The 64,794-nt window shown below is 36.4% G+C and overlaps 3 protein-coding genes and 2 pseudogenes across 3 annotated transcripts; all 5 read left to right on the plus strand.

The window, feature by feature from the left end:
* The first annotated feature begins 1,778 nt into the window (after positions 1-1,778).
* Positions 1,779-4,318, plus strand: LOC137714109 (receptor-like protein 2). Its single transcript, XM_068453397.1, has one exon. It carries the CDS (start codon positions 1,906-1,908, stop codon positions 3,856-3,858), a length of 1,953 nt encoding a protein of 650 aa, XP_068309498.1. The 5' UTR covers positions 1,779-1,905; the 3' UTR covers positions 3,859-4,318.
* A 19,469-nt stretch (positions 4,319-23,787) lies between these two features.
* LOC137714549 (receptor-like protein 2) lies at positions 23,788-27,083 on the plus strand (annotated as a pseudogene).
* Positions 27,084-28,202: 1,119 nt separating this feature from the next.
* LOC137716300 (proton pump-interactor 1-like) lies at positions 28,203-29,523 on the plus strand (annotated as a pseudogene).
* A 3,260-nt stretch (positions 29,524-32,783) lies between these two features.
* LOC137714550 (receptor-like protein 2) lies at positions 32,784-35,060 on the plus strand. Its single transcript, XM_068453743.1, has one exon. It carries the CDS (start codon positions 32,784-32,786, stop codon positions 35,016-35,018), a length of 2,235 nt encoding a protein of 744 aa, XP_068309844.1. The 3' UTR covers positions 35,019-35,060.
* Positions 35,061-55,261: 20,201 nt separating this feature from the next.
* On the plus strand, positions 55,262-60,181 carry LOC137716603 (dynamin-related protein 5A). Its single transcript, XM_068456050.1, has 8 exons — positions 55,262-55,689; positions 56,440-56,631; positions 56,710-56,916; positions 57,088-57,516; positions 57,910-58,137; positions 58,221-58,423; positions 58,734-59,384; positions 59,791-60,181. Exons 1-8 carry the CDS (start codon positions 55,312-55,314, stop codon positions 59,975-59,977), a joined length of 2,475 nt encoding a protein of 824 aa, XP_068312151.1. The 5' UTR covers positions 55,262-55,311; the 3' UTR covers positions 59,978-60,181.
* The last annotated feature ends 4,613 nt before the right edge of the window (positions 60,182-64,794 follow it).

Genomic DNA, 64,794 nt, shown 5'->3' on the forward strand with positions numbered 1-64,794 from the left:
AAACGGCCAAGCTAACGGAAGGTATAACATTGACACAAATTCCTAAGATGAGGTATGAAAGTGTCGTGACACTAATAGTTGAGGTAGTTTTTTGTACTTTATCCTATCTTTTATGCTCGTTTGAAATTTTTTGAATAGAATAAATTGGTACTGATATTGAAATGGGGCCAACATAATAAGTTGGTATTGAAATTGCAATTTACACAAGTCAAATTTAAAACATCTCACTTATAAGTAGGAAATAATAACAGTGACAAAACATGCTCATTTCGAAGTGCTTCTAAAATGGCTGAAAGTGCTTTTGATAAAAATGCTTTCGGAACTAATTTTTACTAAAAATGCAAGTAGATCTTGGAATAGCACTTGAAATACTTTCTACAAGAAGCACCTGAACTATTTCCTATAAGAAGCACTTGAACTGCTTCCAACAAGAAGCACTTGAACTATAAGTGCTTCTTACATGAAGCACTTTAAGTACTTTTATAACCCAATAACATTTTTTCTAAAAGTGTTTTAAGCTATTTTAGAAGCATTTTCAAATGAGCTAATAACTTTTTTTTTTTGGTTGAGTAACAACTTTTTAATCTTTAGTTGTTTTCATGTGCAGCCCCTCTCGAAAATTCACTCTGGAAAATTCAAGGGTTTGAAAGTCCTTCTTTGACGCATTCAAGGGTTTGAAAATCTTTCTTTGTCGCATTCAAGAGCTTGGAAAATGCACACTAAATGGTTTGTTTTTCCCAGATTGGCAGTTTGCCTGCGGTTTCCTTCATGCCCTGCAAATTCTCTTCAAACGTACATTGGGATTTGGATAATTCGATTATTCGAAGCAAAAAAATTAAAATAATAATCACCACACAAAAAAAAAAAAAAAAAAAACAACCATACACGGCTGCATACCATCGGTTGCTCCTATATGTATAAGAGTCTTTAAGAAGGGTGCTCATACCATATCGAACTTTAATGATTTTAAGCATTTATTTTTCAATTTGCACCTCATAGATCATCTTTGCAAAATATGAGCCAAATTGAAAATATATAAGGCATCTAATTGAGTTTAAAGAAATTACGAACATCATGTTCTAAGAAATACTGAAATTTTATCATATAATTTAATAAGCAAATGGTTTCAAATTGAATTGAATATTTATACGAATGATTTACAAATCGACTTACGAAATATATGTTCTAATCGTTAAAATTTGATATGAAATGAGTCTCACAACTAATCCCATTAAAAAAAAAAATAGAAATCCTTTTGCATGAATATAGATATATATATATATATATATATATATATATATATATATATACATATCCAGATATATATAGATATCTAGACCTATCACTGTAAGCAATATCTAAGCTCGTTTGAAATTTTGTGAACATAATAAATTGATATTGAAATTGGTAAAAGGAAACAAAAAATAATAACTAGAAAACAAAACTTGAGTCTTTGCATAAAATAATATCTTGGCCTTACAAGTCATGACCGATTGAGTCCTTGCATTTCAGAATAATTTATCTTCAAACAGGGGTTTGAATAATTCAAAGCTAAATAGAAACAAAAAATAATCACTAGAAAACAAAATAATCGTCATGCATAGCTACCTTTAGTTGCTCCCATATATATAGATGTAGGCTTGCTACTGTAAGCAATATCTTAGGTAAAAAATGGCTCTTGTCTTCCTCCTCATATTGTTATTCTCTTCCATTTTATCAACAACAAATATTCATGCATGCAACCAAGCTGATCACACCTCTCTCCGAGCTTTCGCCCGAACTCTATCTTCTTCCCCTCTAAATTGGAGTAGTCTAGTTGATTGTTGTCATTGGAACGGCATCACTTGTAATCAGGAGGGTCGGGTCATACATTTGCTCTTACCCTCCAAAGGGCTCAAAGGAGGTATGTTTGTCTCATCACTTGAAAATCTCACACATCTCACCCACTTGAACCTTTCCCACAATTCACTTCATGGTACACTTGAAACTAAATTCTTCCCATCCTTGAATTGCCTCGAAATCTTTGACTTGAGCTATAACCTTTTTTCTGGAAAGTTTCCGTTTTCTATACCACCAAAAAGTATTCAGACAATAGATTTGTCATGCAATTACTTTCATGGTGCAATTCCATCTTCTTTCTTCCAACAAGCTTGGAATTTGACTAGTTTCAATGTCAGCAACAACACCTTCTCTGGGCCTATCCCATCATCTATTTGTCTTCGATCGTCTCCTTCCATAAGAATATTGGATTTTTCCTCCAATGAATTTAGTGGAAACATTTCTTGTGGGTTTGGTGGGTGTTCCAAACTGCAAATTTTTCGTGTCGGTCACAATAATTTGTCAGGATCACTTCCAGAAGATATCTACAACGCTACCAAACTTGAGGAACTTGCATTACCTGTCAATTCACTAAATGGAGTCATTAGTGAAAGAATTACCAACCTCACCCACCTTACAATCCTTGACCTCTTCTATAATCATTTGAGTGGTGTCATCCCTCTCAATTTTGGGAAGCTCTCCAAGTTGAAATTCATGAATCTTGGTTTCAACAGCTTACAAGGTAATTTGCCCCCATCTTTGATGAATTGCACAAACCTTGTAGAACTACATTTAGGATTCAACTACTTGGAAGGGGATGTCACCAAGCCTAATTTCTCCAAACTCAGCCACCTTAGCAAACTTGACCTAGGTGGGAATAACTTCACTGGTATCTTGCCAATAAGCCTTTACTCATGCAGGTCCCTAAAGGCAATTCGGTTGAGTGTAAATCCTTATCTAAAAGGACAAGTACATCCTGAGATTCTTTCATTGAAATCATTGTCATTCCTCTCGCTTGGTAGTGTACAATTGACCAATATCACAGGGGCAATAAAGATATTAATGCGTTGCAAAAGTCTTCATGCACTCTTCCTTGCTAGTTCGTTTAGCGGTGAGGCAATGCCAACTGATGATGACATGGTTGACTTTCATGGATTCCAGAATCTTCGTGTCTTGAGTTTGGGCGGATGTGGGATCGTTGGTCAGATACCTGGATGGTTATCAAACCTAAAGAATCTAGAGATGTTGTATCTGGGTTTTAATCAAATCTCAGGGTCAATTCCAAGTTGGTTAGGGACTCTTCCAAAACTCTTTTTTGTGAGTCTATCATCCAACCAAATTTCAGGTGAATTTCCAAAACAACTTTGTAGCTTACCAATGTTAATGATGGATGAATCTCGACTAGACGATTATGAATTTGAACTTCCTCTCATTAGCCTCCCAATTAAAAATCCACGTTTTTGGCCACGTAGGTTGTCTAACTTTCCTGGAACAATAGACCTTGGGCTCAATAATATTAGTGGTAGTATACCTACTGAGATTGGCCAATTGCTATTTCTTCGTGAGTTGTATCTTAACAGCAACAACTTCTTAGGAGACATTCCCGACCAAATATCTGACCTAAAATATTTAGAGGTTTTGAACCTCTCCACGAATCATTTGTCCGGAAAAATTCCCTGGTCAATGGCGAGCCTTAATTTCTTGAGAGAATTTAATGTCTCGTACAATAATATTGAAGGACAAATACCAAAGGGCACACAACTCCAGAGCTTCAACGCTTCTGCATTTGAGGGGAACCCTAAACTTTGTGGTGCTCCACTTCCAAATGAGTGCAAAGAAATTGAGGCGGATAATAAGAATGACAACCAAGATGCGAACAATGAAAGTGATGAGCTTCCTTGGTTTTATTTCTTTGCAACCCTAGGTTTCATTGTTGGATTTTGGGGAGTTTGCGGTACTTTAGTTCTTAAGAAGACATGGAGGCACACATATTTTCAGTTCCTTGATAATGTACAAGATTTGCTCTATGTGAAGACTTAGATGGCAGTGTACATGTACAAAACGAAAAGAAGGTTGAGAGACTAGATTCTACTTTTTATTATATATTTTTCATTTTTAATAAAAATATTTGATACACAAAATTAACACACTTGGCGACATGCTTTCTAATAAAGGTTAGTCTTACTGTTGTATTTGGACTGCACTTGTATTAGAGAGTGTGTCAACAAATGTGTTAGTTTTGTATATCCAAATAGTATGAGTCTTTAAGTTTTTATTTGTTTGCTTTCATCGTGATGTAAAGATTGTTCTAAAATTTGATAGTCCAATAAAACTATTCGGACACAAAAAAAGTAACATGCTTGTTGACACTTGAAATAATACATTTGAGCTCTACTAATTGTATGTGAGTCTCATTTAATATTGGAGAGTGTGTCAACAAAGTGATAATTTTATGTGTCAAAGTAGCATCAATAATAGTTAGACATTCTTAAAGTTTTGCCATGGCGTAAGTCGATATAAAGCTGATTGTCAGTACTTTTTAGGATTGTGATTTTCACACACCCTTAACTACTTTTCCTACACCCCTTCCTATTTTTTAATACTTAATTGGTATCTTACTATTTAATCTTCCATATATACCCTTCCTACTTTTTGATGGTAATTAATGAAAGATTAAATAGGGAGGGGTATATATGGAAGATTAAATAGTAGGATACCAATTAAGTATTAAAAAATATGGAGGGATGTGGGAAAAATAGTTAAGGGTGTGAAAATCACAACCCTACTTTTTATATCATATGTCCAGAAGAAACTTATTATACAGTGATGACAATTAACAATATTTTGAATTGCATTTTGATTTTTAAGAAATTATTATTTATTATTATCATTATTATTATTATGATTTCCAGAAAATTTTGTGGATCGGAAGTCTAGGATGGAGCCACATGGCAAACATTCTTAGAGAACTTTAACGAAAAACTCTCGGTACTGTTCACTTTAACGAAAAAATATATTTTTATACTAAAAAGTCAATTCTGGTACTATTTATTTTAACTTTTATTTTATCCTTATCGTTAAAACTCAAAGTTTTCAAATTTTTTTTATTAATTTTTCTTGATGAACATTGCAAGCGGAACCCACACCTTCTTTTCTGTTTCGCATGCAAGTGCTAAAAAAATTGGACCAGCCCGTGACTGACGTTACCCTAAAGTCAACCAAAGCCGGCTGGGCTTGGGGGTAGAATCGCCGAGGCTGATGCCAAGGGTCTAAACAACCAAGGCATGGAAAGGTGGATGGAGTTTTGGAGTGCATTTATTTTCAGAATAGCTATAGGTGATGCTGTTTCTGACTTTTAACAATCAAGATGAAAGCATATCTCTTTCTTTAGATGCAATTTAAATGAAAGAAAAACTAATGAAAAAAATTTGAAAATTTTTAGTTTTAACAATAAAGACAAAATAAAGAGTAAAGTGAATAGTATCAGGTTTGATTTTTTAATGTAAAAATGTGGTTTTTTGTTAAAGTGAATAATACTACGAACTTTTCGTTAAAACTTCCTTAAATGAACAAATTTTGTCAGTCCGTTGACGATGAAACTTTTGAGCAGGGTTGGGTGTATTTCAGTACCTTAGCTTTCTGTTTATTGCTTCTCGTTTGGACTTTGTTAAATGGTTGCTGATAACAAGTGTTCTCTTCGTTTCTTAACTTTCGACAACACTTTTGCATCAGTCCTTTTTCTTCTTAAAAATCGGCAACAGGGCTTGGGGGGTGCTGTCGTCTAATTGTTGTAACAAAAGCCCTCAAGATTAAAAATTATCCTTCTGACATTAAGGAATGCATGTAATGGTTGTATTGTGTGTGTGATACTATCACCCTTTAATTACATCGTTATGATTTTCAGAGAGTAAGAGTGAAAGAGCTCCCGAGAGAGATTTTTTGGGAATTAGTGTAATAGGGTGTACAAGAGTTTTGGGTTTGGGTTATGATAACTTAAGTGTATCTTATACTTGTTTGTGGGTTCGGGTTCGGGTAATATATACAGGATTTTGCTTAATCTTGTTAAATTTTCAATGTTTTTACATCTCGTTTATTTTATCATGCTTAAATATGGTTTGTATTCCGTTGTAATTGTGCAGAACTGAGATTCAAATTCCAATGTCATAACAATGCAAACCAGCAAAACCACAGTTGAGCATATTAAAATAAATAAAAAATAAAGATGCCGACAAATTTAAGAGATTTTAAAAAATCCGTGTTGTGGCGTGGAAGTCTTCGAAGAGAAGACATGATTTGACTGCTGCAAGCAATGTTGGAAGCAGGTCTTGACTTTGTGGGCTTGCATGCAATTGTGCATGCATTAAGTGGCAAATGGAGAAAAGTGTTGCACGCTATAAGCTGGCTAGGTACAACATAAGAGTTTAAATATTGCGTGTGAGCTAAAGACCAATTTGGTCTTAGTTGTTGACATCACTTTAATGGGTTACTGATGGATACCTATAATTAGATGCACTATTTGTGCATTTATTAAGCATTCGAAGTTGAACACGGGTTGAAAGAAAATTAGAGAGTAGGAGTGAAAGATCTCTTGGGAGAGAGTGAATACTGTGAGAGGATGTACAAGGTTTCGAGTTTGGGTTATGTTAATTCAAGTGTATCTTGTAATTGTTATTATTGTCATGAAGAACAATATTTCTCCTAGGACATAGGCAGAATTTTGTCGAAAACTTCTCGATGTTTTTATTTCTTGTTTATTTTATTCTACAAACCTTATGGTGAGGTTGCAATTTAAATCTCAGTTCTACATAACTATACTAGAATATAAACCACAATTGAGCAAAATAAAATAAACAAGAAATAAAGACATCGAAAAATTTACGAGGATCAACAAAATCGTGTGCTTACATTCTAGGAAAGATATTGCTTTTTACTATAAAAATATTAAGTACAAGATATACTTGAGTTAACATAACACAAACAGAAACCCTTGTACAGACTCTCACATTATTTTCCAAAAACTCTACTCTCTCCCAAAAGATCTTTCTCTCTTACTCTCTGATTTTATCTGACCCCGTGTTCATCTTCGAATGTTTACCAAATGCACAGACATTGCATCTAGGTATAGACATACACCGGCAATTCATTAAATTGACGCCAACAACTAAGACCAAATCAGTCTTTTTGTTCACACGCAATACTTAAACCCTTTGTTGTACGTAGCCTATAGCGTGCAGCTTTTTTCTCATTGCCATTTATTGCGTCCACAATTGCGTGCAAACCCACAAAGTCAAGACCTACCAACTTTGCTTGAATCATGTCTTCTCTTTGAAGACTTCCACGCCACAACACCAATACTAGTTGAACTTCGATTGTTGTATAACACAATATACATAGACAACAAATACATGAGCTAATCCGGATTTTGATGAACTTTGTAAATTTCTCGTTGTTTTTAATTTTTTTGTGTATTTTATCCTGCTCAGCTGTGGTTCGTATTTTGGTGATGTTGTAAATTTCTTGCTGTTTTTATTTTTTTTGTCTATTTTATTATGCTCAACTGTAGTATGTATTCTGATGAGGTTGTGTCCGAATCTCGATTCCGAACAAATTGGAGACTCGAGAATCAAGTATATACTCTTTGTCTTCAATATCATTAGGCTTGGCAAACGAGTCGTGTCTGTCGTGTTAATGTCATTTTCCTGTAACATCTATTATCTTAATAGGTCGTGTCATGTCACACCTGTTATCTTAACAGGTCACTTTACCCAAGTGACCCGACCTGTTATGACCCGTTAAGAAAAATATATATATTTTTCTTAAATTTGCACATACCACACATTGCTACATAAATATTACTTCAAAACATTAAAAAACATTTGTCGTTTAAGTACTACATTTACACTCGAAAATAAGAGCCTAATAAACAAACATTCATACACTACTAGTCTATTACAAAATATTAAATGTGCAAGGATATGCAAAATGAAAGAGTTTTTATTTTCAAGGTTGTGAAACCTTTCTCAAAAGTTTAAACCTTGCCAATGAAACTCAAAGCTTGCATGTTATTCCTTTTACAAAATCCTCAACTTTCATTAAGTATAGCATAAGATTTTGTGGTATCCATTAGTGTAAATATTTTAAATTTAAGATCAAGTTCATTCATTATATTCATATAGGGTCAAGGAGTGTAGCTGTAAAAAATCATCAAAATCGGAGTTCAAATAACGGTTAAATCGTGATTTTTCGTTGATAATCGTCGAAAAGTTTTGTCCTGTTACTTGATCTCTGAATGTTCGTATTTTGCAATTTTTGACATATGCGATCTCAAAGTATATACAAACATGTTTAACGGTTGGATCGTTGAAACTAGTTTCGTAGAATGCGTATCCCATCAAAACAATAGATTCACTAACACTTAATAATTTATTCATACTTTCATTAAGTATAACATAAGATTTTGTGGTATCCCCTAGTGTAAATATTTTAAATTGAAGATCGAGTTCATTCAATGTATTCATATAGGGTCAAGGAGTGTAGCTATAAAAAATCATCAAAATCGGAGTTAAAATAGCCGTTAAATCGTGATTTTTCCTTGATAACTGTCGAAAAGTTTTTTCCCGCTACTTGATCTCGGAATGTTTGTTTTTTGTGATTTTTGGCGTATGCGATTTTAAAGTATATACGAACATGTTTGACGGTTGGATCGTTGAAACTAGTTTTTGTAGAATGTGTATCCCATCAAAACAATAGATTCACTAACACTTAAGAGTTTATCCATACTTTCATTAAGTATAACATAAGATTTTGTAGTATCCACTATTGTAAATATTTTAAATTGAAGATCGAGTTCATTCATTGTATTCATAAGTGTCAAGGAGTGTAGCTATAAAAAATCATCAAAATCGGAGTTAAAATAACAGTTAAATCGTGAATTTTGGTTGATAACCGTCGAAAAGTTTTTTCCCGTTACTTGATCTCTGAATGCTTGTTTTTTGCAATTTTTGGCGTATGCGATTTTGAAGTATATATAAACATGTTTGACGGTTAGATCGTTGAAACTAGTTTTCGTAGAATGTATATTCCATCAAAACAATAGATTCACTAACACTTAAAAGTTTATTCATACTTTCATTAAGTATAACATAAGATTTTGTGGTATCCACTAGTGTAAATATTTTAAATTGAAGATCGAGTTCATTCATTGTATTCATATAGGGTCAAGGAGTGTAGCTGTAAAAAATCATCAAAATCAGAGTTAAGATAACCGTTAAATCGTGATTTTTCATTGATAACTGTCGAAAAGTTTTGTCCCGTTACTTGATCTTTGAATTTTTGTTTTTTGTGATTTTTTGTTGATGCGATCTCGAAGCATATACAAACAAGTTTAACTGTTGGATCGTTGAAATTAGTTTCGTAGAATTCGTATCCCATCAATTTCAATGGTGTATATATATATATATATATATATATATATATATATATTTATTAAGTAGATTTTAAATTTATTTATTTTGTACGTATAACATTTAAGAAATTGAATGATATGTATATTTCTTACATGAAGCACTTCAAGTACTTTTATAACCCAATAACATTTTTTCTAAAAGTGTTTTAAGCTATTTTAGAAGCATTTTCAAATGAGCTAATAGCTTTTTTTTTTTTTTTTTTTTTTGGTTGAGTAACAACTTTTTAATCTTTAGTTGTTTTCATGTGCAGCCCCCTCTCGAAAATTCACTCTGGAAAATTCAAGGGTTTGAAAGTCCTTCTTTGACGCATTCAAGGGTTTGAAAATCTTTCTTTGACGCATTCAAGAGCTTGGAAAATGCACACTAAATGGTTTCAGTTTGCATGCGGTTTCCTTCATGCCCTGCAAATTCTCTTCAAACGTACATTGGGATTTGGATAATTCGATTATTCGAAGCAAAAAAATTAAAATAATAATCACCACAAAAAAAAAAAAAAAAAAAAAAAAACAACCGTACACGGCTGCATACCATCGGTTGCACCTATATGTATAAGGGTATTTAAGAAGGGAGCTCATACCATATCGAACTTTAATGATTTTAAACATTTATTTTTCAACTTGCACCTCATAGATCATCTTTGCAAAATATGAGCCAAATTGAAAATATATAAGGCATTTAATTGAGTTTAAAGAAATTGCGAACATCATGTTCTAAGAAATACTGAAATTTTATCATATAATTTAATAAGCAAATAGTTTCAAATTGAATTGAATATTTATACGAATGATTTACAAATCGACTTACGAAATAAATGTTCTAATCGTTAAAATTTGATATGAAATGAGTCTCACAACTAATCCCATTAAAAAAAAATAGAAATCCTTTTGCATGAATATAGATATATATACATATCCAGATATATATATAGATATCTAGAGCTATCACTGTAAGCAATCTCTAATAAGCTCGTTTGAAATTTTGTGAACATAATAAATTGATATTGAAATTGGTAAAAGGAAACAAAAAATAATAACTAGAAAACAAAACTTGAGTCTTTGCATAAAATAATATCTTGACCTTACAAGTCATGACCGATTGAGTCCTTGCATTTCAGAATAATTTATCTTCAAACAGGGGTTTGAATAATTCTAAGCTAAATGGAAACAAAAAATAATCACTAGAAAACAAAATAATCGTCATGCATAGCTACCTTTAGTTGCTCCCATATAGGCTAGCAATTTCTGACACGATCCGATAACCCGACACGACACGACACGAAATTAACAGATGTTCGGGTTGACACGATAACGAATTGGGTCGTTATCGGGTAACCCGATAAGCACCTGTTAAGATAACGGGTTGATTCGGGTATACACGTGGGTAACACGATACACGATAAGCAGAATATTATTTTTATAATTTAATAACCCTAAAAAAATATTGTAATAATTATATACATTAATTTAACAATTTTATACCCCTAAAAATTATAATAAATATATATATATATATTAAATTAACTATAAAGTCTATAATAATTATAATAATTATATATACTATAATAATTATACCCCCAAAATATTAACTATCTATAATAATTATATATATATATATATGTTGTAAAATCGACAGTGTGTGTACAGTGGAATAAATAAAACAAGACACAAATTTTACGAGGTTCCTCTACAGTCAATGTGACTGGAGTACGTCCTCGGGCAGTAGTGGTGCTTTCATTATAATTGGAATAATAAGAGTACAAAGATAACTCTATTTATTCTCTCCTCTCCTCTTCCTCTCTTTCTCTTCCCTCTTTTCTTTTCTGTTACATGAAAACATATGGAGTGCTCTATTTATAGAGCAACTTCATACTGATGCATTAACTGCATGTTGAAATTTGTAACGCGTCTTCTGACAGCACAATTCATTTTCCACTTTCATTTTCTACAAATGGAACTGTGGGCATTCATTGCCCATGAGACTTTTCAACACTCCCCCTTGGATGCCCACATATCAACATGAGTTGCCTCGTTAAAATCTTGATCTATTTTTGGATGCTCCCCTTTGATGAGTTTCTCCCCCTGATTTCAAATTATTTAGGCTGATCATTGATCCTGCTGCTTTAGTCTTTTAGCGGTGATAGTTGCCGAATGAGGTGTTTCACTTGTTGTTAACTTTCCACATGCTTGTTCTTGAACTGGGTTAGAGGGTCTTCTGCTAGACTTCCTCCAAATGTCTGAATTTACCTATTTTATTTGGAACTGAATTTGATTCAAGGGTGGTGGACACTTGATCTTGAATCGGACTTGTGATTTCTTCAAAGACCGTCTAGGCTTGATCTTGAATGAAATTGGACCATGAAGAGCTTCATGTGATAAGTGATCTTAAACTTTGTCGGGGATGAACTGACATGTGTTTGTTGTGGTTGTCTCCACATGCTTCAATGTATCATTTTCACTTGCCTTACTTGCTCCCCTTGCAGAAGTGGTATTTTCCTTATGCAGGTTTGGCATCTTCTCGTGTAGTATTTGTCCTCTGATACAGGAGTGGGATGCAAACCTGGTATTTGAATGGACCATCACTTCTTGGTGGCAGCGAAAGTTTAAGTGGAGGTTCCGACATATTGCTTTCTTTGTCCTTGTCTTGGCAGGTAAGAACAAGGACAAAGGAAAGGACAGGGAGATTGCATGATATGAGATACTCTTGCTCTCGTCCCTGATGATATGAGATACTCTTACTCTGGTATGACTTGTTTGTAGAGGTATTCTCGGAGAGGAAGACAACTGAGTATTTCGAGATACTTTGTGAAAGATGCATTCTCGGAGATGAGGAAGAGTTAGATATTTTTCAGTTCTGCCTTGCCATGGAGGACAGAGGTTGACATATATATGGATTTCCCAATAGCAGGTAGTAGTGCTGTGCCTTTACTCTTGTCAGCAACAGTGGTGTAATTAGAACAGTAAGATTCACGCGTTTTCAACTTTATCAGAGATCTTTGACAAAGTTGCACGTGATATCCAAGAGCTGAGAATGTGTCTGAGAAATGTTGACAGACGTCATGCAGGGAAATCCGGCTTTTGAATTCGAAAATCGGTGTCTCTTCGATTTTTGAATAAGTGGTCATGTTGCCCCTTCTTTTATAGAGATATCAATTTTGTTCAGAAACACTCAGAAAATTGTTGCCTGCAGAAATTTCCCTTTCTTGCACTTCTGAGATTTTATCTGACTTCCTTCATCATTTCTGAAAATGGCTTGCCCATCTAACATTTGCTTAGATTTGAGTCTCAGGATTGATACAGACGAGCAGCGTCAGGATAACATATGGCGCCCGTCCTTCTCATCTTCTAATGGTTCTCTTACGGTTGGGGACTCTGTGATGAAGGATAACATAACTGCTACAGTGGTAGCCAGGAATCTTCTCACTCCAAAGGACAACAGAATCCTTTCAAACCGGTCTGATGAGGCGGCCGTTCAAGACTCATTGGCTCTCAGTGTTCAATGTGCGGGCTCTGTATCCAATATGGGCCAGCGCTTACTTGCTCGAACTCACCAAGTTGAATCATTAATGGCTGAGGTGGCAAGTCTTAAACAAGAGATTAGAGGGCTTAAGCATGAGAATAAAGTGTTACACATGCTTGCAAATAATTACTCTACGAGCATGAAAAGAAAGCTCGACCAGCTACTGGAATCCGAAGGCCGGACTCAAAATGACAATCGGGGGTTCGAGTCTTTATTCCAAAGACATCCATTGTCTTAGCTGTCTGGAGTTTCACCAAGTATTGAGACTCCAAATAATCAACTTCTGGTGTCTTCCCCTTCTGGGGTACTTCCGAGTACTGAGGCTTCACATGAGTAACCTTTGTGAAGGTTCCTTTCTGTTTGTTTGTTTTAACTCATGTGTATGTAATTTCTCGGAGATATTAATATATAAGCTTTATTTCATTCAGTGTATTATGTTAAATACAATAAAGCATATATTTCACTAAGATGTGGTACTTCTGGACCAAATATCAATTTATCTTTACCCCTCGCGAAGATAAATGATTATTCTCAGTGTCTAAATCATTTGAGTATTCAACTCATAATCTTCAATCCATATGATTCTTTAATGTCATAAATATCATGGATAAGATTCGTGTTGGAATATTGTTCGATTCTGCAGTTCGAGACAATATTTCTCTCAACACTTTATAATCTTTCTTGACTCTTCAGGAGTCCCAATTTAATATCATCAACTCTTGCAAGAGATTTTAGTATGTTGCAACAATACCATAATGGAAGTACTCACTAAGGCAATTTATACCATTCATTGGTATTGAGTACATAATTTATGCTTTACCCTTCCGGGGCTTTCTTCAAGCAATTTGAATCCTTCAGGGATTTTCTACATTTCATGACACATTTTCCTCTAGAATTTATACAGAGCAATTTGCTTCCATGTATATTTGAGGGATATATTTATGGAGATATTATGTGGGCGACTCATAACCCTTCATATATAATTCTCCATTCATATGAACTCGTTTCCAACCCTGTGTCATATCATGTGAGTGTATTTCACGGTATTACAAATGCCCATATGTAACCTTCTAGGTTCAACATCTTTTGGCTATTTGTATTGTATCCAAGTATATAGGTCTATTTTTCCACGTTCTTACAAAATTATAATGGATTTGCCTTTATCCATTTTTAGCCCATAATTTTGTTGATGGAAAAAAAAACGGGACTCAATATCACCACAGCTCATTGATGAATTTAGTAGCTACTTGTAAAAACCAAAATTACCATTGGTTATCGTCCATCTCTGATCCCATATTCTCATGTGCATGTGCATGCATAAAAGCTTTTCATTTCTTTTGGATATCCATTACCTCTTCAAGGGCATTACACTATCTCTTCCAGGATAGTTATAATTTAGAGAATGCGGATCATAACCTCCTTTTGAGCGTTATAGAGCTTGGATTGTAATCTCCACTTCGGGAGTTGAGTCATTGGAACCTATACGTCTATCATGCTTCATGCATGAGACATCAATATTCCCATGTCCGCGGATTGACCTTTTCGGGACAAGTATCCTTGCAACAACTGTCATGCTTCTGGCATGCGACAGTTATGCAATAGTTCAGTAGTGCCGTATTCTTCTTCTTTCGAAGGACTGAACCTTTTAAGTCTAAGGATCTGCCACGCTTCAGGCGTGTAACAGATAAATCATTTGCTGCCATATTATTTTGTCCAACAGGGACATTAATTCTTGTAGGCACATTTGCAGCAAGTATATGTAATTTTATCACTTTCGTTTCATCATTAAATGCATCTAGCATTTGATTTGCATATCGTTGCATCATTCAATTATTCTCACTTCGTTTGTATATTGATTGCTTCATGAATCAAAATAAGACAAATTCTCTTCGTTCTTCTGGAACGGTTTTTTCTCATCATTCTTCTGGAATGATATTTCCTCATCGTTTTTCTGAAACGAAGTTATTGTCTCCCCCTAACGGCGGGAAAATTGTCTTATCAAAATGACAGTCCGCAAACCACGCGGTAAATATATCCTCAGTCAGGGGTTTTAAATATTGAATGATAGATGATGTTCAACATCAATGTCTAATCTGCAATGATGCTTTATTTCAGTATGTTGTGGCAGTGCAATAGGCACATAGATAACACAACCAAAAAACTCGTAAATGTATAATGTTTGGCTGGTTCCCAAAGGCGAGTTGTACTGAGAAGTATTGATGGTTGTCAACAGGTCTCAACCAAATCAATAATGCATCATGTAAAATGACATGTCCTTATGTAGAAAATTAGCAATTTCATTTTCATGAGCAGAGCGCGGGTAATCAATTTCATCCGCTTAATAAATGCTTCTGCTAAACCATTTTTTTGAGTATGGACATAAGGAACTTCTGGTCCTTATTTAATAGTCTGTAGACTAAGATTGTTATGGCTTTTATTGCAATTAAGTTGAGGCACTTTGGCTCTTCAAACTTAAGGTACTTATCAAGGAACTTTATGTCCTGATCTTGAGGATCAAGGGACTTCATACCCGATCTTTTTGTTTGATGGAACTTCAGGTCCAATCATTTTTATTTGATGAGGATCAAGAAACTGCAGGTTCTGATCTGATCAAGGAACTTCGGGTCCAGTATGTACTCATCGTAACAAAAAGAAGTACAATAAATAAATTAAAGCAATAGGCGATAATTCCAGCCATAATGAATAAATTGCATTTAAGTAAATAAAGCTTGTGACAATGGCTTTAATTCAGCACCATTCACATAAATAAAAACTTAAAGCAGTAGGCGGTAAAACCGTCCATTATAAATAAATTGCTTTAAAGTAAATAGAACTTGTGAAAGAGTTTTAAACTAACACCAATTCACATAAATAACAAAAAGTATCATACCTCCTTTTATTTATTATTTTTCTTTCTTTTGTCAGCACTTATTCAAACCTGCAACATGGTGCTATTCACCAACAGAAACCATTTATGTCATTTTGACTAAATGGTGTCATGCACCATTCTGCACCATTCAAATCCTTTATATATATATATATATATATATATATATATATATATATATATATATATTTTGTTAGGTTGCAGTCAACATCTCCTTTTTTTTTTTTTTCTTCTCTGTCTCTGCCAATCTCGAAACGCAGGACCTGCTGGGTAGTTATGGAGGTTGCTCAAAATTCAATTCAATCCAAAAAACGCTACCAGAGGCTGGCGTGGTTCTTGCATGACCCAGGGAACATGTCATCGTTAAGCAAGAACCTCCTTACAGAGACATAGATGACAGTGGGGTTGACGAAGGCACAAGAGAGGGAGGCCTGTGTGGATTCATTCTTGCCATCACCATCTCAAACAACCAAGTATTCATGGGAGTTCTCAAGATCCGTCGAAAACAACGTGATCTGGGTTTCCAAGTCTGATGAGATTCTTCTGGATCTCTGGAAACCAGTTGTCAGGTACGAGTTTTCTCATCTCGTGACGACTTCAGGTCGTAAATTTCAATTTTCACCGGAATTCGGTGGGGCGCTTCTGGCGCAGTGGGAGAGACGAAAAATGGACATACCTTTTATTCTGTGAGATTTTAGATGACAGAGGTGAGAGGTGGATAGTGCTTCACCGGATTTATAGCGTTGTGCTTTCCACTGACATGAGAGCTTTTCGTGCTGATAACGTGTTGTAAAATCGACAGTGTGTGTACAGTGGAATAAATAAAACAAGACACAAATTTTACGAGGTTCCTCTACAGTCAATGTGACTGGAGTACGTCCTCGGGCAGTAGTGGTGCTTTCATTATAATTGGAATAATAAGAGTACAAAGATAACTCTATTTATTCTCTCCTCTCCTCTTCCTCTCTTTCTCTTCCCTCTTTTCTTTTCTGTTACATGAAAACATATGGAGTGCTCTATTTATAGAGCAACTTCATACTGATGCATTAACTGCATGTTGAAATTTGTAACGCGTCTTCTGACAGCACAATTCATTTTCCACTTTCATTTTCTACAAATGGAACTGTGGGCATTCATTGCCCATGAGACTTTTCAACAATATATTAAATTTTATAAAAACTATAATAATTATTAATTAATATGCATGATGCATTGATGCATATGCATTGCATCCATTGATTAATTTGATTTGATTTCATTCCATTCCTGCAGCCATTTTTGAAGAAAAATGGAGGGAAAATGAAAATGATAAGAAAAGTTGAAAATGAAATAAAAAAGTGAGGGAATTAGGGAAAGATGCTAGAGGAAAAAATGAAAATGATAAGAAAAAGTTGAAAAGGAAACAAAAAATAGAGGGAAAAATGAAAATTAATAGAAGTGGTGAGAGATTTTTTTTTTTTTTTTTTTTTTTTTTTTAAGTTATTAACTTTTTATCACACATATGACATATCTCACTATTTTTATAATGACACATGTGATGTACTATTCCGTGTACCAGTCAATTATACGTATAAAATAAATAGATTTAAATCTACTTAATAAATATATATATATATACACACACACACACTACACACACCATTGGAACTTGATTGATGGGATACGAATTCTCCGAAACTAATTTCAACGATCCCAACCGTCAAACTTATTTGTATATGCTTTGAGATCACATCAACAAAAAATCGCAAAAAACAAACATTCAGAGATCAAGTAATGAGACAAAACTTTTCGACGGTTATAAATGAAAAATCACGATTTAACGGTTATTTGAACTTCGATTTTGATGATTTTTTATAGCTACACTCCTTGACCCTATATGTGTCACGCCCCAATCCAGACATACGTCCCGAATTGACACGTGACGTCACCAAAAATCCGTATCTATCATATCCCACCTCCGGGATATGGGCAAACACAACTCAAAATCGAATCACATAGTTATTTTCGTATGCTTTATGGCTGCATCTAACCTCCCTGTTAGACTGCCTACGTACCCTAAACAGGGATCAAGCCATTCGTAGTTCGTCATGCACAATAATTGACATATAACACACTCCAATTACGTCGAAAGGTATAACGTTTCTCAATCAATCAATAGAACTCGACAAGCATGAAATTACTTGACTCAGGGTTACATAACAACCCATCTGAAAATCATGATTTCCCCTCCATCAATATATAGGCAATTATGTCACAATATGATACTGCAATTCACAACATATATCATTTTCAAGAACCAACGATGTACAATACCATTCTCTAGCCACATTTATCAACGAGTCAAGTCATAACCATAACCATGGTATCCAACATATCAATCCCACATGACGATTTACTTTTTCCACTTCAACCATCACATAATTCATCACGTTTTCCACATAAAATCACATTTCATAGTGTGTAATATAGTTAAGAATTAACAAAGTACACATTAATCTCTAGAAGTATTAATCAACTAAAATACTCATGATGACCCTACTCATATCCAACGTCATTCCATAATCACCTCAATCAATAATGTCAACCATCACATCATCAATAACACATACAACAAGTCGAAACGCAAGGCTAGAGCAACATAATTCAGTTGAAGACTACATCTTTGGAAAAGGGGATTTTGGACCACCCAATGGACCAAGGCTCCAAAGGGGATTCCGGACCATTACTCAACGGAATCCAACAGAACTCAGTTCCAATCCACCCAACCGAATTGAACGGAAGTCCAAGAAACATAACAACGGCTCGAAGGAACAAGACATGATTCAAGTTACTCAATTCCCAAAGACTCAACGAAACGAAACAATAACGAGCAACAAATCCACATCACAATGGGTTATCGGCCAATTACTAGACCTCACATCTCTCAAGCAATTCAATATGCATTTCAAACACATATCACAACCATTTCCAATACACAAGTCAAATCACATTTCACTTCATCATACTAATCACTACTTCCAACATTATATTTCAATACATAGCTTGTAACATATCAAGGAATCACGAAGTACAATATTAACATTTAATTACGTTAATCAATCAGTGAGATAACATATCATTTCACGAATTTAATTAAAGAACTCTACGTAATTCCCAATTTGGGTTAAGAATAATAACATGGTAATTCTAATTTATTTTCACAATATCTATTGTGGGTAATTCCCATCTACTCGAATTTAGGATTCTAAATCACCTTACGAAATGAACAAGAGCAAGGATTCCGGACCACTCAACGGAACCAAAATATCAAGCGGTTTCTCATAATCTACCCAGACCTGTCATATGTAAAGTCAATGCCAATATTATGGAATTGGTGCACTGGCAATTCAGGCACTCAGATAAGTTGATAGGCTCGGGTGAGGGACAATAAAATAAGCATGTGATACAATAATAAAACCAGCCGTCAATCATAATTTATAAACCTTGAATATAAATCATTCATAAGAAATCAATACCAAACTTTTAAAAACACCGAGGGAGTCACCCACATCCAAAAGTTCATTCCAAACAACCATAGCATCTCACATCCATATTCACATACACACAATGAAAGTAGAAGTAGGGCGACATAGTTCATCCAAAGCCTACACCTTTGCAACCATCTCAAACTAAACTCAATGAACGAAGGTGGATACAATCCCGGACCATCACTCAACGGGATCACGGAGTAAGAGGGATTCCAGACCATCACTCAACGGAATCGCGGAGTGGAGTAGGAAAGATTCCGAACCATCACTTAACGGAATCCAAACCAGGATACGATTCCGGATCATCACTCAACGGAATCGCGGAGTACATTGCATAACCACCAATCGATGAAACAACACATGAATCAAGTTACTCAAGTTATAAAGGCTCAACGAAACAAGAAATGAAATAATGAAACGAGCATTGACACATGTTTCAAAGCAACAAACCCCATGACAATGGGTTAACGGTCCACCACTAGCCCTCACCTCATCCAATCAAGCCAATCATACAAAAAAACCATGTTTCCAATATGCACGTCAAATCCCACTTCATATAACTATATCATTGGCTAAATATGAAAATTAAAAATTTATAGGAAAATGATTATAAAGCCATTTCATATTCACACATATTAAAGTCACTCACATTTCATCATAACATACCATCTATGTAATTCAAACACCTTTCGAATATGCACGTCAATTCACATACCATGATCATCATCAGTACACAAGCCAAATCACGTTTGATAAACATAGGTCTATGGCTAAATATATATAAATATATATATAATCACATTTCAATAGAATCACATTATAAGACCAAGTAAAATTCACAGATGATATCAATATAAGAAATCAAGATAATAACCATACCACATATGTTCAAGTCACTCTCTAACCAATGTAGGCCCATTAGACTTCACTTAAGTCTCCCCTAGTACTAATTTTATTATTTAGAACATTCTGAAACATGTTGACCGCAATTCAACTCTCGGTCAACGATGGGGTCCACAACAATCCGCAAATCAGATTTATGATCCATAACTTCCCAAAGTCCACATTATGCTTCGAGGATAACATACTAAAGTTGCATTATGATCCAATGGTCGAATTGTCGTCAATCACACAAACAAGTGGCGGTCCAAATTGATCACCACACCCAACAATTGAATCTTTGGCAACCAAGCTAGACATAGGTTCACATGGTCATTAGAAGGTATTTGAAACCTAGACAACACTCGTGAATGATCCCACACACCTCCACACGCGGTGGAAGTCAAGGTGGAGGGTTTAGAAATCCCGAATTTCAACATTAACTAGAGGAGCTCAAATTTACGTGGTAGCTAGAGCTCAAATTTACGTGGTAGCTAGAGCTCAACAAGAGAAACACTTTTCACAACTAGGCCGACGATAAATTTTAACAGGAAACCGTCCAATTTCATCGGAGAAAACCGGATTTCTAGGTGTTCTAAACACCCAACTCTAAAACGAATACGAAAGCACAAACTAAGCATACCCACTTGAAGATTATGAAGAGTAGATGAAGTTTCATACCTCACTCGAAGGAAATCATTGCTGGAATCGCCGGAAAAATGATAAAACCGCCGGAAAAGTCGTGGACTTTGAGACCTCGAACTGCAAATATGGAAAAGAAAAGGGAAAATCTAACATCACAGAGATGTAGGGCTCGCCAAGAGCTTTCCATGGACACCAAGATCATCCAAAACGGAGCTCGGATGAAAAAGATACAAGCGGGTCAAGTTTGGTGGGTTTATGGGTCAATTTCTCCCTAAAAACGGGTTAGGCAGCTCTTCCCCCCCCCCCCCCCCCCCCCCCCCCCAAATTTTTCCAAAAAACTCTCCCTTCTATATGGAGGTTTCCCTCCCATTTAATTTATAGCAATTTGGTAATATTACCAAAATGCCACCAACTTTAAACGATTCTAACTTCTCCGTTCGGACTCAGAAATAAGATCTGTTTACGCCCACGCGCTCATGGAATCGAACTCTACCTAACCAATTCAAGAGTTGACTGAAAAGGTCGAGAAAATTAGAAATGACTAAAGTAACCCTCACTTCGTTTTTCTCAAATTTGGAGAAATAAAGAACTAGTTCGAATCAAACCTTCGAAATACGTTAAGAATAAAATAAAATAATAATTTTAGGGACGGGATATCACAATATGAATATAATGAATGAATTCGATCTTCAATTTAAAATATTTACACAAATGAATACCACAAAATCTTATGTTATACTTGATGAAAGTATAAATAAACTCTAAGAAGTGTTAGTTAATCTATTATTTTTATGGGATACGAATTCTCTTAAACTAATTTCAACGATCCCAACCGTCAAACTTGTTTGTATATGCTTTGAGATCACATCAGAAAAAAATCACAAAAAACAAACATTCAGAGATCAAGTAACAGGACAAAGCTTTTCGACAGTTATAAACGAAAAATCACGATTTAACGGTTATTTTAACTCCGATTTTGATGATTTTTTACAGCTACACTCCTTGACCCTATATAAATACAATGAATGAATTCGATCTTCAATTTAAAATATTTACACAAGTGTATACCACTAAATTTTAAGTCATACTTAATGAAAGTATAAATAAACTCTAAGTGTTAGTCAATCTATCGTTTTGATGGGATACGAATTCTCCAAAACTGATTTCAACGATCCAAACCATTAAACTTGTTTGTATATGCTTGGAGATCACATCAGCAAAAAATCACAAAAAACAAACATTCAGAGATCAAGTAACGGAACAAAGTTTTTCGACGGTTATAAACGAAAAATCACGATTTAACAGTTATTTTAACTCCGATTTTGATGATTTTTTACAGCTACACTCCTTGACCCTATATAAATACAATTAATGAATTCGATCTTCAATTTAAAATATTTACACAAGTGTATACCACAAAATCTTATGTTATACTTAATGAAAGTATAAATAAACTCTTAAGTGTTAGTCAATCTATCGTTTTGATGAGATACGAATTCTCCAAAACTAATTTCAATGATCCAAACCGTCAAACTTGTTGTATATGCTTGGAGATCACATCAACAAAAAATCACAAAAAACAAACATTCAGAGATCAAGTAACGGGACAAAGCTTTTCGACAGTTATAAACGAAAAATCACAATTTAACGGTTATTTTAACTCCGATTTTGATGAGTTTTTACAGCTACACTCATTGACCCTATATGAATACAATGAATGAATTTGATCTTCAATTTAAAATATTTACACAAGTGGATACCACAAAATCTTATGTTATACTTAATGAAAGTATAAATAAACTCTAAGTGTTAGTCAATCTATCGTTTTGATGGGATACGAATTCTCCAAAACTAATTTCAACGATCCAAACCATCAACTTATTTGTATATGCTTCGAGATCACATCAGCAAAAAATTGCAAAAAACAAACATTTAGGGATCAAGTAACGAGACAAAATTTTTCGACAGTTATAAACGAAAAATCACGATTTAACGGTTATTTTAACTCCGATTTTGATGATTTTTTACAGCTACACTCCTTGACCCTATATGAATACAAAGAATGAATTTGATCTTCAATTTAAAATATTTACACTAGTGGATGTGGATATCACAAAATCTAATGTTCTAAACTTAATAAAAGTATGAATCAACTATAATATTAATAATTATATACATTAATTTAACAATTTTCTTTCTTGGTGGCAAATGGAGCGTTTTCATTATCCGATACTTTCTCAGTTAGCACGAGACGTGTTAACAATTCCCATTTCAACTGTTGCATCAGAATCTGCATTTAGTATTGGGGGTAGAGTACTAGATCAGTATCGTAGTTCATTGTTACCAGAAACAGTTCAAGCTTTGTTGTGCACACGAGATTGGCTATTTGGAAAAGGAGGTAATATATTTTTATACGGTATAGTATTATTATTTTGGTAAACTTCTCATAATTTGAATGATTTTTAATGTTTGGTTTTTCTATACTTAGTTTATGCGGAAGAAAGTTCTGATGTGGAAAACCTTACTGAAAACATCTTCAACATAACTCTTGAAGGCAATAGATCAAGTCAAAGTTCCAATACAATTTCATGATGATCGATGTAAATTGAAGATTTTGTAAATGGAGGTGTAAACTTTTGAGAACAAAAACTCTTTATCCTTGCACATTTAATACGTGTAATAGATTAGTAGTGTATTTATTATTTTTTTATTAGGCTCTTATTTTCGAGTGTAGATATAATACTTAAACGATAAATGTTTTATGTTTTGAAGTAATATTTATGTGGCAATGTGTGGTATGTGCAAATTTAAAAAAATATATATTTTTTTCTTAACAGGTCACAACAGGTCATAACGGGTCAGGTCACTTTACCTGTTGGGTAAAGTGACCCGACCTGTTAAGGACCCGTCAAGATAACGGGTGTGACACGACACGATCTGTTAAGATAATAGGTGTTACACGAACACGACAGACACAACCTGTTTGTCAGGCCTACTCCCATATATATGGATGTAGGCTTGCTACTGTAAGCAATATCTTAGGTAAAAAATGGCTCTTGTCTTCCTCCTCATATTGTTATTCTCTTCCATTTTATCAACAACAAATATTCATGCATGCAACCAAGCTGATCACACCTCTCTCCGGGCTTTCACCCGAACTCTATCTTCGCCCCCTGTAAATTGGAGTAGTCTAGTTGATTGTTGTCATTGGAACGGCATCACTTGTAATCAGGAGGGTCGGGTCATACATTTGCTATTACCCTCTAAAGGGCTCAAAGGAGGTATGTTTGTCTCATCACTTGAAAATCTCACACATCTCACCCACTTGAACCTTTCCCACAATTCACTTCATGGTACACTTGAAACTAAATTCTTCCCATCCTTGAATTGCCTCGAAATCTTTGACTTGAGCTATAACCTTTTTTCTGGAAAGATTCTGTTTTCTATACCACAAAAAAGTATTCAGACAATAGATTTGTCAAGCAATTACTTTCATGGTGCAATTCCATCTTCTTTATTCCAACAAGCTTGGAATTTGACTAGTTTCAATGTCAACAACAACACCTTCTTTGGGCCTATCCCATCATCTATTTGTCTTCGATCGTCTCCTTCCATAAGAATATTGGATTTTTCCTCCAATGAATTTAGTGGCAACATTTTTCGTGGGTTCGGTGGGTGTTCAAAACTGCAATCCTTCGTGCTGGTCAGAATTATTTGTTGGGATCACTTCCAGAAGATATCTATAACGCTACCAAACTTGAGGAACTTGCATTACCTCTCAATTCACTAAGTGGAGCCATTAGTGAAAGAATTGCTAACCTCACCCACCTCACAATCCTTGACCTCTATTTAAATCATATGAATGGCGCGCTCCCTTTCAATTTTGGGAAGCTCTTGAAGTTGAAATTCATGAATCTTGATTTCAACAACTTACAAGGTAATTTGCCCCAATCTTTAATGAATTGCTCAAACCTCGTAGAACTACGTATGGGATTCAACTACTTGGAAGGAGATCTCACCAAGCCTAATTTCTCCAAACTCAACCACCTTAGTAAACTTGACCTATGCGGGAATAACTTTACTGGTATCTTGCCGATAAGCCTTTACTCATGCACGTCTCTAAAAGCAATTCGTTTGGCTAAAAATCCTTTTCTAGAAGGGCAAATACAACCTCAAATTCTTTCATTGAAATCGTTGTCCTTCCTCTCACTTTCTTATGTACGGTTGACGAATGTCACATGGGCAATAAAGATATTAATGGGTTGCAAAAGTCTTCAGACACTCTTCCTTTCTGGTTCATTTGACCGCGAGGCAATGCCAACTGATGATGACATGGTTAATTTTCATGGATTCCAGAATCTTCATCTCTTAAGTTTGAAAGACTGTCGGCTCACTGGTGTGATACCTGGATGGTTATCAAACCTAAAGAATCTAGGGATTTTGCTTTTGAATATTAATCAACTCACAGGGTCAATTCCAAGTTGGTTAGGGACTCTTCCAAAACTCTCTGTTGTGGATTTGTCATTCAACCATATTTCAGGGGAAATACCAAAACAACTTTGTAGATTACCAATGTTAATGATGAATGCAACTTGAGCAGACAATTATGAATTCGAACTTCCCCTCATCCTCCTCCCAATAAAATTTCCAAGTTATATGCCTCATACATTGCCTAACTTTCCAAGATGGATAAATCTAGGGACTAATAACATTAGTGGTAGTATACCTATTGAGATTGGCCAATTGCAGCTTCAGGGTTTGCTTCTTAACAACAACATCTTCTCAGGCAACATTCCTGACCAAATATCTAACATAAAATCTTTAGAGTTTTTGAGCCTCTCCACGAATCATTTGTCTGGAAAAATCCCCTGGTCAATGACGAGCCTTAATTTCTTGAGAAAAATTGATGTCTCGTACAATAATCTCGAAGGACAAATACCGACAGGCACACAGCTCCAGAGCTTTGGCGCTTCTGTATTTGAGGGGAACCCTAAACTTTGTGGTGCTCCACTTCCAAATGAGTGCAGGGAAATTGATGTGGATAGTAAGAACAACGTCGAAAAAAATGCAGACGATGAACGTGAGGAGGTTCCTTGGTTCTATATATTTGCTTCCCTAGGTTTCATTGTTGGATTTTGGGGAGTTTGCGGTTCTTTAGCTCTTAAGAAGACATGGAGGTATGCATATTTTCGGTTCCTTGATAATATACAAGATACGCTCTATGTGAAGATGGCAATGTGCATGGCGAGGATCAAAAGAAGACCTAGGGAGTAGATTCTACTTTTTATTATATATTTTTCATTTTCAATAAAACTATTTGGATACACAAAATTAACTCAATTGGTCATACACTCTCTAATAGAGGTTAGGTTTAACACTGTTTGTGGACCGCACCTGTATTAAGGAGTGTGTCAACAAATGTGCCAATTTTGGGTATCCAAATAGTATGACTCTTTTAGTTTTTATTTGTTTATTTTCATCATGATGTAATGATTAGTATATTAATAGTACAATAAAACTATTCGAATGCACAAAATTAACATACGTGTTGACACATTTTCAAATACATGCGAGCTTTACTGTTGTATGTGATCTCGCCTAATATTAAAGAGTGTGTCAACAATAGTAATATATTCATCTAGTTTTTTCATGGTGTAAGCCGAATATCAAAGCTGATTGATAATATACTTTTTACATCACCTGTCGGAAGAAATTTATTATAGAATGACGACAATGTGAAGCAGATTTTATATGAACTTTGGGATATACAAAATGTTAAGGAGGAATATCATGCGTACGTGAATCACCGTGAACAAATAATTGAAATTTAAACTTTGATGGTTCAAATAATTGGAAGATGAAGTTACTTGTTTAAAATATGGCTTTCTTAGCTCAAAACTTGCCTCTCTGTAAGCGCACACACTCTTGGTAGCAAATGGTCCCATAAACTGAAAACTAGCCCCTTCGCAAAACAAAAAAAAAGGTAAGCTGGAAAATCACACCAGACTGATCAGGCGGTAAGTCTTGAATTGTTTTGGCAACATTTTCAGTTTATCTCTCTCTCTCTCTCTCTCCCCCCACTCTTTTTATGCTTCTGTATCAGTTATCAAATTTGGGGTACTCAAAATCTCAAAGTGTTCACTGTGATTTTAATTCCATCAATTTAGCAAGCTAGGGATCCTTGTGTTTTCACTGTACATATGTGGGCGTAGTTGTACTAGATGAATTATTGGGTCGAATTTACCCTGCAAAAATTTATTTTCAGAATAGCTGTAGGTGCTGTTGTATCTAACTTTTAACATCAGGATGAAATCATCTCTTTCTTGAGATGCAATTTAAATGAACAAACATTGTCAGTCCCTTGCATGATGACGTGGGTTTGAACCCCGTCAGTGACTAATCTTACAACATCTATCGATTGACAAAAGAACAAAAACAAACATTGTTGGTCCATTAAGCTGAAATATAAAAATTTGCAAAATCTTGTTAATGTAGCTTATGGATGGTGACTTAAAGGAAGTAAAAAAGAAGCAAGATGGTGTTAGGTTCAAAATTAAGCACCTTGATGATGCAGTGAAGGTGATTGACAAGGCAATTTCATCATTGCAGGAAGAGCTGAACATTGCAACTGAGAAGAGGGATAAGGCATTCGATAATATTTGTCAACTTAGGTTACAGATTGATCAGGCGGTAAGTCTTGAATTGTTTTGGTAACATTTTCAGTTACTCTCTCTTTCTCTCTCTCTCTCTCTCTCTCTCTCTCTCTCTCTCTCTCTCTATGCTTCTGTATCAATTATCTAATTTGGGGTACTCAAAATATAAAAGTGTTGACTGTGATTTTAATTCCATCAATTTAGCAAGCCAGGGATCCTTGTGTTTTCACTGTAAATATGTGGGCATATTTGTACTAGATGAATTATTGGGTTGAATATGCTCTGCAAAAATTTATTTCAGAATGGCTGTAGGTGCTGTTGTATCTGACTTTTAACAATCAGGATGAAGCCGTATCTCTTTCTTGAGATGCAATTTAAATAAACAAACATTGTCAGTCTGTTATGCTGAAAGATGAAAATTTTAGCAGGGAAACCAGTATATTTTGGTGAAGGGTTGAGTATATATAAGTAGTTGTAACTAGAATTACCTTAGCTTTCTGTTTATTTTTTCATTTGGACATTGTTTATTGTTTCTTATAATAAGTGTTCTCTTTGTTCATTAACTTTCGGCAACACTTTTCCATCGGTCCTTTTCTTTCCTTTTCCTTTTTAAAAATCTAGTGATCTTAAAAAGATGAAGGGGCACATTTTGAAGAATTATATTGGAAACAAGGTGTGTGAAATTTAGTTCAGTTCTAATTTTTTGCTTTATTAGAGTTGAGTAATTTCGGTTGGTATGTAGCCTCTTATTTGGACCATTTTGCAATATGAAACTGTAAATCGTGCAAATAGGTGTGTGTGTGTGTGATATTAAGGGGTGCATGTAATGGTTGTATTGTATGTGTGATATTATCACCTTTTTATTACATTGTTCTGATTTTCAGAATGCTGGCTTTTACCATAGCCGTGGGGTCATGACCAAAGCGAGAAATCTTGCTGCTAAGAACAATGTTAAAGCACTTGAAACACTTTCACCTGAAGATGTTTGTTATATGACTTTGCATTGTTTATAACAAGTTAACTCCTCCATATAAAGTATAAAAACTGCATTCTAAATATTGGTATTTTTTCTTTAGGTCGAGAAATTTATGTCCCTCTGGAACAGTAACAAGGATTTTAGGGATGATTATGAGAAAATTTTTTTGCCATCTCTCGACAGCCGGAACATGAGTAGGGATGGACGTATAAGAAACCCAGATGAGAAGCCGTTGGTGGTTGTGGAAGCACCTTTAGTAGAGACAGCACCAAAAGCTAATGCAAAACAAGTTAAGGAAGATACCAGATCTGCTCCATCAGATACTTCGCCTGTGCGGAAGGTTCAGAAAGAAGCCAAAATAAAGCAACTGCTCCAAAATCTACTTCAGAGGATGTTGACGTGGCAGACGAGGAAATATTTGTTTCTGAAAAGGAAACCCTAAAAGAAAATAAAATTGATCCTGCCAAGTTGAAGGAGATGAAAAGAGTAGAGGAGATTGAAAAAAAAATAAGCTGGCCTTGGAGAGGAAGAAGAAGAAGGCAGAGAAAGATGCAGCAAAAGCAGCTATTAGAGCTCAGAAGGAAGCCGAGAAGAAGCTGAAGGAAATTATCTATTTATTTTTTATTTTTTTTTGTAGTAGTTTGCTCTATTTAATATTGTTGGAATTAGAAACTGACGGGAGTTACCAATTTGACTTGCTTCAGGAGCGTGAAAAGAAGGCAAAGAAGAAATCATCTGCACCCGAGAGCAATCCTGAGGAACCGATAGAACCTGTTGCCGAGGTTGCAGAACCCGAAAAGGTAATTGAAAAGATTGAAGCTCCTGTCCCCGGCAAAGGCGAAGGTGCAAAAGGGGAACAGTCTGAGGAACAGAGGTCGAGCAAGAGGTTCAGACGCACTACCAAAAGCCATCATGAAGAGGAAGAAGTCGAGTACTAACTATTGGCTATGGGCCGCTCCTGCTGCTTTGTTAGTTGTGTTGTTTCTCGCACTTGGTTACTACTATCTTCTTTGAGGAAGGTAAGCCGGAACATCCCGAGGTAGAGAAGAGTCGAGAAGTACAATTTTCTGCTTGATAAGCGTTCGATAATGCCTAGGTCTATCTGTTTAGTTAAACTAAGTTATTTCTGATCTTTACATCCTTTTTGGGGGCAGACGCAAAATGAAGGAAAAATTTTGTCCTTTTTGAAACATTTAAGAACATTTGAATACATAGGCATACTAATAACACTTTAAAGTAGGCATGCATTCAAAAACAATTCATAAAACCCATGACTTTCAAAGCCTAGTATATGGTGAACCATAAGACTCTTTAACAATATTAAAGAGAATAAGAATTTAGAGATTCTTTACCCTTGAAGCTCATCCTTGATTACACAAGGGATTCACCCAAGTGGAGGGTCTTCAAGTCACCTCCTTGCTCCTTGGATCTTCCTTGTGATTTCCTCCCTTTTAGTGCTCCTTTTCTTCTTTGAGGATTTGAGGATATGTTCTCCAAAAACACCAAAGGTTTGGTGTCTCTAAGTCTCCACACCAAAGATGTAGTGTGAAGATGAAATGGATGACTTAGGGAAGAAGAAGATTGCTAGATGTTCCTCCCCTAAGTGGCCGGCCTCTATGTAGAAAATGAGAGAAAATGTTTCTCCCAAATTCAATTAGAAAACCCTAGGTAGAAACAAAGCTATAAAGATGACTTTATACTTCATCTTTTAGGTTAGTGGCAAACTTGCAATTAAGCAAAAATTCCCACTACCCTTGATATGGCCGGCCTCCATTTGTTATTGGGCTTAATTGCCCATTTTGTTTTAGTTGTCATACATCTTAAACATAATGGGCCTTGTGGACCAAAACGTTTTTGTGCCCCGAAGCCCAAAACTAACTTAAACGCCCAATACGAACGTTTCGTATAATTAATTAACTATTTAATTAATCTTGACCATTCTTCAATTAAACCATTTAATTGCTTATCCATTTCATATAATTTCTTCACTTATATCCTTACTCGGTGTACGATCCATTAGGTTCCAATTAGCGAGGTAGTGGGCGATATTACTCTTAACGATCGATTGTGAATTGAAACCACATTTCAATTCTCCCTTAAAATTAGTGTTTGCTAATCTTTAGGGCTTCGACAAACCATGGGTGACGCCTAGCAGCATGTCATGGTTACCCAAGCTAAGTAGAAGTGGTTGGAGAACCTATCCAGTTACAACTACAATGCAATACGGTCCTTCTCTAATACAATACTCTTAATCACATTGTTTAAGTGATAGTTTGTTTCATGTCTACTATCCAATGTGATATTTCTCTATATGATTCAATTGAATAAGATTTGGAACAACCTTCCTTAGTCATATTCATATGCTTTGGCCAAAGACTCTCGAATCATATCTTAGAGTATTCTCCTTCCACCATGGAAGGTTAGAGATCCCTTGTTGTGCATTCATATGCCTACATGACTAGATAGCTTGACCCCAACAATGTCGTGGACACTCCAATGGAATGTCGTTGACATAATCAAAAATCAAGGACCTAACCATTAGACATCAATGATGCCTCAGGTCAAAGGACTACTTTGCATATTGCAACTATTGAGTTCTCACATGACATGTATGTTCGAACTCTCGTTTGATCGTTGTTCAGTGTACTCGATTACTCTTTCGAGCACCTATGTGTTTGCCTTAGTGTCCAACACCAAATGACTTGAGACTAGTTCATACTCACACTTGAGTCGACATAACACATACTAACCTTAGCGGATTGTCAATGCCCAATTGGCAATCCTATGCCTAGGAACGTTTTAGGAATGAACATAAGAGAAAGGTCTCGTTAATTTAACTAACTTAAATCACTTGTCTCTTAGATCAAATACATTCCTTGGATTCCCTTATTGCTTAAACACAAGATACTATAAATAGTGATTAACAATAAGCTTTGCCCTCTATTAAACATATAAAAGTTTAACACAATAAGTATTCCAAAAAGCTATTACATCAAATGAGTGGCTTTGTGGGCATACTTCCAAGAAGCTATTACATCAAATGTGTCGTGTTACAACAACTGAAGTTCAACTTGTATTGGTGTTGTGGTGCGGAAGTCTTCAAAGAGAAGACATGATTTGATAACCACACGCAAAGTTGGAAGCAGGTATTGACTTTGTGGTTTTGCATACAATTGTCATGCGTTGAATTGCAAGCAAACACAGAAAGTCAAGACCTGCTTCAACTTCACTCGTGGCAGTCAAATCCAGAAAGTTAAGACATGCTTCCAACTTTATACACGTGAGTACTCCTTGACGCATTCAAGGGTTTGCAAAATGTAAATTAATGTCCCGCCATGGTTGTTTGCCAAGTTTTTCAATTTGGGAGTTTGCAATCTGATAACATCTTTTATGCTTGTTTGGTGTCTAAGATTGGATTAGATTCAAGCTTAAATGAAGGTCTTTGAATGATTTTTCAGTTTTAAGGAATTAGAAGGGGTCAGATTAGGCTTGAAAGAAACTTATTTCATTTTAGTTCCCAACCATTCCTTGTGAATTGAAAGTGATGAGTTTTCTTAATGAGTAACTCCTCTTCTAATTTCACTCTGAACCGGTTACTGTAATTTGCATGCATTCAGTTAGGGTCATATCTTTTGTTTTCTTGCATACCATGTATGCCACTAAATACTATTAAAATGGGACCAACATAATAATTTAGATTAAAATCGTAATTTACATGAGTGAAACCTAAAACGTGTTACCTGTAAATAAGAAGGAATATCAATGACTTTAGTTGCGTTTGCTGCCCTCTTTCGATTCCATGACCAACTAAGGTCTTCACTTTTGTTTCTTTCATGCAGTGCAAATTCTCTTCAAACGTCCAGATAATTCAAAGCTAGAAGAAAAATTGTTTCTTTCATGCCGCGTGCAAATTCTATTCAAACGTCCAGATAATTCAAAGCTAAAAGAAAAGTTATAATAACAACAACAACAACAATAATAATAATAATAATAATAATAATAATAATAATAATAATAATAATAATAATAATAACAATCTAAACTACATATTAATAAAATATTCTTTGTCAACTAAAAGAGCGCGAAAATAATGTTTAGTCTTCTATTAAAATAAAAAAGTTAAGAGCAGTCACGTAATTGCCCAACTCAAAATTTTGTTGATTTTTGTTTAAGTCTCCCCACTGCCACGTTCTCTCCTTCCTCTCTCCTACATTTAAAAAAATAAATAAATAAATTCATGCACACTTTGTGTGTGTGTGAGCATATACTAATAATAATAACAACAACAATAACAACATAACCACACACACAAAAAATATAAATAAATAAAAATAAAAATTCAAAGCTGCATACCATTACTTGCTCCTACATATATGGATGCAAACTTGTTACGGTAAGCAATATCTAAATTACAAAATGGCTCATGGCTTCTTCCTCCTCTTCTTATTCTCTGGCATTATTTCTACAACAAATATTCAAGCATGCAACCAAACTGAGCACACTTTTCTCCTGGCTTTCGCCCGCACTTTATCTTCTCCTCCCGTAAATTGGAGTAATTCTGTTGATTCTTGTCTTTGGAACGGCATCACTTGTAATGGGGAGGGTTGTGTTATTCACTTGCTCTTACCTTCCAACGGGCTCAAAGGAGGTATGTCTGTCTCATCACTTGGAAATCTCACATATCTCATCCGCTTGAACCTTTCCCACAATTCACTTTATGGCACACTTGAAACTAAATTCTTCTCGTCCTTGAAACATCTTGAGATAATTGATTTGAGCTATAACCTTCTTTCCGGAGAGATACCATTTTCTCTACCACCCAAAAATATTCAGACAATAGATTTGTCAAGCAATCACTTCCATGGTAAAATTACATCTTCTTTCTTTCAACAAGCTTGGAATTTGACTAGTTTCAATGTCAGCAAAAACACCTTCTCTGGGTATATCCCATCATCCATTTGTCTCCGATCATCTCCTTCCATAAGAATATTGGATTTTTCCTCCAACGAATTTAGTGGCAACATTTCTCGTGGGCTCGGGAGGTGTTCCAAGCTGCAGATTCTTCGTGCTGGTCACAATAATTTGTCAGGATCACTTCCAGAAGATATCTATAATGCTACCAAACTTGAGGAACTTGCATTACCTCTCAATTCACTAAATGGACTCATTAGTGAAAAAATCGCCAACCTTGTCAACCTCACAATTTTTGACCTCTACTTAAATCATCTGAGAGGTGTCATCCCTCTCAATTTTGGAAAGCTCTCCAAGTTGAAATTCATGAATCTTGATTTCAACAGCTTACAAGGTCATTTGCCCCCGTCTTTGAACAATTGCACAAAACTCGTAGAACTAAATTTGGGATTCAACTACTTGGAAGGAAAGCTTACCGTGATTAATTTTTCCAAACTTAGCCACCTTAGTAAACTGGATCTATCTTGGAATAACTTCACTGGTACCTTGCCGATAAGCCTTTACTCATGCAGGTATCTAAAAGCAATTCGGTTGAGTGGTAATCCAAACCTAGAAGGACAAATACAACCTAAGATTCTTTCATTGAAATCCTTGTCTTTTCTCTCACTTAGTTTTGTACGATTGACCAATCTCACAGGGGCAATGAAGATATTTATGTGTTCCAAAAGTCTTCAGACACTCATCATGGGTGGTTCATTCAACCGCGAGGCAATGCCAACTAATGATGACATGGGTAATTTTCATGGATTTCAGAATCTTCATGTTTTGAGTTTGGTTGGTTGTGGGCTTATTGGTCAGATACCTAGGTGGTTATCAAACCTAAAAAATCTAGAGGTGCTGGCTCTGGGTAAGAATCAAATCACAGGGCCAATTCCAAGTTGGTTGGGGACTCTTCCAAAACTCTTTTATGTGGATCTATCATTCAACCAAATTTCAGGTGAATTTCCTAAACAACTTTGTAGATTACCAATGTTAATGGGGAATGCATCTCGAGTGGACGATTATGAATTTGAACTTCCAATCTTCGGCGGCCTAAATAAAAAACTATTTTTGTATTTTTTGCCGCGTAGACTATCTAACTTTCCTGGATTAATATATATAAGGGCCAATAACATTAGTGGAAGTATACCTGCTGAGATCGGCCAATTGCAACTTCTTCGTCAGTTGTATCTTGACGACAATAACTTTTCTGGCGAAGTTCCAGACCAAATATCTAGCCTAAAATATTTAGAGCATTTGGACCTTTCTGGAAATCATTTGTCTGGAAAAATCCCCTGGTCAATGACAAGTCTTAATTTCTTGAGAGTATTTAATGTCTCATACAATGATCTTCAAGGACAAATACCGACAGGTACACAGCTCCAAAGCTTTGACTCTTCTGCATTTGAAGGGAACCCTAGACTTTGTGGTGCTCCACTTCCGAATAAGTGTAGAGAAATTGATGTGAATAGTAAGAACAATGTCGACCAAGATGTGGACAATGAACATGATGAGCTTCCCTGGTTTTATATCTTTGCAGTCCTAGGTTTTATTGTCGGATTTTGGGGAGTTTGTGGTTCTTTAGCTCTTAAGAAGACATGGAGGTACACATATTTTTGTTTCCTTGATAATGTACAAGATACACTCTATTTGAAGATGACAGTGTGTATGGCGAGGATGAAAAGAAGACTTAGGGACTAGATTTTACTTGTTATTATATATTTTTCATTTTCAATAAAACTGTCTCGAATAAAGATGGGCTTTACTATTGTCAAGGGACCGCATCTGTATTGGAGAGTGTGTGAACAAATGTGTTAAATTTTTGTATATCTAAATTGTATGACTCTTTCAGATTTTATTTGTTTTTTTTTTTTCCCCCCATCTCGATGTAAGGATTGTTCTACTATATAATAGTACAATAAAACTATAAGACAAATGGGAAAATAGGGAGAGAAATAGAGACTTGATTCGAAGAGAAATGGTGAAGCCCTAAATCGAGCTGCTTGGTGCAGAGAAGAGTGAGGTGAGGAAGAAGACGGGGAGAGGATTCAAGCAGAGAAACAGTGGGCCTAGAGTCTAAAACGGTGTGAGAAGAAAGGACAAAGTTGAAATAACAAAAAAGAAGCAGGGGTGAAAATGGAATAACACTGTTAATGAAAAGTATTTTTTGTGTTGATGTTTAGTATACGTATAATTTATAGCATTTTATTGAGCTAACATGCCCTACGAACAAATAATTCAAATGTTGTCCTGATCCGCACAGCTTACACAACCCAACTTCAATAACTCCTTGGGTTTCTCATATTTTCGCTGTAAAATTCATGTTCTATTCACAAATTATATTTTCTAGAAAAATCGTACGGAACACATTAAACTTAATAATTTAACACAAATTTACGATTAAATAATACGTAGAAGAGGTATAAAATATTTACAAAATGTCAACCTAACAATCATATACGTTGAATTATTGTCACTCGCACATTCTTCGTAGCTTATCTAGGTTGTTGTTTTGCTTAGTGCACCATTCCCACATTGTTTGGGCAATTGTGCAGGTGACAGGACTAAGTACATACGAGGAGTTAGTGTGGTACCTGTACAAAGGTCAGAGAGCTTGGAGCCAATAGGTTACCCTTCCACCATTCCTTGTATTATTTTTGGAGAGTCTATTTTGGGAGCCTAAGGGCATGTTATTGACACACCCTGACCTGGGAAGGTCAAAGCATGCTGGCCATCACCGTGAGGTGACGTAACAATAAGGGTAAGTGATGTGAAAAAGTGAATAAATTTAAACTAATTGAACTAATTATACCAAGCAGTGAAAGAGTGCGCAAGTCATAGGAATAACCCACTACAATTATTCAGGGCTTAAAAGACAGTACGACTACCAAATAGTAGTCAAAGCAACTAAAGTACATATATTACACAACAGTGATAAGTTCGTATGCCTAAACTAAATGTCATAATTGCCGAGATTCCTCAAGTGCCACAAAGAGTACAACTATCTAGGTCTTTGAGGGGCGAAAAATAAAGTTGAGTGGGTCAGCAAAACAATGGTTATAAGAACACCTTTAGTTTTGAATATACTAACCCCTCATCGTAAAACAAGTATAGTTTTCTTAAAACATACTACATAGGTATGTAAACAACAATAACAACAATATAACCAGGAAATATGCCAAGTCATAAGATATCAAATGCCACAGTAATATAATCATGTGATAATCAAGTACAACTTAGTGCTCATCTATCTAAGCTGACACATGAGTTCGAACAGATAATCTCTGACACAAACAAGACTGGGTGTAATCAATACGCTCTAGTACTACGATCACGTGAAGGCTAGTGCAGAAGCACGGTCACATACAAGTCGGATTGCCTAACGCAATCTACCTGACAAGACTGGCAATTATAAGCGTAAAAATGAAGTAAATATGCATTTAAGGAAACTATAACTATGTATAGGAATTAAAAAAAATAAAAAATAAAAAATAAAAAAATAAAAAAACAAACTGCCACTCACAAGTATGTCGCTGGATAATAGCCCCTGAGCCTAGCCTGGCCCCGTAAGTCCTCAGGATACGTTTCCCTTATATGTGAAATAACTATATTAGAATTAATTAAAGCACATATACGGAAACCTAAATAAAACTCTTATAGTTTGCTCAAACCTAGGGTTTAATACATGAAATCGATCTACTCGATGTCATGAACGTCCCCAAATTTTTAGAAATAATTTTGGACCTTGCACGTGCCCCCATGTGCCGACCAAAGCAAGGCTAGACATGCCCCTACACGCGGCTTAACCCTAATAGAAGCCTAACGGCCATTAGGAATATTCCGTTAAGTCCTTAACAGATGTTAACTGTGTTACCTGACACCGTTAGAATATTCCGTCAACTTTGATAGAATATTCTCCTTCTTCTCCGACGAGCCCCGTCGTCTGCCGCTGTCCTTCGCCACCTACGCTGCCATCTGCAACTCAAATCTCGCTGGTTTCTGGAAAATTTTCAAACTTGCATAACTTTTTCATTGTTCAACCATTTTTGACCTACTTTATATGGGTTTGAAGCTTATGAAGAGTAGAATCGCATTATACCTATTTGGAGTCCAAAAAGTGAATGGAGGTTGTCAGAAATCACCTCGAAAGTTTCGGACGAAAACGAACTCTTCGAAACTCGATCGTTTCATTTCCAAACTTCTTCCAAATTGTTGAAGGAGTCTCGAGGAGTTATGTAGGAGTTTCTCTAAGCTTCAAAACTTCCTAACTCGCTCGAAAATACGTCGAACTCAAATCGTCCGAGTTCAGACCTTCCGAGTTAACGAGTCAAATCTCGTCTAAACTGAGTTCTAAGGGTATGGTTGTGCACGTGGAAGTGAGATAAGCATGAAAATGAGATTCTTGGGTTCGATCTGTGACCTTTGAAGCTTATAAAGGGTTGTTGCAGAGGGATGGTATACGGGAATGAGAGAGAAGGAAGAGAAACAGAGAGTTCATTTTTTTTTATTTTTGATTGGGTACCGTGTAGAGGGAAATGATGGGATTGGTGAGAGGTTTGAGGGAGTTGATTGGTGAGTGACACAAAGGGAAGGGCACGGGTAGGATAAATAGGAAACTAGGGATAAGTTTTCTGATTTTCTACAGTAAGAGGAAATCGAAATCTATTCGTAACAGTGTTTTCACACTGATAAAAATTCACGTACACTCGTAACAATGTGTACAAAATAATTACGGAAGTGAGAATATAAAGTAAGAGAAATAAAAATGTCCACGCCACTTGCCTCTAAGGGCATAATAAACAATTCACAAGTCAGGGTAGAAATTACATAGGAAAATTAAGGATAGGTCGTCACAATCTACCCCCTTAAGAAAATTTTGTCCTTAAAATTTCAATACTGACTGCAATCAAAACCATAGAACAGACATGGGTACATATCTCGGATGCACTTTTCTGTCTCCCAAGTAGCTTCCTCGACTGTGTGGTTTCTCCACAAAACTTTCACCATCTGTACAATCTTATTCCTAAGAACCTTATCCTTCAAATCGAGGATAGTTACTGGGACCTCATCGTAGGTCAAATCTGGATTGATCTCCAGTGGTTGAGGAGGGATTACATGTAACAGATCAGAGACGTATCTCCATAGCATCGACACATGAAACACGTTATGCACTCTCGCTAACTCTGGCCGCAAAGCGAGTCGATAAGCAACTTCACTAACTCGTTCAAGAATTTGGTACGGTCCAATGTACCTAGGGTTGATCTTCCCTTTCTTTTCGAATCGCACAACACCTTTCCACGACGATAATTTCAAGAATACCCAATCACTAACCTTATAAGCTCTGTTAGTGGAATGTCTGTCGACGATACTCTTCTGTCGATCCTGGGCCACTTTCAGGTTAATCTTTATCACCTGAATGTTTTGTGTAATCTCATCCACGATCTCAGGGCCCACCAAAACTCGTTCACCAACCTTAAACCAACATAGTGGAGCACGACATGGTTTCCAATACAACGCTTCAAATGGTGCCATACCAATACTAGAATGGAAACTATTATTATAGGTGAACTTTATCAACGGTAAGCGTTTGTGCCAAGCGTCTCCAAATTGGAGGACCGATGATCTCAACATATCTTCCAAAGTCTGGATAGTTCTCTCTGACTGCTCATCGGTTTGAGGATGATAGGCGGTGCTGTAGAGTAATCTCGATCCCAAAGCTTCTTGAAAAGCTACCTATAACTTCGAAGTAAATCGGGGATCCCGGTCATAAATGATATTAACTGGAACTTCATGGTACTTAACAACTTCAGAGATAAACTGTTCGGCCAACTGACTCAGTGAATAATTCTCACGAACATGTATGAAGTGTGCTGACTTGGTAAGTCGATATACTATTACCCAGATACCATTATAACCATTTCGTGTACGAGGTAATTTGTACATGAAATCCATCATAATATCTTCCCATTTCCACTGAAGTATTGGGAGTGATTGTAGCAATCCAAATGGCTTTTTCCTTTTCGCCTTAACCTGCTGGCAAACTGTATAACGACTAACATACTCTGCAATTTCTCTTTTCATACCTCGCCAATAATAGACATGGTATGATACATCTTAGTACTCCCGGGATGCATCGCATAAGTAAAAATATGTGCTTCATCCAATATGTCTCTCTTTAGTTCCTCAACATTTGGCACAAACATTCGATCACCTTGCATCAACATGCCATTAGGATCTCTAATCCTGAGGTCTTTCTTTTCCCATTTGACACTGCCTGTATCAATTCCTGAGATTCTGTATCGTTCCTTTGGGCTTCGAGGACACAATCTAATAGAACTGGCATGACCTGAAAACTAGCAATTAGGGCTCCACGTCGCTCCACTTCCAAAGCTACTTTAGTGGATCTTAGATCAGTCAAAAAAGGAATGCGACTTGCATAAAGAACATTAAGTCGGGCATGAGACTTCCTATAAGAGCATCAGCTACAGAATTAGCACGACCTAGGTGATACTCAATGGTGCAGTCATAATCACTGAGCAGCTCTACCCACCTCCGTTGCCGTAGATTAAGATCTAGTTGAGTGAAGATATATTTAAAGCTCTTATGATCAGTGAAGATCTTACACTTTTCCCCATAAAGATAATGCCTCCAAATTTCAAAGCAAAGATAATAGCCGTCAACTCGAGATCATGAGTAGGATAGTTCATCTCATGGGGCTTTAACTGCCGTGATGCATAAGCAATCACCTTTTCATGCTGCATTAACACACACCCAAGACCATTTAGAGATGCATCACTGTAGATCTTGAAGTTCCCACCGTCATTGGGAAGTGCTAAGACAGGTGCGTGAGTGAAAAGGTACTTCAACTGTTGGAAACTCTGCTCACACTCTTCACTCCACACAAACGAAACTTCTTTTCTAGTCAACTTTGTCAAGGGTAGTGTTATAGTTGAAAAGTCATTCACGAAGCGTCGATAATAACCAGCAAGACCAAAAGAAAGCTTCGTACTTCAGTAACCGTCTGAGGTTGTTCCTAATTCTCCACGGCCGCTACTTTCTGAGGATGCACAGACACACCTTGAGCTGATATCACGTGCCCTAAAAATGACACATGATCCAACCAAAACTGACATTTGCTAAACTTGGCGTACATCTGATTTGCCCTTAATGTCTTTAGAACCAAACGTAGATGCCTAGCATGATCAGTCTCGTTCTTAGAATACACCAAAATATCATCTATGAAAACAATGACAAACCTGTCGAGGTATGGATGAAATAGTTGATTCATCAGGTTCATAAAAACTACCGTTGCATTAGTCAACCCAAATGGCATCACAAGAAACTCATAATGACCATATCGAGTTCTGAAAGCGGTCTTCGGAACGTCATCGCTTTTGATCTTCAACTGGTAGTAATTAGACCTTAGATCAATCTTCGAGAAAACACAAGCACCTGTAAGCTGGTCAAAGAGGTCATCAATACGAGGTAATGGATAACGTTTTTAATCGTCACCCAGTTTAACTGCCTGTAGTCGATACATAACCTCAAAGTTCCATCTTTCTTCCTTACAAACAGAACTGGAGCTCCCCAAGGGGATGTACTTGGCTGAATGAAACCTTTATCAACAAGCTCTTGCAACTGAGTTTTAAGTTCCCTTAACTCTGCAGGAGCCATACGGTAAGGTGTAAGAGAAATAGGATTAGTACTTGGAAGTAGATCGATGGTGAACTCCACTTCATGATCTGGGGGTAAGCCAGGTAACTCCTCAGGAAAAACATTGGGAAAGTGTCTAACTACTTGTGCATCTCCTCATGCTAATGTATTAATGCAACTTGTAGGCGACTTAAGGCATCAAAGGTTGGTGTCGTGTTACTTCCAAAGACTTGAAAAACTTCTCCCCTCGCTCGATCTTGCCAATTCTGGTTTTGACTTAGTAAAATCATTGTCCAAACGAGCAACACCGAAGTGGTATCTTGCTCGGCAAAGTAAAATAGCTTACATTCATCGATCATATCTTAGATACTCATTCCAGCATTTTTGTTGTTCCTGCCATTTTCCTTAATTTCTTTGGAGTTGGACTCCAAAAGTATACCTAATAAATCATCTTTTGGGGCTTCACCTGTCTTAATCGCTTCTTCTCTTTTGTTTATGATACCCTTGAGTAACCGTCTTAGTTCTTTGTCGATACCCTTCATCCTCTGTTCATCTTGGTTGGTATAAAACTGTACAAATTGAAGCACTTTCTTTAATGGTTGTAACATTTTTTTTCTTCTTTTTCCATAAAAAGATATTTAAATTTTACCTCCATCCTGTGATACAAACACTTCTTAAACTTATTGAGAAAATTCTCATTTGCTCCTTTAGAAGTTGGAATATTTGCCTTCCCTCCTCATAGCTACTTCCAAATGCAGCTCGAGAAATCACATCGCTTGCCAAACTCTCAAGCGAAGACCACACATCTAACTCACATGAACACCCTCTTTGGCCACCAAGCTTTCCCATGTATTAATCATTTCTCTACAGCTTTGGTGAAATGTCGGTAACAGACCCTGCGGTGTGCAAGACAAACCAGAAAAAGAAAGAAAAAAAAAAATCAGAAATTATCACCATTAATAGAAGAAAAAAGAGGATAGAAAAAAACTCAAGAATTTTGAATGCATGCATGTTGCCAAGAGTAGAATACCTTTAGCTTCTCTAGATGGAATGCTGGGTTGATAATCTTTCTGTGTTAAGCCCATTTCTCACCATTAATAGTCCCAAGTCCGGAGAGCAACTTCCTAAGTGAAGTATCATATTTATTGAAGGGGTCCCTCAAATCTTCTGGATTCATAATGTTCACCCTTGGTCTGGTACCCATCCAAATAAAAGAATTCTTACCTGCAAATTAAATTTAGGCTTTTTAAGCAAAATAGTTCTTGAGATTTGCATAACTCCTCACTTTGGTCCTTGAGATTTCAAATCAATAGAAGTGGTTTCTGAGATGTCCACCATCCATCATTTTGGTCATTTCGTTTAAAACTCCGTTAAGTGTCTTGGAGCCCTTGGTTGGACGTTTGGGCAATTTTCAAAGCTTCTTAACTCAATTGTTTCTTAACAAAATTTGACCCATAATATATCAAAATGAAGATAGGAAAGTTTAGAATAAGATTATAACTATTTGGAAGCCCAATGGTTGCTGGAGATGGTCAGAAAATAGCCTCAAAGTTGACTGGTCCGAGGGAAAACTGGAAAACTCACCGGAAACTGGGCAAACTTTAAACGTTCATAACTTCTTCAATACTCAACGAAATCAAGTGATTCAAAAACGAAAATCATACTTTTTGACGAGACGAAGAGAATGATACCTTTTTCAGTAGCTAACTCGCAGTGTTTGGCCGGAAAACGACTAAAAAATGCCTGCCTTGGTCTCGAGTTAGGATCATAAGATGTCATTTTTTTTACTATATTTCACTTCTTTTTTTTAAAGGCTTTTGGCCGAGACGATCTAATTTCAGTCTCTGACTGCTCAAATGATAACTTTTTAAATATGTTGTTGATATCTCCTCGCTATATCGTTGACATCTCATCCATATGTTGTCGATTTAATTTTGTTCAATTCAAAAATTGAAATTTGATGTTAAATCATTTTAGCCAGCATCCCTTATTTTAATAAAGAGTTAATAATTACTTTTAAATTTAAGGATATTACAGTAATTCCAATTTAAACTCACTCGAATCTCTCATATATTTTCTCTCTTTTTTTCTAATGTCGTTATGTCGCCATTATGTTCAACATGTCCTCGATTAATTTGTGTATATCTTTCCTACTAATCTTTTAATCGAAGATTTATGTTGGTACAGAGAGGGCTGAACTAAGCCCAAAACGGTAGACGCTCTCCCCAACATTCGCAATGCCTGGACGCCAATTGGTTTGATCGAATGTAACACCAATTGGTTTTATCAAAGTTGCGAGCACTTGTTACATGTTATATAATCTCCACCCTATGGACTAAATCTTCACGAGTCCCTGGCTTTCTTATGTCATTTTTTTCATGACATTGGTTAGGGTATAAGGCGAATGCAAACCCTAAGATGTTAGAGAACTTTTAGGAAGGAGAAACAGACAATTTCAACACTTGCACCTACTTTTGCCCACTATAACAAAGGTTATGATTGACTGTTTGGTTGGAGATGTGTTTTTTTTATGGTTTTACATTAGTAGGCTCACCAAATATGCCCCAGTCAGCTCAAGAGTTTGAATATTAGCATCACCCTCTCCTCAGTTATGTTCAAGCTTAACTCTTAATGTCTTTAGCCTGACATTTCTGATGTCCAATTTTACATTGGTTCAAATAGAGGAAATTAACTCTAAGAAGGGGAAGTTTGCGAGCTCATTATTTATCTGTAAGTTTCAAAACGGGGAACAATCTAACATAACTGCTCATGGATCTGAAAGAGTCTTGAGTTAGCATTTTTTGTAGCCTAAAAGCCTGAGGTTCTCTTCAAAAGATCAGGCATACCCTGCATCGAACTTTGGCTCTATTTTGTTCACGTCTCATGGTGGCGCTGGTGCGGTTTATCCTGATTAACCAATAGCATCGTTGGTGGTTCTGTGTGCATAGTGCCTATTGTTGTGGTCACTATTTGTTTCTTTTGCAATTTTTCTTTAGAGTCAGTGATGCTTGTATATATGCAAAAGAGTGTTCCCTTCCTAGTTTTGTTGGTAATTTTGTGTGCAAAGTCTCCCATGAGGCGGATTATGAAATGATTGAATTTTTAGTTGTCGGGATTGAAGTTCTTTTGGCTTTGGAGTGCTGGATGTGTTCTCATGTTTTTCACACTCAAAAATCCCCCAATATAGTGGCTATTAGATTGGCAAGTTGGCCTTGTCTTTTGTTTTGGAGTCTTTTTTGTTTGAGGATCCTTCAGATTTAACCTAGGACGTCCTATTTGAAGTTGTCATTTTTCTTAAAATGCTAATAAAACCACTATCATTAATTTCGCCTAAAGAAAATGATACATTGACGACCTAGATCAAATCCTAAAAAAGAATCATTTCAGTTATTTAAATTTGTAAAGTATATTTCAGCAAGTTTTCCAATCTCTCAATCGCATTTGGAAAACAAAACAAACAACCTTTACAGGCTTTGAGCGAAAATTAAAGAGGACTTGCTTTTGAAGAAAATTGGAAAAGAAGCAGCTGTTTAAACAGATTACAAACCTAGCTTAGCTACTAAATTGCGAAGAACATGCTAATTAAAACAAGATGAACACTCAAGCCACCTTATTAAAAGTAGTTATATCGTTTATTGTGAGGTATAAACGCAATAATGGAATACAAAACTGGGGCTTCTAGATCCCCAGTGATAGAACACGTATTTCTCTACATTCACAATTAGTGTTCGACTCAACCTGTCCACCACATCATATTTATTATTAACAATGAATATATATTTCTAAGCATACCCACAGTATCCATACTCACATTTAACCCCATACTTGCATTTTTTACCACACTTGCCACAGTTGTTGGCATCCGAAGTAGTATTCATGCAAGTTCCATTGCAACAACGCATTCCAAACTTGCATTTATTCCCACATTTTCCACAATTGTTCTTATCGCTAAGAACATTTCGGCAATGTTTCTTGCAGCAATAGAGAATGCCGGTCCCTTTGTTTGCAGAAATCCCATTGCAAATGTTCTTGATTGGGTTACATTGTGCACCTTTTTTGATGATGCTGGCCAAGAACCTGCTTCTTGATCTGAAGTTGGGATTCGGGGAGTCGATTACGTACACTTCGTCATTGTCTTCGAGCTCCGACAATGAGAAGGCCATTTGAAAATGCAGAGCTAGGAGTGAATGTATCATGAGGAAGAAGATGGTGGTGAGCTTGAGGAGGTTGGCCATTGTCTAAAAAAATAGGGGGTTCGTTGGCCACAAGAGTGTAAAGAAAGGGAGGATGTGGATATTTATACTGTAGGTTGTTTCTTTAAATATAAAATTAAACATTTATAAAGTTGAGTTTTTAATTTTTTTTTTTCTCTATTTTATTAAAACTTAAAAGTTGAGTTTCAAGGAAAGTCTACATTGCAATTAATAAACAAGGAGAATAAACCAATTAGTCGCAACTAATGAGTCAAGATTAATCCATTGATTAGTGCATTATATTCGGCTAAAGCACATGAGATCAAAGAGGTTGGCTTCCTAATTCTCCGCCCTTGGAAGAGCCTTAGATTCGTTGTCACATTGGCAACCTATACATATAAAAGAAGAAGAAAACATTTGTGTGTGTGACTTTTGTACAAGTATTAAGTTGTCAACTAAGACTTTTATTTATTTAATAATGGATTTTCAGACAAATAATTTTCAAATTAAGTAACAAAAGTTGAAATTAGAGCATATATAAGAATCACTTAATAAACAAATAAATATGTATAACCAATAGTCTTTGGTCTAGTGCTACTTGTGATCTCCACCTTGGTTGAATGAGGGTTGTGTGTATACATGTATGTGTGTGTGTGTATATATATATATATATATTTGTGGTGAATTTACTAATAAGTTAATTGTGGTTTGTCTTATTGTAGTGTCGTAATTTGTTTTGAGTTTATTTTATGTAATATTTGTGAATATTTCTATATTATTTATAAAAAAAATAACATAAGAAAATATTTGTAAGAGTTACTAAAAAAATTCATATATTCATTGCATTGTGTCTACCGTCTAACATGATGATAACATGTTTATTGACAAAAGGAAGATGTGTCACATACAATCACCATACGATCAACATATTTGTAATTCTCATCCACGATATTGAGAGTTCTTTTACTATTGCTAAAATACTTTAATATATTTATTGCTTAATATTGATATTTTTCAAAATATGTAAATTGAAGGTCGTGTGTTATTCGGGATTAGTGAGATTCAGCAGACAGCTTGTCTTGCCGAGATTTTCGTCTTCGATGTGAGTGGTTTATGTAATGTGTTCAAAACTTCTTATTTTTCAGTAAATGTAAAAACCATGAGTTGTCGTGGAATTTGATCTATTTACAAATATCTCTCTATTTTCAAGTAAAAAATGTTAGCTTTCAGGACATGTGTTGATGTGTAAGGTTCTAAAAAATGCTAAGTGCTAGTAGAGCGTCAAGTTGGGGCTTAATGGCTAGGTGGGGCATATAGGCAGGGGACTAGGCGGATTTAAGTAAACTTGTGACATATTGTATAAATAAGTGTCTATTAATATTTAAAAGAAATACATAATTATATTGGGATTTATGAACTGCTAAGTAGAATGACATATAGATCATAAAGTATTAGAACATATTAAAAACATGGAGAACAAACATATAATGAGTGTTCATCCAAATATTCAACAAGCCTCTAACAATTTAGTGAAAAATTAGAATGCAAAATGTAAGCTATCTATGTTTTGTTTAAGTGAGAATTGTGATATAGGTGGGTGCCTAAACATGTTTAGGCGTCACTTCTTAATTTTCAAACATCTAGAGATTAATCAGAACGGTGATTATCTGGTTAGTGCCTAGGCAGGACCTAGGCAGCATTAAGCATAGATTTTTAATTAGAACAGTATGTGTACATATACATTATATTTTTTATTTCTATAAATGATTATTCAATACCAAATTATTATGCTAACTTATTGTGTAAACTTAACATAAAATTTTAATATTTACAAACAAAATACAAACCGTAAAACTTAATAAGAGTGATATATTTAAAAAGGAGTAATATGAAATTTTGAGTATAATCATTGAAAAATAAGTAATAAGCATTGCTCGTCGAGGATCTTCTATTTCGGCAGAAAGTGCGTTTATGTCACAATTAGGCCATGTTACACCCACTAAGGTTGATTGGTTGATCCAATGTTTTGTCGACGTATATAAACAAATCAGGACTGCCAAAATCGGAAGGGTTTGACTACTCTCGTGCATTCTTGCCCTCTGATTTCTGACCAAATCAAACAGAGATTACGCGCGTTGACCTAATTACTAGCTAATTCTTCTTTTTATTCTGGCCACTTGCACGTGACGCTTTATGTGAAGTTTTGTCTAATGATGGCAACCTTTTCGTTTAAACTTTTTTGTTCTATTTTTTTCTCTTTTTTTCTTTTTATATTATATTCTGTATATTGCACGATGATTCAAATTGTTTATTTTTTAAATTATTATTTAAAAATTAACTCCACCAAAATCAACTGAAACGAAAATCATTTAGTTATCTAACAATTGTCATCATGTCATTTTGTTAAACACTAAAATTATGACAACATTAATTGAACGGTTAAACAATTGATTGGTCTTTCACAAAGTTAATATTTAAAGCATGAATTAAAAAGTAGACAGGTTCTGATTATGGTGCAAGATTGCATAATGTGGTAGAGAACCAAGAAGATAGAGATAGAAGGTACGAATTAGATGGTCAGTAGCAACCCTTACTCCTATTTTTTTTATTTTAACCTTGTTAGAAAAAACTAGAAACATAATAAGGCTAAATGAGTAATATACGTTTATTTTTATTACAAACGATATTCTACACAAAAATAAGGGAGAAAGATTTGAATTTAGACCACAATAAATTAAAAATAAAAACCCTTAACCATTAAGACAATTCACTATTTACCATGCATCAACATTTATTTTAATTTGTCACAAGTTGTTTACAAATTGAGGGGTTTTGGATACTGCTATGATAGGTCTCCACTGACGTGAAATTTTAACTCCGCCAGGGTTTGTCATTTAAGAAGTACAATGCTAGCTCCAATTGAAGTGAGGTAACTTTTCATGAAATCCAAATTGAAAGACAAAGTGCATGTCGCGCCACTTGGAACCCAAATTAATGTTTATTAGAGCAACTCTAGCGTTGGAGCCCTCATCCCAGGTTATGCACTATTCAATCCACCTAATGAACAGTAACTGCCCTTAATGAACAGTAATAGCCCTGGCAATAGCATTTGCATCTCCACATTTGCATCTCCACCGTTACACTTCAATAGTCTTGGCAATAGGCAATAAAATATTAGTATTTTTTTTATTTATAAAATAATACAAAATAATTTTAATTGTAATATCGGATAAGATTTTTAATCGTTCTCGTTGCGTCACGTGTCATTATCCGAAGTATTATTAAATAATACAAAATAATTTTATTTGTAATTTCGGATAAGATTTTTAATCGTTGTCGTTGCGCCACTTGTCATAAAATCCGAAAAGACAATTATTGGGAATGGATTTCTGATAAATTTTTTAATCGTACTCGTTATGCCACGTGTCATTATCCGAAAATACAATTATTGGTGATGGATTTCTGATAAGATTATTAACCAATCACGTCGCGCCACGTGTCATAATCTGTTCACAATCTTTGAGGATAGATTTCCATTAGATTTTTAACAAATGATGGCATGCCACGTGGCATTATGTACAACCTAATCATTTCTGAATCCTTCATATAATCCACCATCCATCCTCACACATCTCACACTAATTTTCTCAAGATCTCTATCATTATTCATAGTTTCTGCTTCTTTCTTCACAAAAATCTGTATCATTATTCATAGTTTTTGCTTCTTTCTTACAATGTCTTCTTCTTCCTCAAGGATAATGTGAGAACTCGATCAGGAAGAGGAAGAATTGTTTAACCAATCAGAAGCAATGTTCAATCACCAGGGGCAAAAAATGAGATGGAAGAGGATGAGGAGCGTAGAAGGAGAGATGATGAAGTAAGAATGGGCAGAGCCTCACATTCTCGTCGAGTCATCCAAGCTATGACTCAGATCTGCAGGCCCAGCCGTTCCGGAAACCTTGATAGAAGCAGGCAACGACGAGGTATGGAACTCTTGGATGATTATTTTGTTCCTAATAGTGCATTCCCTGATATGTACTTTAGACGTTGTTTTAGAATGGAACGACATTTGTTCAACAAAATCATGATTGCTGTTTGCAACCATGATTCTTACTTTGTGCAAAAGAAAGATGCTTTTGGTGCTATGGGTCTACTGCCTGAGCAAAAAATTATTGTTGCCTTGCGGATGCTTGCATATGGAGTATCTGCAGACCAAGTAGATGAGATAACGAGGATGGGGAAATCAATCATTCTTGAGTCCCTGATGAGATTTTGCGGAGCAATCGAATCTATGTACACCACTGAGTACCTCCGCAAACCTACAAACATGGACTTGGAACGACTGTTGAAGAAGGCCTAGATGCGTGGTTTTCCTGGGATGATTGGAAGCATTGATTGTATGCACTGGATGTGGAAAAACTGTCCAAGTGCATGGCCAGGCGCTTATGGGGACAGAAAATGAGCAAAAAATATCATTCTGGAGGCGGTGGCATCTTTTGATACATGGATTTGGCACGCCTTTTTCGGGGTCCCGGGAGCTCAAAATGACATCAACGTCCTTGCCCAATCCCCAGTGTTCAACGATGTCCTGCAAGGAAAGGCACCAAAAGTCACGTATGAGGTCAACGGACGTATGTACGACGGGCCATACTACCTAGCTGACGGCATTTACCCGCGATGGTCAACATTTGTCAAAACAGTGCCACGTCCGCGGAGTGCAAAGGAAAAACACTTTGCAAGCTGTCAAGAGGGGTGCAGGAAGGATGTGGAGCATTGTTTCGGTACCCTCCAAGCTCGTTGGGCGATCGTCAGGGGTGCTGCCAGATTGTTTGATGTAAAGTCGCTTCGATCCATCATGATGACGTGCATCATTCTTCACAACATGATTATGGAAGATGAGTACGATTATGAAGCCGTTGATGAATATGAGCCAGACACGATGAACAATTCAATAACACGTATATATTGTGCTCATGACGCCACCGATGAGCTCGTGCAACATGAGCCATTACAAAGGGATGGACGTTACAATGAAAGGCTCATTCAACGATATACTGCATTTCAAATGCCAGACATGCATAATGCCCGGCAAATTGACTTGATAGAGCACCAGTGGGCATGGAAACAAGCTGAAGATAATTAAGTTCATTTAGTGTGTTTTTTTGAATTTGGTATGTTTATGTTATTTTATTTGGTGTGTTTTATTATTTGGTATGTTTATGTAATTTTTTTAGTGAGTTTTTAATTATTCCGTATGCTTATGTAATTTTAGTATAAATATTTTTTAGTGTGTTTTTATCATTTCAATAAATATTCTCTTAGTATAAATAACTTACCAAATTAATTTGAATAAATATTCAATAAATTGGAAACAACATAAATAATACAAACAATAAATAATAAATTACAACCCAAAGTGATTGGAAAATTATGGGCTCCGATTACAAAAAGTACTCTATTCATCATCACTTAACCAATTTGTGGTGCTAGGATGATCTTCTCTTGTGGTGCTAGGACCATATTGGCTTGCTATCGCTTCTCTTACACGCCTCCTTCGCACCACGTCCGTTTTCTCTGACTTCCAAAAAAATTTAGAATTTGGAGACTTCCCTTCTAAAGGCGTGTTCATAATCTCACGATCTCGTTGAGCCCGTCTTTCTTCTCTAACATGTTCCCTTTCTTGCCTAAGTAGCTCTTTTTCTCTCTCATTATCCTGAAATTCTCTCTCAATAGCTGCAGCTTTTGCGCCAGTTCCCTCGCCAAAGTCAATTCACCTTGGCGAGTAAGCTCTTCCATGAACTTTGGATAATCATTCTTGGAAGCACTCCATTTTCTCTTTGAAGCCTTCTTACCTTGAGGCCTAATTGGATAACGGGTCGAACCCGACGCTTTGGTTCTTTTCCCACCAATTTTCTCAAGATAATTGGTATGAATAAGATTCCACATTTCTCGCAACTGCATCTCATTACCCGTAAGCGAACTATGAGTAGAGTACTTTTCTTAATTTTAAAACTATTTTTTCTTTTATTTTTTTATTTATAAAGCATATTAATATCCACCATTAATCTCAGATCGAACGGTGGATATTAAATAAGACTTTTTTTTATTTTTTTTGACCGTTGAGATCGAATGGTCCAAATTAAATATCCGTTGAGATCGAACGGACCGTGGGAAGCCACGTGGCTTCCCAACGGTAACTGAAAAAGTTAATTTTTTTTCTAATTTTGTATCGGCGACGCGCCCCCACGCGCGAGTGGGGTGTACGCGCCTGACACAAAAAAAATTAAATAATGCCTGACGCTAGGCTGACGTCAGCACTGATGTCACATGGGCTTAGGCTCTCGGGCTGGCAATTCTCCACGGGCCCGGAGCTCGGGCCTCCACCTTCACTCAGGCTTGCCCACGCTGGAGCTGGTCCACGGGGCCTCGGGCCCCTGTTCTCTCCCCCGTCCCCCGAGCAAATGCCCACGCTGGGCTTGCTCTTAGGGCTTTTATTTATACACATTCTCAAACAGGGCGAATGGAAATAAGGATCAAGGTGGTCTTAGGACCATATGAGTGAGAAAAATATATAGGTGAAGTATTTCGATGACTCTTCAAATGTTTGATACGGATCTCTTTTATGCCTACTAAATGTTTGATATAATGCATGTTAGACATATCTCGACATGTTACATCAACAACACTTGACAAATTTTCTCTATATCACTCATATGATTACTTCTGCATGTGCTGATATCTGTTGACATGTTTATGACAAGCCCACTAAGTGAATAAACTGATTTTTGTTTTTGTGTGCTTTGCGCTTTGTTTCTATCTGAAAAACTTGAATTTAACATTGGGACCCCAAGGTTCAAATCCTAGATCCACCACTGCTCTCAAATCCTTCATTTGAGTAGTTAGAAATGTTACGTAGCACGAACGTTACTCCATCCATACGTAGCTAATTGATCTGCCACCATGTTTGCTTCACAAATTATATACTCGATGTCGACCACCTGCAGATTAATTGCAAGTGTTTGAATATCCTAAATCAACGATAACAGACGCGATGAGGGATTTTACGATCTTGGAGAAACATCAAAATTGCTTCGGACTTAAGAGCAGGATGAAACTCAACGACTTTAATTAAAGGAAGAACAAATCCATCAAAATTGAAACAATCTTAAGTCTTTACTTATCATTAAGAGAAATGCTAAGGGGATTCTCTCAAAATGAGACTCTGCATGGACTATCTATCACCTCATACTTTTGACACAATATTTTACATTGTTGGCACGGAAATAAATGTTAAATTGTGAACTGACAGAGATATATGGAGAGTTTCGCTTTTGAGAGAGAGTCACCTTAGTATTCCTCTGTCATTAAAGCATTAAATTTGTTCTGGATTTTTTTAGTCTTTTTATAAGACTTGGTGGAACTCAATGATTTAATTTAATTACTTGTAAAACAAGAGTCTGAAGAGCTAGACATTGCTGAGACAAAATGCTTCCTCAGTTTTATGGTGAAATTATTTTAAGGTAACTTTACTAGGACTCATGTGTCTCTTGTTTTTCCAGAAACTACGTACTACGTCTCGTGCATACATACATATGTTTTGAATCTTAATGTTGAAAGTAACATTACCAACATTCCTCTTACTCGGGAAGCTTTTCCTTATTTTGTGTTAACCATGGCTTTTATGCTTCCCTTCAAGTCTTATGTTTTTCTTTATTCAAGCGATACTGGAGAAGAGGGAACTTGGATCGATGAGGTACCCAAGTTCGAGATGAATGTTTTACTTCAGCTCTAAACCATTTGTCTTAAAGTCCTATATTACGGTAAAATGTATGGTTAGTCATTGAGCTCCTCGACTTCAATTTTGGTTATTGTGATTTTATTTTTTTCAATTTGGTTATTTAATTTGTTTTGTTTAGGTAACAGATTAAGGGCCACATTGAAAGTGTGATAATTAATTAGATATGTTTGTACCATACTTCATCAATTGCGAAACTACCAAGCACTGGTTAACTTCATACCTTCATAGATCCACTAAAGCAGTCGTGCTAATGCACCCCTGCCGAAGCACAAGAGTGTCTCTCCAACCAGAAGGCCAATCACAACACAACACATGTCAACATCAGAATAAAACTCTTAGAATCCCACATTAACCGTGGACAGAAGCCATAGATTCTCCTCAACTATAAAAGGAGACCATTCTCCAACAAATAATCCCTAAGCCATTATTGTACTTAAACTTGTCATTAGAACTCACTAATGATGATTATATGCTTGAATTTATGTATTGTGTAAACTCTTTACTATTAATGAGAAGCCCTCGACCCTCATAGACGTAACCTAACTTAGGGTGAACCACGTACATCTTGTGTTTACTTCCCTATCTTTATCTTTCTACATATTTACCTACACATAATGATCAAAGCAACCGTGTGAAGGTCACAAACTTGACATTTTACGTTGTTCCAAAATCTCACTGATTTTGTGCACCATCAAGATACAATCCAAATTTTCAATTGAGGCAAAAATAATCCATTTGTTTTCGAGAGAAATATTGCTGTGGTTTAAAAAAAAAACACTATGAGATTTGTCTCCGAGTGTGAGAGACTTTCTCTCTTCTTGAGAGTCATTCCCACCGTTAGTGTGAGTAGCATCTAACCCGTTCATTTCGTTGCTACCTGCCCTCGCCATGGTGGGGGTCAGTGGAAGATCTGACCTTTTTCTTTCTATTTCCTCCTTTCGTTCCTTTTGCTACCTTTCTCCCCATTTTAACCAGTCCTTTATACCTTATGGGTGTCCATCTTCTTCGAACTCTTTCGATTAGGTCTGTAGTTAATTTTCAATGCATTTTGATGCGTTCTTTCGAGAGGGTATGTAAAGTTCCGGTGGTTACGCCGGCTCAGGTGTTTACAACACCACCTTCTTCTCTCTGTCTGCCTTTGTTGGCAGTGTTATTTGTGGTAATCCCACAATCTTCTTTCAATTTCTAGCCTAGACCGGTGCAACATTTGTGGCTGGGCGATGGAGTATCACTTCATTTTGTCTCTGTGGTGCCACTTGGTGGAAGTTGTGGCATCAATTGGGGAAATCAAATTCGATTGATGGGGAAGAACTGTTGCGGCAATGAGAGGAATTTGGAACATTCTGGTGCTTTGTATCAAACTTTGGGCTCTTGGCGGGGTTTTTTAAAGTTAGCTTGGGTGGCACCTTTTTGTTTTGTTAATATTTGTTTGTGGGCCTTTGTCTTTTAAATTCTTTTACAATAAAATTTCTTCCTTGCTACGGAAAGGATTTATAAAAAAAAAAAAAAAAAAAAAAAGGTTTAATTTTCGTCTTTATTTGACAGGAAAATTGTCTCAAAGTATTTTTAGGATTTTACTCCCAAGCTTCAAGGCTACGGATGTGATTTTCAGGACGTGATTTTCAACACTCATCGAGCCATATTCATGACTTCAAACAAGTGTTGGTTGTGAATTGAAGTGTTTTAAGTAAAAATAAAAACGAGAAATGTTAAAGGCGTTCTCTCAAAGTAAACCTTTTTATGAACTTTCTGTTACTTTACAGTTTAACGTCAATTCTCGTTTAAACATTATAAAACATTATGCGAAAACCATGAGATGACAAATAGTCTACAAAGAGTCTCCTCAATATTTCTCATTCAAAATTGTCCTTATTAAACTATTGACAAAATAAAAAACAGTAATCAACTTCATAATTAAGCAGCATGTCTTTTATTAAAGATGTAACTTTAATCTATGATATTCATGTTTGGTATGAATAATTTTGTGCTATTCAGTGTACTATCCCTTGTGCAAGTGGTCCTTTACCACAGTAGTAGAAAGGTGTTGAGCCCTTGCATGATGACGTGAGTTCAAACACCATCAATAACTAATCTAACAAAATCTATCGTTTGTCAGGCAAAATGAACTATTAACTGCACCTAAAAGAGATTTGAGCCGAAAATCGAGCCCATCTTCTTCTCACCCCAGAAACCAAACCCAACCCACAAAACAACGGCATGCCGTTCGCGTCCTCTCTCGTTGAGAAACGAGATAAACGACGATCGGCTTCATTTCTCAAAATTCAAATTCAAAAATCCCCCCAACGCTCACACTCCCTCTCTTCTTTCTCTCACTCATCTCTGTGCAGCAATGTCCGCAAACACCACCACCCTCACAACCCCGACCAAAACCCCGTCGGGAAAATCATCCCGCTCCCGGAAACATCCTCACCCCGATTCCACCGCCGAGAGCGAAATGTCATCTTCGTCGTTGGCCTCCCTTGCCAACTCCAAGTCCCGATTCGAGGCCTACAATCGCCTCCAGGCGGCCACGGTGGCATTCGGAGAGAAACTCCCGATTCCAGAGATCGTTGCCCTCGGTGGACAATCGGACGGCAAGAGCTCTCTCCTCGAAGCACTCCTCGGGTTTCGCTTCAATGTCCGGGAAGTCGAGATGGGCACTCGCCGTCCTCTCATTCTCCAAATGGTCCACGACCCCACCGCACTTGAGCCCCGCTGCCGATTCCAGGTCTTCCTTCTTTCGTATGCAATGTAGCTCCTTCATTGTTTTGCATTTTGTTGTTCTAGTTAGTTCATGATAATTTTAGGGTTTTTTAGTCAATTCTGTTTGGTTGCTGAGGATTCTTGAGAAAATTGACGATAGTTTGAGCTTTAAATGTACTTGTTTTCTGCGGATTCTTAATGTTTCGACATTTCGAAGCATATGGGAATAAAACAAAGCACATTTGGAATTGTGTGTAATGAGCTATCTTCTGTTTCTGAGAAATTGGGGGAAATAAATGGCCATGAAGATCTGAGTTTTATTAGGCTTTTTCATATGCAGAAATGTGGAATACTAACGCAATTACGATTAATGCAGAAAATTTGTTTTAAACGGTGTACTGATCGAGTTTTTGGCACAAAGGTTGGGTAGGATGATTTCTGAAATGTGTTTTCCTTTTTGATATATATATATATATTTTTTGGGTTTAAGGCAAATCGAAAAACTGATAGAAATGAAAAACGGAAAGAAAAAAGGGTTTTCATTTATCTGGTGTTGGTTCCAAAGGAAAGCGGTAACTCTACTCAGTCATTTACTACACGACATTCGACATAACTAAAGTTTCGTACTGTTGAAATCTAAACTTTCAAGCGTGACTATGTAGGTGATGTTCTTGCAATTCTTTTTAATGCCCTTTGACTTCCTCCAATAATTTCAGTTGTGTGATATATGATGGTTTAATACACAATGTATTAATCCCTAGAGTATTGTAAACAGGAAGAGGATACTGAAGGATATGGAAGCCCAGTCGTTTTGCCATCGGCCATTGCAGACATCATTAAGTCCCGCACTGAGACACTGTTGAAGAAAACTAAAGGTGCAGTTTCTTCAAAGCCAATTGTTATGAGAGCAGAATACGCACACTGCCCGAACCTCACCATTATAGATACTCCAGGCTTTGTTCTTAAGGTGGGTTTTACGATTCAAGTACTGCAACGTATGTGCGTTTATTTTGATTTGTGTTAATGGTTTGAATTTTGTTGGTAGGCAAAGAAAGGAGAGCCTGAAAGAACTCCTGATGAAATTCTTTCCATGGTGAAGTCACTGGCTAGTCCTCCACATCGTATACTCTTGTTTCTCCAACAAAGTAGTGTGGAGTGGTGCTCCTCGTTGTGGTTGGACGCCATTCGGGATATTGATCCGACCTTTCGAAGGACGATTATCGTGGTCTCGAAGTTTGATAATCGGTTAAAGGTATGTAGTTGTTTAAATCTTCATGAGCCCATTTATGGCATGGTAAATATATGAATAGCTCACTAAGTATTCATGGCTTGGTGCAGTGTAAATTGGTTCTGTACTTCTGTTGAAATGGTGTTTATGTTGTTTGATATATTAATTTTGGATTTATGAATGTAATATATGCAGGAGTTTAGTGACCGGTGGGAGGTGGACCGCTATTTGAGTGCAAGTGGTTATCTTGGCGATAACACTCATCCATTTTTTGTTGCACTGCCAAAGGATAGGAATACTATTTCAAATGATGAATTTCGCCGGCAGATAGCTCAAGTAGATTGTGAAGTTTTACGACACCTTCGTGAGGGTGTTAAGGGAGGCTTTGATGAAGAGAAGTTCAGACCATATATTGGATTTAGCTGTTTGAGAGACTATTTAGAATCTGAGCTTCAGAAAAGGTACAAAGAAGCCGCACCAGCAACTCTTGCTTTGCTTGAGCAGCGCTGCAGTGATGTCACCTGTGAACTAGCCAAAGTGGACTCAAAAATACAGGCCACCTCTGATGTTGCTCAGCTCAGGAGATCTGCAATGCTGTATGCAGCTTCTATAAGCAATCATGTGGTGAGTAATATCTGTGACAGGTTTTCAAAACATATAATACAAAGTATAAGTTTTACTTGAATTTAAGTTTAACTTTCCATAGTATTTCCGGCAATTCTCAACACTTATTATATGCGTGTCTTTTCAATTTTTTCCAATCATCCTCCATTGCTGCTTCATTAATGCGAATGCCACATGTAGTCAGGAAAAAACTTAGTCTTCAAACCAAAAAAGCACTCGTCAGAGAGAAATTTAATTGTTGATTCTCATTCTATTTACAAGTAATTCGTCGGCGCGTTTCATTGTCATTTATTCATATGCTACAATAAAATCTTCTCTTTTTGAGGTTCTGATTAATTTTGAGTTTGAGAGGTATAGCTTGACTGTATTCCCTCTTATTTGTAAATTTCGAAGGCTACTTTGATTGATGGAGCAGCAGACCCTGCCCCTGAGCAATGGGGGAAAACAACTATGGAGGAGCAATCAGAAAGTGGTATTGGGGGATGGCCTGGCATCACAGCAGATATAATGCCTCCCAATGCTACCCTTCGACTTTATGGAGGAGCTGCATTTGAAAGGGTTATGCATGAATTTCACTGTGCTGCATATTCAATTGAATGTCCTCCAGTGTCTAGGGAGAAGGTAATACATATTCTGCTAGATCAATTTAGCTAGGAATTTTTTATAATTTGTACAGAGGCAAGTTCTAAGTCATCTTCTAACAGGTGGCAAATATCCTACTTGCCCATGCTAGCCGAGGAGGGGGTAGAGCAGTGACGGAGGCAGCTGCAGAGATTGCACGTTCTGCTGCACGCTCATGGCTTGCTCCTCTTCTTGACACTGCATGTGATCGGCTTGCATTTGTTTTGGGAAATCTTTTTGATCTTGCCATAGAACGAACTCACAACCGTGATTCAGAATGTAAGAAGCTGTCTTCCTTACACTTTGATTTTTCCAGATCAAATGTTTTACATGAAATGTGCATTAACAGATGAGGGAATGAGTAGAATGTGGAACTTTGAGTAATTTCATGCTCCTTGGAATTGAATGTTCACTGTATCTTTGGCTTCCTGCATTAACACTTATTACATAAATGCTTCTCTTTTATATTTTCCCCTGATTTCTTTTTGTTGATTTCCAACCTAGGATTCAAATATGAACCTTTATATTTATGGGACTCATAGTACTCAGTTCTGATAATAAAACCTTGGGCTACTTGTTTACTGTGTAGGTGGGAGGAAATCCGGAAATATGGATGGATATATTGGTTTCCATGCTGCTCTTAGGCAGGCACATAACCGATTTATAAAGGAGCTGGCTAAACAGTGCAAGCAACTAGTTCGGCATCACCTCGATTCAGTTACAAGTCCATACTCTTTGGTTTGTTATGGCAATGACTTTCAAAGCGGTTTTGGCTCCAGTAATAACTTTAACCAGCCTTCAGTCACATCATTTTTACTTGAGTTATCTGATGCCACGATGAAAGATCAGGAGAATATACCTCCAGAAAAGAACGCACACCAAACTACTCCTGGAAAAGGTACAGATGCCAGAGATGCTCTTCGAGAAAGCCAAATGACGGTGCCTGAGACCCCATCACCTGATCAGCCATGTGATGGTGGCTTGAAGAAGGATCTTGGGAATGGCATTGACGTAGGAGCAAGAAAGCGGATTTCAAGAATGCCTGGAAATAACAGAAGTTCTGACAATACAAGAACACAACAAAATGGTGGTTCCCTTTTGTTTGGAAATGTTGATGGCACTTTAAAATCAACCACAGCTTACACAGAAATCTGTTCATCAGCTGCACAGCACTTCGGGCGGATACGTGAAGTTCTTGTGGAAAGAAATGTTGCATCAGCTTTGAATTCTGGTTTCCTAACACCTTGGTGAGTTTCCTTAACTATATGTTGATTGCACACACAGGTTGCTGATCTTACCAATGACCTTGCTTCTGCAAGTCAAACTTTCAAGACCGCGAGATTTTTCGTGAAATTGAACATTTCGAATTATACACGTCATTTCGTTTTTCATGTTTTTGTTTTCCTCCTGTCTGTCTTTCGTACTTCTTTCATACGTATTTTTCGCTTTCCTACAGAACCCTGCAAAATGCCCTCAAATACTTGATGCTTCAGAACCTTTCTACAAAAAAACAAATTCGTCGTTCTTTAAATTCTTTTGTTTTATTCCACATAATTTGGCTTGGATATAGATCATACTAATATGTACATTTTCATGGAAATCATTCCTTGGCAGATTTGGTGACATTGTTATATATTTTCCTGTTTTATGCAGTCGGGATCGGCTTGTTCTGGCTATTGGTTTGGATTTGTTTGCTGTGAACGATGAGAAGTTCATGGACATGTTTGTCGTACCTGGCGCAATTGATGTACTGCAGAACGAGCGACAATCACTTCAGAAGCGTCAAAAGACACTCCAGTCTTGTTTGAATGAGTTTAAAAGTCTTGCTCGCGCACTTTAATGGTAGAAATAGTTTTATAGGGGTTGTATCTCAAGGTTTACTGCCGGTGAACAATTGAATTTTCACTCCGAGGCTAAAATTTGTTGTCGCTAATCATTGAATGCCTCATCGGCTGTGCTCTGTAACGCCATTTTTTCTCATTTGGCATTCATTTTTGTGTATATGTCACTCTGCACTTTTAATATTGATTGAGCGATGAATTCATTCTGCAGTTTCATATTATTTAGTGTTCTGCAAGGTGCAATTCTGAGACATTGATCTACAATACGACTGAGTCACGGAACGATTCAATTGGACTGTTGTTTTCTGAAAGGGACATTGTCAAGAGATATACTGCTGCACCAATTACAGGGTTTCGCCAAACCGCAGTGGCTCGAATCTCCTAGCATGACAGTGTTATTAATTTATCATTTGCGATCCAAGTGTGGTGCACAAACTAAAAGCATATATGCAACAAATGTGTGTAAAAACCCTATAATTTTTTATACGGATGATGATGACGGTGTCATGCTCACCTCTACCTTCTTCTCTTTCGCCAACTGAACCTGGACCTGACAGTCCACCGTATTCGTGCGTATAGCTGGCCTCGACCGAAACTTCGATATCCTACCTTTCATGACAAATGGAATCCTGGTTTCAAAGGTGATCTTGGCGCCCGCCTTAATTGATGCGCTGTTGTTCTATGTGGTGGTCGTGGAGAAATTGTGTGCGAAGCTGATGGTTATGGCGACGGGATCATCTTTGCTAGTTTTGTTTGTGGCAGTTTGGCTGAGCACGGCGAGCGGAGTCCCGCATCATCGAAGGGAAATCAACGGAAACGGTCCTCTTCAGAACGGGCTCTTCGAAAGCAAATATGTTTCTTTAGTCATGCTCGGTTCGATGGCTGTTAAAAGTAAGCTAAAATCTCTGCTAGTGTTGTCGGTATTGCTGTCATACCTGCAAAACTTGTTGTACAAGCTCCGGAGAGCGATGGTCTTACTGTCCACCGTAACTAACTGATACCTTTGACGCGACTTGTCGTCTTTCTCTTCGAATTCAACGATAGTCGAGCCCGGAACGTCACTATCATCGTAAGCCAATAGGTTTTTCTCCGGTGGATCTGCTCTTTATGCAAACTACGGTACCATTAGCGTTATCCGGAATGATTTTTTGGGCTACCGAAGCAACTCCGATGTCATCGCATGAGAACTGCGGTAGCCCGGTTTCGGCACTCGGATATAGGTATTTTCCATTGGCGGCGCTTTTCAAGGCAACGTATTTGGGTAGTATAATCAAAGACTCCTAGTTGGTTACTTTGAAGACGTCTGCCGAGTTTGGGTCTGGCGTTCCGCTGTTTGCCATGCATTGTAGCCGGGTTGTAACGGACCTCTACGTTGTCATCATCCACACGACGTACCTATTAAAATCGTTTGTAACTCAGTTATTTGTGAGCATTCACATTTACACTACATATTTCGAGTTTGATTTTTTACTCCCACGATATCAATTGAAATAAAATAAAAATTCATTAGTACAAAAAAAGAGTTCATTTTCACACATTTTTTTATTTCTATCAATCAAATTAGTTAAATCATATACGATCAACCATCATAATTAAACTTGTGTGTCTATCATTTCCGTAAAGAAAATGATTATCAAAATGGTTATAAAAGGGATGTAAAGAAAGCAATGCCTGGTTTAGGTGAATTTAGAGTTTGACAGGATGTAAACAGTCGAAAACTCGAAGGATCATTTCTCGCTCACCGGCTCAATTGGATTCACTTGGGCAATGATAAGAGAACGGATTGGACTAATCCCACACATTTTTTCTTTAAATAAGAGCTAAACCTGATAATGAGCTAGACATAATAATTTGGTTCAAATTTGTCTTTGGCGAGAATCGAACCTGAGATCTCTCACTTACAAGTGAAGAGAAATATCACTACCATAGTACTAAGAGACAATTTAAAAGCCTAATATTTATGTTTTAAGCTCAAATTAGAGATTGGATTGCCATAGCTTGTATAAGAGTTGGCAGTTCCTTGCACGACCATTTAATCCGATACGAAACGACACGAAAATAACAGGAATCAGGAAACACATTAACTAATCGGGTCGTTATCAAATCCGTTAATAACGAGTTCTTAACAGGTCTACATGCAAGTAACCTTTTTCAACCCGTTAAGAAAAAGGTTAGTTTGGTAATTTTAAACTACTAAAAAAACCTTACTTAGTCAAGTGAGATTAAATCCTTATTGTTGGATTCTATATCATACCTCTCCCAGGCCATAGTCCAAAGGCTGACAATCCTAACTTTGTTTGTATTCTCTCTGTCTCGACTCTCGACGTACGCTCAATCTCTCTCTACCATCGCCATCTCTCTGTCTCCATCCAAGCCACTACCACAAGCACAGACGTATCTAATCTCGTTGCCCAAACCACCACTACAAGACATCACCGCACCAGTGATGAATCACGACCACCACCGACTCCGCCCATAGCCCAACTGCAAGGTTGTACATCGAGATACAAATTCCCAGCTGACAAATGATATCTGACCACCAATCTCTCCCCACCATCTTAGATCTCCACCGCCACCACCATCGAAAGCTTCCATTGGAAAATCCGAAGTTCTATACTACTTGGCTGAATCCGTATGTTTTCCATGAATTCATGAACTCTATTATTATTATTAACATGATTTTGATATTTCAGAGAATTTTTATTATTTTATATGGCATTGGGAGATCTTGTCAATTTCACCAAATAAATTTGAGGTTTCCTCGTGCTCGTGCTCTACGGTTGGTTGTTGAATAACTCCCGTCATTTTGTTGTTTTTCGTCACGATAATTGTGCAAGATAGTTGTGGAATGTAAAGTAGCCAGTGCAATTGTTAGACCAGCCACTCACATCCCAAAACTATTGAGCAAGCGTTTCTCGCCCGTTGGAAATTATCTGTTCAAGCACACTCCTAATCTTACACACTAATATTTGTTGTTTTTTCTTTGAGCACCATTATCATGGTGCATGATTATGATATTAGAATTCTCATATATATTACCTATGAAGAATTTGGGATGAGCTGAAAAGGGATCGGAATAAAATCAATCTTCATTTTTTTTTTCAAAGTCTGTCATGATAATTTACGATTGTTGGGGCGCATGCAGGGTCATTTTCTTCTCCCCCAATGATTCATTGATATTGTTATGTGATGGTCTCTGAATTCTTGGGTTTTTCTACTTCTAATATAAATATATTGATAATTATTCACTTTGACTTTTAAGACAAACTCACAAAAAAGTATTAATAAAAAGTTATACGGTAGACAGCTAATATCTGCCCTAAAAATTCAACGGAACTATCATGAACCTGTGACAGAGGAGAGGATCAGGATATCAAATATGTGAGTGTTGAGTGTGGAGTGTGGTCCCTCGAACTTCCATGTTCCATCCTCAAATGTCCCTAATCTCAGAGACCTAATCCGACAAGATAAAATTACTACTACTACTTATAATAAGTTTACTATAACAACCTTTCTTGCTGGTTGGAGTGCCTACTCGCCATACCTACACAACTTTATTTGCTCAACTTTGTCACATTATCGACCTAAAAATTCATCTCACTAATACCGTTTTATGCAGCGTTTTATTGAATGGTTAAAGTAAATGAAAATACTTATGTCTTTATTTGAGAAAGTTTCATTCCTTACGATGAGTCTCACTTAAAAGAGAGACGATGGGAGAGAAAATCTTTTAAGGTATAATCATATCATTTTAGATAGTCTGACATGTTATGTTATCAGATTGTTTGTTAGAATTGTATATCTAACGTACGTTATCAACTCAACAATTTGATTGATAATACCTAACAAGATAATATGTTCAATTGTGTGACAAGAAATTTGTATGCTCATACTAATTTTATATAGCAAAGAAATAATACATCATAAGGTTTTTTATTAGGTAAAAACTTTTGTTGCCAAAAAGAAACTCTCAGTAGAAGGCATACAAGACAAATACAACTTGGTATGGTCAGCAAAATACAACTTGAATTATCACACTAAACTTTTATGTGTTTTATGCACTGTTTTATTGAAGGGTTAGAGTCAATGGTCTTTATGCCTTTCATTTGATAAAGTGGCTTACTGCATTTGAGTCTTGGTAAGAGGATAGATAGGAGAGAAAATCTTCCATAGATGAATATTCATCTCTTCTCAGATAGACTGACATGTTCTTAAATATTATTATTTAATATCGCATATACATTCTGATTTATCTACTTAGCAAATATAATTGGCAACTAACAACATAATATGCTGGACTGTGTGATAAGAAGGTTACTAACGTTCTTATTTAATTGGGTATAACAAAGATATACGTCATAAAGTTTGATCATTAGGTGAAAGCCAACTTTTGTTTGCCAGAATAAATCCTTATTAGTGGGCGCATATACAAGACAAATACGAGTACAACTTGCTATGGTCAGCAAAATACAATTTGTGAAAAGGACTACATATTTTTATCTCAAGCATTTTGGTCTCAAATTTGACTTGGTTCATATGACTGTTGTGTCATCAGCATAAAGAACTAAGAAGATCTATTAAATTCCAAGTAGGACTAATAATTTCTTATCAAACAGGTCTGTCAAATTACAAGCATGGTGTTGAAGGACTGATCCATCATCACGAATGACCATTAACAAATATTTGGAGTGCCATTGATAGATCAATACTTTAGGCTATTTTTAATGAACGAAAAATTTAGAGTTAAAAGTTATATTTGATTCTTAAAATGACTTAATTCTTCTACAATGCACCGAAAAAGTTAGGGTCATATATG

The sequence above is a fragment of the Pyrus communis genome, chromosome 14 (genome assembly GCF_963583255.1).
Source record: "Pyrus communis chromosome 14, drPyrComm1.1, whole genome shotgun sequence".
In the NCBI taxonomy this organism is placed as follows: Eukaryota; Viridiplantae; Streptophyta; class Magnoliopsida; order Rosales; family Rosaceae; genus Pyrus; species Pyrus communis.

Coding starts and splice junctions, on each gene's coding strand:
- LOC137716603 (XM_068456050.1), top strand. CDS start 55,312: ATGTCCGCAAACACCACCACCCTCACAACCCCGACCAAAACCCCGTCG. Junction 58,138..58,220: donor CTCCAGTGTCTAGGGAGAAG/GTAATACATATT, acceptor ATCTTCTAACAG/GTGGCAAATATCCTACTTGC. Junction 58,424..58,733: donor CGTGATTCAGAATGTAAGAA/GCTGTCTTCCTT, acceptor TGTAGGTGGGAG/GAAATCCGGAAATATGGATG.
- LOC137714550 (XM_068453743.1), top strand. CDS start 32,784: ATGGCTCATGGCTTCTTCCTCCTCTTCTTATTCTCTGGCATTATTTCT.
- LOC137714109 (XM_068453397.1), top strand. CDS start 1,906: ATGTTTGTCTCATCACTTGAAAATCTCACACATCTCACCCACTTGAAC.